The sequence below is a fragment of the Pezoporus wallicus genome, unplaced genomic scaffold, assembly GCF_028554395.1.
Source record: "Pezoporus wallicus isolate ANWC-B61680 ecotype Strahan unplaced genomic scaffold, APGP_CSIRO_Pwel_v1 contig_8057, whole genome shotgun sequence".
Taxonomy (NCBI): Eukaryota; Metazoa; Chordata; class Aves; order Psittaciformes; family Psittacidae; genus Pezoporus; species Pezoporus wallicus.
In genome coordinates, this window is record NW_026637044.1 from 267,485 (window position 1) to 334,321 (window position 66,837).

General features: G+C 55.8%; 5 protein-coding genes across 7 annotated transcripts; 3 read left to right on the top strand and 2 right to left on the bottom strand.

Annotated features, from left to right (window-relative positions):
• Positions 1-220: 220 nt before the first annotated feature.
• LOC130595850 (uncharacterized) lies at positions 221-38,715 on the top strand. Its single transcript, XM_057402892.1, has 33 exons — positions 221-467; positions 1,434-1,835; positions 1,926-2,052; positions 2,346-2,459; positions 3,017-3,127; positions 3,263-3,382; positions 3,480-4,208; positions 6,891-7,655; positions 7,903-7,999; positions 10,277-10,625; positions 10,684-11,021; positions 12,331-12,498; positions 13,873-13,933; positions 14,626-15,213; positions 15,499-15,633; positions 15,779-15,994; positions 16,085-16,154; positions 16,606-16,701; positions 16,769-17,172; positions 17,434-17,652; positions 17,848-18,246; positions 19,529-19,655; positions 21,317-21,430; positions 21,682-21,801; positions 23,811-24,711; positions 29,954-30,355; positions 30,483-30,571; positions 31,139-31,233; positions 31,381-31,773; positions 32,996-33,122; positions 33,930-34,043; positions 34,976-35,230; positions 37,191-38,715. The coding sequence occupies exons 1-33, from the start codon at positions 240-242 to the stop codon at positions 38,285-38,287; spliced, it is 9,570 nt and encodes a 3,189-aa protein (XP_057258875.1). The 5' UTR covers positions 221-239; the 3' UTR covers positions 38,288-38,715.
• On the bottom strand, positions 6,524-12,782 carry LOC130595798 (uncharacterized). Of its 2 annotated transcripts, none has more exons than XM_057402815.1 (4): positions 12,591-12,782; positions 10,358-10,756; positions 8,611-8,814; positions 6,524-8,079 (listed from the first exon to the last, which is right to left on the bottom strand). In XM_057402815.1, the coding sequence occupies exons 2-4, from the start codon at positions 10,743-10,745 to the stop codon at positions 7,052-7,054; spliced, it is 1,620 nt and encodes a 539-aa protein (XP_057258798.1). In that variant the 5' UTR covers positions 10,746-10,756; positions 12,591-12,782; the 3' UTR covers positions 6,524-7,051. The 2 variants fall into 2 exon arrangements, with proteins under 2 accessions (XP_057258798.1, XP_057258797.1); XM_057402814.1 differs by having other exon boundaries at positions 10,358-10,992.
• LOC130595797 (tigger transposable element-derived protein 3-like) lies at positions 14,464-16,963 on the bottom strand. Its single transcript, XM_057402812.1, has 3 exons — positions 16,865-16,963; positions 16,461-16,589; positions 14,464-16,340 (listed from the first exon to the last, which is right to left on the bottom strand). The coding sequence occupies exons 1-3, from the start codon at positions 16,896-16,898 to the stop codon at positions 14,503-14,505; spliced, it is 2,001 nt and encodes a 666-aa protein (XP_057258795.1). The 5' UTR covers positions 16,899-16,963; the 3' UTR covers positions 14,464-14,502.
• A 4,426-nt stretch (positions 38,716-43,141) lies between the features above and the next one.
• On the top strand, positions 43,142-48,335 carry LOC130595799 (E3 ubiquitin-protein ligase TRIM7-like). 2 transcript variants are annotated; one of them, XM_057402816.1, is made up of 7 exons: positions 43,142-43,575; positions 44,835-44,921; positions 45,267-45,497; positions 45,823-45,845; positions 46,156-46,271; positions 46,564-46,596; positions 47,649-48,335. In XM_057402816.1, exons 1-7 carry the CDS (start codon positions 43,171-43,173, stop codon positions 48,158-48,160), a joined length of 1,407 nt encoding a protein of 468 aa, XP_057258799.1. In that variant the 5' UTR covers positions 43,142-43,170; the 3' UTR covers positions 48,161-48,335. The 2 variants fall into 2 exon arrangements, with proteins under 2 accessions (XP_057258799.1, XP_057258800.1); XM_057402817.1 differs by lacking the exon at positions 46,564-46,596.
• A 1,823-nt stretch (positions 48,336-50,158) lies between these two features.
• On the top strand, positions 50,159-63,433 carry CDC25A (cell division cycle 25A). The gene is made up of 16 exons (XM_057402821.1): positions 50,159-50,310; positions 52,854-52,939; positions 54,943-54,997; positions 55,712-55,747; positions 55,898-55,934; positions 56,319-56,417; positions 57,236-57,352; positions 58,227-58,361; positions 59,007-59,081; positions 59,742-59,894; positions 60,223-60,315; positions 60,558-60,620; positions 60,746-60,844; positions 61,119-61,249; positions 61,587-61,698; positions 63,019-63,433. Exons 1-16 carry the CDS (start codon positions 50,159-50,161, stop codon positions 63,157-63,159), a joined length of 1,584 nt encoding a protein of 527 aa, XP_057258804.1. The 3' UTR covers positions 63,160-63,433.
• The last annotated feature ends 3,404 nt before the right edge of the window (positions 63,434-66,837 follow it).

The following is a 66,837-nucleotide window of genomic DNA, read 5'->3' on the forward strand; positions in this document are numbered from 1 at the left end:
CTGGTGCTGGTGCCAGTGGCAGTAATGGTGCCGACGCATGCCCGTGCTAGTGCCGACGCTGCCTTCGGTGCCAGCGCTGCCTTCGGTGCCTGTGGCAGTGCTGGTGCCGGTGCCAGGGTGCCCGTAGCGCCGGTAGCAGTAGCGGTGTCGGGGCTGCCGGGTGTCGGTGCCGGTAGGCGGCAGTGCTCCGCGCTCGGCGCCGCTCCCCCGCCCGCTGCCGCGAAGCCCGGCGGAGGCGGATGCAATTCCCCGGCTGCCCCTGGCTCCTCGGCGGGGCGGCGGGGCCCGGCCCGCAGCGCGCAGGCACCGACAGCGGCTCCAGTCCCGGCCCCGCTACCGGCCCCGGCGCGGAGGCGGGCGGCAGTGCGGCCCCGCTCCGCTCCGCGCTCTCCCCGCCGCGGCCCGGGCCCAGCCGCCGGGGCCCGGCCCAGCACCGCGGGGCCATGGCCGAGTGGGCGCCCGCCCAGGTAAGCGCGGCCCGGACCGGACCGGGGCATCGGCACCGGCACCGAAGGCGGAGCCGCTCTCCCCCCGCGCCGCTCCCCGCCGCCGCCACGGGCCTGACCGGCCGGGACCCCCCGGCACTCCCGGCCCGCGAAGCCCCGGCCACCCCGTTCGCTCTCCAGCCCCGGGCCGCTCGCGGAGACCTGTCCCGGGATGCTCCGGTGCCCCCGCGATGTCCCCGGGACCGGCCCCAGGATGTGGCTGGGCGTCTCCGACCCGGGATGTCCCCGTGCCCGCGGGATGCCCCGATGCCCCGGGGATACTTCACACAGGCTCCAGCCCCGGGATGCCCTCAGCACCCCTGACCCGGGATGTCCCCGTGTGTCCCCAGGATGTCCCCGGGCATCCGCGGTCCAGGCTGCCCCGAGCCCCCGGCCCCATCCCGAGGGGATTCTGCCTGATGGGAGTCAGCAAGGGGTGGGGGCTGGGGGTTGCTGGGGTGGGAGCCTCTGCCCTCATAGGATGGTGATGGTGCTGGCCAGTGTCCCACGGGGACAGTTACCGGTGCTGACCCCGTGGTCACTCTGCAATCTCTCCCTCACCTACTGGTCGAGCAGAGCCCAGCCTTGTCTGCCCCTCACCATCCCAGTGCTGCTCCATCCATCTGCCCTGTCGCCTTCTGGTGCATAGACTGGGTCCCAGCAGCTCCTTCCTTGCCTGGGCAGCACCAACCAACCACTCTAAGGGGTCAAATCCTGCTCAGTCAAATAGCTGATTTGGGATACACAGCGGTGCCTGCAGGGAGGTGCCTAGGGTGGCCGGGGCTGGGGGAGATGGGGGCGGACCCTTCCAGCAGCCAAGGAGGGCAGGGTGAGGATAGTGCTGCCGGCTTTGGGCAGTGGGTGGCCCAAATCAGCCCGAAATCAGGCACAACCTGGTGAGGGGGTGACCATGGGCCCCCTCCCACCTGCGCCCTCCCCACATCCCAGGTGCAGGAATGGAATGTGGAGGCCCCCCACCTGATGCCCCTGCAGCCACCGCTGCTGCCGGAGCGGGCACACGTACGAGAGGCGCAGCTCCACTCTGCCGAGGCCTCCCTCTGGACCGTGGTGGCCACGGTGCAGGCGATGGAGAGGAAGATCGACCTCCTCGCCACCCGCCTGCTCAGCCTGGAGGGTCGGTCCGGCACAGCCGAGAAGAAGCTCCTGGACTGCGAGAAGACAGCCATGGAGTTTGGGAACCAGCTGGAGAGCAAGTGGGCTGTGCTGGGCACCCTCATCCAGGAGTACGGGCTGCTCCAGCGGCGCCTGGAGAACGTGGAGAACCTCCTCAAGAATAGGAACTTCTGGGTGCTGCGGCTGCCCCCTGGCCCCCGGGGCGAGGTCCCCAAGGTAATGGCTCTTGGGGGGGTTGTGGGATGGGTACACTCAGAGCCCCAGGGGAGTGGGTGCTGCTGAGCTGCCGGGGGCTTATCCCTGCAGGTGCCGGTGACGTTTGTTGACATTGCTGTCTACTTCTCCGCGGAGGAGTGGAAGAATTTGGAGGAGTGGCAGAAAGAGCTGTACAATAACCTGGTGAAGGAGAACTATGAGTCTTTGATCTCCCTGGGTAAATATCCCTTCTCACCCCTTTCCCAGCTGCATCAACACAAAAGGTTCCGGATGCGGGTGCACGAGGATGGGATGATGTGCTGTGCTATGCCGGGGCCGCCACGTGGGGCAGCCTGTGCTGCCTGTCCCGAGGGTGCTGCAGTGGGTTTTCTTCCCCCAGAATCAGTGCTACCCAGGCCTCCAGCATGGAGGTCCTGCTGAATGCGGGCAGGTTCTCTGCCCGTCGGCATGGGGAGGGTGGGTTGGGTGCAGCCCCTCTGCTGCTGCCATCCGTGCTCTCCCTTTGTGCAGATGGTGCCCTCTCCAGAAGTGAGGCACAGCCCCGCAGCGAGCGCCCAGAGGGACCTTGCGTCCCTGAGCAGAGGGACCTGGAGCAGAGGGAGCTGCCAACAGATGCCTGCGCGGGTGAGACACCAGCCCCTGGCCTTGCTGCCTCCCAGCTTATGTTTCCCTCTTCCCACTGCTTGCGTCCTTCCCCTTTTCCCGGTGGTCCCAGCCCTTCAGGCCCAGTTTCCAAGCTGTGGCCAGACTCTGCTCCCTGCTGTGTGACCGGGGGCCACCAAGAGTAACTGGAAAATCCCCTGTGACTGATGTGCCGGGGGTCTTGGGCATCCATCACTGGGAGATCCATGTGTTCCCCACTGCCACCACATCATGTCAGAGCCCATGGGCTGCATCGCAGTCACCTGTCCTTGTTGGCTGTGCTGTAGTCACCCATCCCCAAGGGCTGTCCCACAGTCGCCCATCCCCATTTGCTGTGCCATCATCACCCATCCCTATGGGCTGTCCTGAGGTCACCCATCCCCACAAATCCCCCAGGGGTACTTGGTGCCAAATAACTGCTGTGGGATAGGGATATCCGACTTGGCCAGAGACCAGGATCCCACATCCATGGTGTATTGGTCATGGGTCACGCTGGGTGGCTGCATCTTGGCACTGGCCAAGTCTCTCCTTGTGAGCAGAGTCGCTGATCTCCACCTCCGACATCCTGTCCCGGATCAAACAGGAGGTGGCCTTCGTTGGGGAGCAGCAGTTCACAGAGGAGCGGGCCATGCCGGCAGACCCCTGTGCAGGTGAGGCCGGGGCTGTGCCACACACCTACCAGCTGTCCAGCGCCAGCAGCAGCCAGTGCTTTTTGGAGCCGCTGCCTCTCTCAGCCTGCCCATTGCAGGATGTGTCTGAGTCCCTGTCCCTGTACTTCCCTGCAGGTGCAGACGCCCTGATCACTGCCCATGACTTCTTGTCATGGATCAAGCAGGAGGAAGAGCCTTGCGTCCGCGAGCCCTGGGAGCTGCCAGAGAGGGAGATGCTGACAGGCCCTGGTCCTGGTGAGTGATGCTGAGTCCAACTCCATGGGGCTGGGATGGGGCTGGGAACGTCCCTGGTGTCCCCAGCAGCCACTGACTAGGGTGTTCCCCCCTGCAGCTGGTGATGGGCTGCTGGTGAAGACAGAGGAGCGGTGCCCCCACGCCGAGCCCCCCGATGACGTGGGTTTGCCGGGCAGCTCTGGGGAACTGCTCTTCCCCAGCACGGGCTTTGGGAACCCTGAAGGACAGGCAACGGTGACACCAGCTCCAGCAGTGGCTCTGCCAGCACAGCACAGACTGGGCAAAGCTCCGGGCTCAGAGCCGGGGCCGGGAGCCGAGGCAGCGGGTCCCACTGCGACACCGGGACCTGCCGAGGAGCGGCCGCACGGCTGCACCGAGTGTGGGAAGAGCTTCAGCGGGAAGAAGAGCCTGCGGATCCACCAGCGGAGCCATGCGGCCGAGCGCCCCTACCCCTGCGCTGAGTGTGGCAAGAGCTTCAACTGCCACTCAGGGCTGGTGCGGCACCAGATGATCCACCGCGGCGAGCGGCCCTACAAGTGCACCGAGTGTGGCAAGTGCTACAGCCGCAAGGAGCACCTGCAGAACCACCAGCGCCTGCACACGGGCGAGCGGCCCTTTGCCTGTGCCGCCTGCGGCAAGAGCTTCATCCGCAAGCAGAACCTGCTCAAGCACCAGCGCATCCACACCGGAGAACGGCCCTACCAGTGCCCGGCCTGCGGACGCAGCTTCCGCTACAAGGAATCCCTCAAGGATCACCAGCGGGTCCATGGGGCCGAGGCGGGGGCCCCCCCGCTGCCACCCTCTGGCATCATGCCCCCTGGGGACTAGGGGCTGCTCTGCCACGGACTGACACCCCCCGGGATGGGGCAGGCGCTGGCCACGCAGCTTCCTACCAAATAGAGGTGCCCGGCCGGAGCGGGGGCACATGGGGATCCCCGGGGCCAGCCCCTGCTATGGACGGACGCTCTTTGGCCCCCACTGCTCCCCGCACTGGACAATCCTGCTGCACAGGATGGGGAGCAGCCCCCTGCTGTGCCCCCCCACTGCCAGCCCCCCGCCTGCTGCTCTGCTCCCTCGGCCCCTGCTGCTTATTTTTACTGCCCCCCGCCCCGTGCCATCCTGCTCTGTACAGTGCTTGGGGTGTAGTTTTGTATGGACAATGCGCTATGGAATAAAGTCATGCTGGGCTGCAGCACCTTGGCCCCCAGCCCCACGGGGTTCCCCATGTCCCTCAGGCCTTGTGGCCACGCTCCTGCCACATCCCCGTGGTCCTGCATCCTGGGCAGGCAGTGGCAGTGCCTGCAAGCTCGGTGATAAGGAATGGGAGGAAATCATGGCTCAGCACGGGGCATAGGGCAGTGGGAATGGCAGCACCACAGAGCCAAGGGGCATGGTGGCTTCCTGATGCTCCTGTGTCTCCAGCCACTGTGGCCTGGTGCTGGCAGAGCGGGAAGTGCCTGCACCCACGGGTGAACCTGCAGGGAGAGGGAAGGACAGGCAGCTGTGCTGCAGGGTGCCTCTGTGTGTGTCTGCACACACCAGCCATGGCTGTGCAAAGGCTGCTGGATGCAGCCGTGCGCTCTGGGGCCATGGGTCCTGGGTCTCCCCAGTGGCTGCAGCCCCAAACCCTTGCTCCACACCCCTGCCTCATCAGACCCTTCTCAGCATGTCCAGTTCCCAACATCTCTCGTTTTTCCTGCCTTTCTGTGAAATCTATGGGCCTGTGGCCCACGACCCAGCATCTCCTCCCTGTGCCTCCACACCCTGCTGCAAATCATTTCATTAATTAGTAAAACAACCAGGTAGCAATGTCCTGCTCATTCATGCCAGCTGCAGCACAGGCAGCACCTCTGCCTTCATTTTAACCAGCTGAATCCCAGCCCTGGGGTCCTGCCCACCATCAGTAAACTGCTCCCAGGTCCCCCCTGTCCATGATTTGGGTCACCCTGGGGAGTCCCAGCCAGAGCCTGGTGACCCAGCAAGTGCTATGGCTTTGGTCAGTACCCACAGTGCCACCCTCCCTGTGTGGCTGCACCCCCTGCTCTGTCCTACTTGGGTGGCAAAGGAGCTGCCACCAAGCAGGGATGTGGCTGTGGGTCCCCACATACTGTAGATGGGTGGGAGCATTAGCCCAGGGTGGCCTTTCAGCTGTGCTGACACTCTGATACGGGCTGCAGCCAGAGCAGGAGAGAGGGTGTGAGGGGCTGGAGCTCCTGGGGGACTCTACACGCTCTTAGGGGACACTGCTCGCTCCCTGGGGACACATGCCAAAGGGGCCATGCATGATGCCAGGGACCCTGCAAACTCCCTGGAGACCATGCACACTCCCTGCAACCTTGCACATTCCCTAGGGACCCTGTGCACTGCTCCATACCCTGCACATAGCAGGGGACCTTGCATGCTGCCCCTGAGCCATACATGCTGTCACCCCACCCCAGAGCCACGCAGGCAGCGGAGGTTGCCATGTCCAAGCCCAGGTAGCACAGGTCCTGTTCTCAGCCCTCATCTGGGGTGCTGGCTTCCCCTGAAGGTGCCACTGAGCCCAGAATTGCTTGCCCCACTGTATGTCCCAGTACTGGCTGTGCACGTTAGGGTGATGGAGCAAACTATTCCGTATCACTGCAACGCACTGTGCCCAGCTCACCAGCCAGGGCAGCCGAGGCAGCAGAGTGCCGGCAGCACCAGGGACTGGAGCAGGGAGAAACCTCAGGCAGGCAGTGCATTAGCAGCATGACACAGCAGCCGAGCAGCACCAGCACAAGGGAGCAACGACCGGGGTAATGGAGGAGGCTCTGGAAGCTACACAGGGAGCCGGGATGGGACAGGAACCACATTGGGTGCTGTGGGGAGGGCAGGTAGGGGTGCCCCCATTGGCAGCAGCAGCTGCTCCCACAGGGATCAGGATGGGCTGGGGTGGAGGATAGGGGGAGCATGTGGCCCCTCACCCCTGCGAAGGGCTACCTTCACAAAGGCAGGATTAATCCTCAGGTGTCCCTCACTGCAGCTCAGCACCCACCGCAGCTCCTGGGCTGAGATGGGAGCACAAAGGCTTGTGGAGGGGGGCAGCAGGTCCTGCTCACCAGGCCCCTCCTCACCACACCACCCCTGCCCTGAGCTCACACAGAGACAGCTTTTCTGTTTTTTTGGGGCTTTTTTTTTTTAACAGAAGTTTATGGTTATATGCAAATTAGGTCATTAAATGATTTGCATAAAATGTTCGCACATCAGCGACTAAGTGTTCCTAACTCCCCACCCCCCGAAGGTAGTAATCCTACTCGACTAGCGCTGTCACACGTGTGGCCCCGCTGACCCCTGTGCGTGTCTCCCTGCTCGCTCACACATGCCCCGTGCTCAGCGGCCCTGCTCTGGGCCGCTCACGCAGGCAGAGCCATGGTCGCAGGCACAGGCCGGGCACACACACACCCGTTTACCACGCACGCGTGTATCCACACTTCCCTCCCCGGGCACCGGCCGCCTGTGCCCCCTTGTGCCTTCCCCATGCTCACAGGGAGGACCCAGGCGCCCTGCACGCCTCCTGTGAGCCAGGCAGGTCCCTCGCACACCGCTCCCCACGCGCACGCCCCACTGTCCGTGGCTGGGCACCCGCCGCGCAGCCAGAGCCCCGCAGGCACAACCATGTCCTTGGTGGAACGGCGTCCCCGCCCGTCCCTAGCTGTTGGTGAGGAAGAGCCGTCTGTGTCTGGAGGCAGAGCCGCGTGGCCGGCCCCGACGCCGGCCCCGGCCCCGGTTCCCAAAAGGGCTTCTGCTGGGCACGGTGGTCTCTCCCCAGCTCGTGCTCCCGGCCTGCGGCTCAGGGAAGCTGGGCTCAGCTTTGGGCTGCTCGAGGAGAGGGCTGGGGTCCGGACGGGGCTCGGGTGGCGGCGCCTGGTTCTGCCGGGCGCTGGCCCTCTCCTGGCGCAGGTAGCGCAGCTCGTCGCGGATGTCCGTGAGGACGCCCAGCAGGCGGAATTGGAGCTCGCGGTCGCGGGCTCTCTCCTCTCGCTGGGTGGCCCGCTCCTCCTGCCACATGGCCAGCTCCTGGTGGTACAGCTGGTCCCACTGCTCCTCCAGGTCCAGCAGGTGATGGATGTTAGTCCTCCAGCTCTCCCGGCGGTCCTCCCGCAGGCGGGAGCACCCCAGGCCACGGGGTGGGCCAGGGGCAGCAGGAGCATCCCCTGGGGGGGAGGCGGAGGAGGGCAGCGACTCCTCGGTCAAGGCGCCGTGCAGCGGGGAGCGGGCCGGGGGCTCCTCCTCTGCCGCTGCCTTCTCCCAGGTAGGCCCCATCAGTACCCTGGGCAAAGCGCCCATCTCCGGTCCCGGGCCCCCCGCCTGCTCCTCAGGGTGTGAGGAGTCGAGCCCGCGGCCCAGGGGGGGGAGGTCGGAAACCCCCTCATGGCCCCAGTCTGAGTGAGCATCTACGGGGTTGAGAGGGTCCTCAGGCAGGGAAGTGACAGAGCCCTGGGAGCTGCACCTGCGGATCAGCATGGCCTGGCGGGACAGTTTCATGTCTTCCTCTGCAGACATGGGGGCCTCAGGCCCCGACTGCATCCCCACGGCCCCGCCGTGGACTCTCTCCACCTCCCGGCCTTCCCGTTCCTCCTCCTCTGACATGGAGGCGTAGGAGACCAGGGACTCGTTTCGCAGGGACGGGGAAATGGCTGACACGTCTGGAGTCCGCAGCTCTGGTCCCGACTCGGCTGGAAGAGAAGCCTTACGGTGAGCCCCAGCTGCTGTCCTGGCCCCCTGCCCCTCCCTAACGCACAGACACCCTCCTCATGGACATCCCTGATGGACACAGCAGGCCAATGTGCCCCATCTGCACAGCTCTCACCCTCCAGCTTTGCTCACCCCTGCCCTGAGTTCCCCAGGTCGCTGTGTGACACAAGGATGGCCATTGCCTTTGCCTTCCCTGGGATTTGTCACCTTCTGCCACTGCAAAAACACTGGCGGTTACAAAACCATGCTTCAGGTTCCCCGTTATGCATCCACAGCCCTTTGGGACTCACAGACCAACCACACAGGCTGGGCAGGCATAGGGAAGTGTCTCCAATCGGAGTGTCCCCCACTACGACACCACCAGTGCCACACCGAGGGCTGCATCCAGCCCCACGAGCAGCACTCTGCCACACCAGGACCCAGCAAACCACCACCAGAGCCTTTTACCTCCCATCCAGACAGACCCAGTGCCCTCCCTCCACCGCAGCAGCCCATCTCCACTGCAGCCTTACCCGAACTGCTCTGTCCCTCCCCTCGGCTGTACTCGCAGATGACGGAGGGGTCGGGGCTCTGCACCGCCAGCCGGGGCACAGCAGAGCCCTCCACGTCCGGCAGGGATGAGGGCTGCCCGTTGGTGTCAATGTAGATGCTGGGATGGCTGATGCCAGGCTGCAGGTGCATGAAGGACTGCTTGGTCGCGCCGGGGAAGAACAGATCTACGCGACAGAGAGAATCCAGCCTCAGCCACTGTGCTGATGGCACTGCCAGTTCAAGTGCCCCCACAGAAAGGCGGATGGGGCTCCCCAGGAAAGGGTCCCATGGGAATCTGCACAGGAATGATGCTGTATGGGGGACACGGTCGCACTGAGGCACAAACGCTCCTCCTGTGAGGCTGGCCCACTCTATCGCTCACTCTCACCTCTCTCAAGACTGTCCTAAACTTGCCCAGCTCTGAGGGTGTTGGCATCCGCTAATGTCCTGCAGGACTTCTGCCTCCAGCCCAGAACCCTTCTGCTCTGCAGCAAAACAGGCATCTGGTTCAGACACAATCTGAGCCTGAACCGAGTGGAATGAGACCCACACTGCCCACTCTGCCCCCAGTGAAACCTGTTGGGCCAAGATGAAATCGAAGAGCAGAGGAAGAAGCAGGGTGGTGAGACACTGGAATAAGTTGCTTCAAGAAGCTGTGGCTGACCCACCTCTGCAGTGTCCAGAGCCAGGTTGGACAGGGCTTGGAACAACCTGGTCTAGTGGAAGGTGTCCCTGCCAATGGCAGGGGACTGGAACTGGATGAGCTTTACGGTCCCTTCCAACACAAACCACTCCAATTCTATGATTCTATGACAGCTAATCCTGGTGTCCTCTGGAGACACAAGTCAGACATGTCCCCTCTGTGGAAATGAAAGGGCATGGGTGGGTTTGGCCTCCTGGCCAGTAACAAAGCCCAGCTGGGGTGTAACCATGGGCCCAGCTCAGCACTACTGCAAGACCAGTGTTGGGTCTTGGATAAACATTTCCCCCCCCCAAATACCTCTCAGGCATTTGAGCTAAACAGGCATTACCCAAGAGCAGAACCAGCAAGAAGGTTCTGTGCTAGGCTGAGATGCTTGCTCTGCCAGTAACAGAGGGGTCAAGGGCATGGCCCCAGTAGGAAGGCATAGCCCTCCCAGCGACCCACCACTCCCCCCAGCCATGCATGGCATCTGGGTGCAAGATGCTGTGGGAGGACAGAGGGACTCTGCACTGAAGCAAATGCTCCCACTCCCTCTGACCTCAGCTACTGATGGGGGACACCGACCCTGACAGGAAAACAGGAAATAAAATCCCATCCCATCTTTTACCAGCTGCCTTTAGATGGTGACCAGCAAGGCCAAGCACTGCATCAAAGAAATAAAAAAAGACAGCCAAAAAAGACCCACTCCCACAAAGTTTGAGGTGTTCCCGTTGATCCCAGGTTATTTCCACAGTGGATTTTGAATTCCAGCACACACAGTTTTTAGACTTGGTAGTTTGCTACGCAGACATGATAGGACCACAGCCTTGCAGATGATGTGATCACAATATAAACCACATAGGAGGGCAAACCCCAAAAGACTCCTTCCACAGAAGGGAGCACAGAATGCAAACACCCAGCAGACCCCAGAGTTGAAGATGACTGTGCCCTGGTGACATTACCAGACCAGATGTCACTCAGAGGGACATAGCACAAGACTCTTCCTACTCCAACTCTCCTCTCCCCAAAGAACCATCACGACTGACCTGGGTCCAAGATGATTTCGGGCTCCGAGTCGTGGCTGGCCTGCAAGAAGGTAGAAGCCACCATCTTCTCCAGGGGCGTGAGACGTGGCTTGTGGAGTGGCCCACCAGCACGGTTCATGGGCAGGTGCTTCTTGGAGGTGATCTTCTTCTTGACGTCCAGCCGCAGGTCACGCCACTTGTGCTTGAGGTCGTCAATGGAGCGCTCGGTATAGCCCAGGAAGTTGACGCGGCTTTGGATTTGGGTCCAGAGCTGCTTCCGCCGCACCGGGTGAGCCCGCAGGGCTTCAGACCCATACAGGGCGCTGAAATGCCGGACCACATTCCAGACCAGCGTCTCAGTCTCGTCATTGGAGAAGTTGGCCTTCCTCTTCCGGCCAGACGCTGGCATCGCCTGCGAGGCTGCGGCAGAGGTGGAAGGGGCACAATTGAACCTCGGTCCCCACTCCTCTCTGTCAGCTCCTGGGGGGAACATGGGGCTGCGGGAGCCCGAGGGAGCCGCGGAGGAGGGAGCCGAAGCAAGAGCCCCCGAGGCATCCATGGCAGGGGAGGCTTGGGCCAGGGAGGATCTAAAGAGCCGCTTCGACACACCACGCGGCACAGGGGCACCTCATCCCCTTGCCCCGGCTCGAGAGCACCTGGGAGGGGAGAAAAGGAAAGGGCAGCGGTGGGTGGTGGCAGCGTGGGGTGATGGCAAGGGCCCCCAGCCCTCTCCAACCAGAGGCACCCAGGGACCCCCAGCCAGCTACCATGGGAGCCACAGAGAGGGTCATAGTCATGACACAGGCCATGGCAAGCACCTCAGCCACAGGTGCCCCATGTGCTTTGGGGCCATGGCAGGTGGCTCAGGGCCACAGAGAGGGTGCTGAGGAGCACCTCGTGGCCAGGCTTAGGGTGATGGGGAGTGCCTCGAGGCCACAGTGAGGGGCATGTGGCCATGCTGACAGCGATGGGGAGCGCCTCTGGTTGCATGGTGAGTGTCTCCAGGACAGGGTGAACACCCCAGGACCACGGCAGGAGCCACAGCAACAACTTCAGGGCCATGGCTATCGCCTCTGGGCTGCAGTGAGCCTTGGTCATGGTCAGCACCTCAGGTCTACAGCAAGCACCTCGGCACCATGGCAAGGGCTATAGCTATGGTGGAAGCACTAGGGCTGCAGCATGAGACCTCAGGGCAATGGTGAAAGCTTTGGCCATGATGAGCACTTTGGGTTTCCAGCTACGGCTTTGGGACCATGGCACAGACCTTGGCAACAGGATAGGTCTAGGGGCCATGGCAAAAGCCTTTGCCATGGTGAGCATCCCAAAGGCACGATCAAGACTTTGGCCACGATGCAGGCCTTGGCAAAGGTCTTGGCCATGCTGAGAATCTCAAGACCCCATTGAAAACCTCAGGTTCCTGGTGAGGACCTTGGAGCCTTGGTGAAGTTGCTGGCCGTGGTGAGCACCTCAAGGCCATGGCAAAGATACTACAGAAAGCCTTGGTCATGGTGAACACCTCAAGCTTCCATTGAGGCTCTTTGTCCCATGGAAAAAAAACCTTGACTACAGCAAGTGTTTCAAGGCCATGGTGAAACCCTGGGCCATGGCAAATAACTCAAGCTCTCACAAGGACTGTGGGACCATAGCAAAGCCCAAGGCCACATCAAGTGCTCCAAGGCTATGGCAAAGACCTTGGCCATTGTGAACACCTCAAGCTCCAAGAGCTTCAAGATGCTGGCAAAGGCCGTGGTGACCACAGTGCATGTACTGGGCTCACAGCAAAGCCCCCAGCAATGGTGACCACCTGGACACCATGTCACAAGGCTCCTGACCATGGCTCACCGCAGTCCTGGCCCCACTGCTCCCCTCATCCCCCAGCACCATGGCAAACTCCTCAACCACCCTCAGCATCTCCAGGCCGCACGGACAGCCCTCCATCAGCCACCTCGGGGCCCTGGCTGAATACCTCAGAACCGCAATCACCCTCCCCTCAGAGCAGAGGCCTCTCCCCGATCAGACGCGGGATGCCCGGAGTGTGGGGGGGGCAACCGGTACCGGCTGCACCCCCGGGGCAGGGCCGGGCCCTTCGGCGGGTGGCTTTTGTTCGCGCTTCCGCCGGGCACCGGGGACAAAGGGGCCGGGGCCTGCCCTCCGGGGAGGAGGTGGGGGGAGCCGGGGGGCAGGCACCGGCCCTGGCCACAGGCCTTCCACCCCCCTCCCTCAGCACCCCGCGGGGCAGGACGGCTGCGCCTACCTGTGCCGGGACGGGCGTGCGAAAGGGGGGAAGGGGGGGTGGGGAGCGGGGAGGGGAGCCGGCGGCGGCGGGGCCGGGCTCGGCGGGGGGCTCAGCTCCGGCGGCGGCGGCGGGTAATGGCTCCCGCCTCGGCGGAACTCGCCTTCATTTCCTCCGCCTCCGAGCGGCGCGGCGCGGCGCGGCGCGGGCCCTGCGCGCCACCGCCCTTGGGCGCCGCCTGGCGGCACCGCGGCGCGAAGCGGAGGGCCGGCGAGTTACGCGGGGTTGCGGGGGGAAGGCGGGAACACCACACAGAAACACCCGCGCATCCACACGCATCCCCGCGGGTGCTGCATCCCGGTGGGGATCCCCCCGTGCACCCCGTGCACCCACACGCCTCCCCTTGGGTGCTGCACGCTCCCCCCCTCCGTGACTATGCATCCTCCTGGGGTTCCCCCCTTGCACCCCATCCCTGCACCCTGCAACCCGCCTCGAGTGCTGCGTGTCCCCGTCCCCCCCCGCCCCGTGATTGTGCATCCCCGTGGCATGTCCAGGTGTGTCCCAACAGGCACCTCCTGCCCTACCACGGTGCACCGCGTCCCCGCATGCACGCCCACCCGGGGTGTGTCGCCCTGCGATTGTGCATCCTTGTAGGTACTTCCCTGTGCATCCCTGCGCGTCTCTTGCATCCCGATGCTCTCAACCGTGGGACACTCTCTTCCCTTGTACCCCCGTGACTCTGTATCCCCATGGGCACTCCTCGTGCAACCTGTGCCTGCATCCCCCGACTGCTGTTTGCACCCCCGTGACCATGCAATCCCCTAGGCACATCCCTACATGCACCCCTGCGTATCCCTTGCAGGATCCCTTGCACATGCGTTGCATGTGTTGTGCGTTTCCACAGGCAACTTCACACACAGCGAGTGCCTGAACCCTCCCATGCGCTCCCTGAATCTCCAGTTGCACATCCCCATGGGCACTTCCCGGTGCATCCCATCCCCTGCTCCCCTGAGGGGAACTGCTGTACTCCTGTGCATCCCAGTGGGCATCGCTCAGTGCACCCTGCCCTGTACACCCCAGGAGCACCCATTGCACTGTCCCTGTTCCGCTCACTCTGGCAGGCATCCAGGTGTCCCCTGCACCTCATGCACCCAGATGGACACATTCCAATACCCCCTGCATGCTCTGTCCTGTGCACCCTGATGCTGCTCAGTACCCAGAGTCACTGCATCCCAATGGGCCTCCCACCACAGACACCCCAATGGGCACCTCTTGTGTGTCCTGCCCAGGCGTGTCCCAACAGGTGCCTCCTGCCCAAACCCTCCCACGTGTCCTCACCCACCCTCCCCGAGGTCCTGGCCAAGGTGAGGCAGGTGAAGGGGAGGTTTAGAGTGGCCCTCAGGGATAGTGGGGTCTCTGTCCCGGTTAAAATATTACAATCACCACCTGTGCTGTGCTTTGCTGATTTCTGCCTTTTTAATGCCTGTCGCAAGCCCTCGGGCACCAAGGTGGTGACAGCAGCTGGTGGCACCCGATCACCCCAAAACCCCCATGGGAAGTGGGAGGAGCCCCTAGCATGGGGGATACCAGAGCACCACCCCATTTCCCCCTCCCCCCCAGTAAACACAACCACCCCACTCAGGGCAAATTGTCCCCAGGGGCAGCTCCATGACAGCTCCTGCTGCTGCAGAAACCACACTCTGGGAGAAAGTTCTGGCAGCAGGTTCATGCCCCCAGTGCTGCCACAGCCAGTCCCTGAGCATTGCAGTTTCACAGCCTCCATGCACCCCACTGGGCACTCCCTTTGTCCCTGAGCCACACAGACCCACAGCAAACCCCACAGCACAACTCGGCTGACACTGCTGCAGGAGACAATGGCCAGGCCAAGCTGGTGAACACCAGTTCCCATGACAGGCACGAGCGGGTCTGGCGCTCACAGTCTGGGAGGGTTGTCCCCGGTGAGGGCTTGCCCGGTACCAGCTGACAGCATGTGCACAGCATCCTCCAGCTCGTAGAAGGCCTGGAACAGGTCTGGCGAGGTGGCCTGGCACTCCAGGTACCGCCGCAGCGTGGCCAGGCTCCGCCACACCTCCCGCTCCGAGGGGCAGGGCTGCACCGCTGCCAGCTCTCCACCATCTTCAGCATCCGCAGTCCCCTCACCCCCGTCCACCAGCTCTCCATCACGCTCCAACTCCTTGTCCGTCAGCGTGCGGCGCTCCAGCTGCTCCTGGCTGAGCAAGCCACGCGCTGGGGCCTCGGTACTGGCGTCGGGGAAGAAGCTGGCAGCACGGAAGCAGCTGGCAATGAGCCCAGGGTGCACGTCACCCCACGCCTGCGCCAGCATGTGCAGAACATCCAGGAGGTTCGGCTGCCCCACACCACGCTCTGCCGGCAGCCACCTAAGCAGTCGGCGCCGGTAGTGGCCCTTGAGGTCACTGGTGATGCCGCGGTCGAGGGGCTGGACCAGGGTGGCAGCTGGTGGGACAAAGACAATTCTGACATTAGAAAGCTGAAGGTAGGGGTGAGCCTCGTGCTTGTTGAGGAGGAGAAGGATGTTCTTCCCTTGCCGCCGCATCCCCTCATTGAACTCCCGCAGCCACTCAGCGAAGAGGGGAGCGGTCATAGTGGCCAGGCTGCTGGCACGGTAGCTCCAGGGCATCTGCCCCAGGTTGACACCCCGCAGGCAGCGGGGCTGGGTGCTCTCCCCCACTGCCCTCAGTGGGGCCTTCTCTGAGCCGCTGGCATTGGTGCAGAGCAGGAGTGTCAGCCGGTCACCGGTGCTCTCACCGGGGGAGCTGGCTGGGTTGAGGACGGCCGTCTCCCCGCAGGCATAGATTTCAGAAGGCGCATAGCTGCGGAGGAGGCCAGGAAGCACCGCACTGGCCCAATGCTCAGCTGTGGGCTGCTCTGAGTCTCCTTTCTCCACCAGTGGCTTTTTGAAGGTGAGGCTGTGGCGCATCCCAAAGCGAGCCAGTCTGCCACTGCTGGGCTCCGGGTCGGGCTGGCCCAGTGTCTCGGAAAGGTGTTTGGCCTTGAGCTGGAGGAGCGGGCGACTGACAGGCAGGTCGGTGGCACAGGCACCCTTCACCCAGCGCAGCAGAGCAGTCTCCAGGGCTACGTCCTTCCCTTCCCGCTTGCGTTTGCGCTCAGGGTCGCCACTGCGGTGCCACTCACTCAGGATCCGCTCCTTGTTCTTGATGATGCGGCAGATCTGGGGCTGTGACACCCCAAAGCGCTTGGCCAGCTCATTCTGTGACACCTTGGGGCCCTCCAGCATCTCCAGCACCCGTACCTTCTCTGTCAGTGACAACTCCTTCCGCTCCTTCCGGGGTGCTGCCGTTGTCCCCTCTGCCGTCCCCGAGGAGCGGCTGGCACAGGGGGCTGGGCGGCAGGGGCCGCTTGTGGTCCCCAGCACCACCACCTCGGTGAACCCTCTTCCACAGCGGCCACAGGCATAGGCACGTTCTCCACTGTGCACCAGCCGGTGCCGCACCAGGTCTGGCTTTTGTCCAAAGCCTCGGCCGCACTCAGCACACTCGAGCAGCGGCTCCCCTGGCTGGCACCGGCGGCTCTCGAAGGCAGGGGGTGAGGTGATGAACCCCCCGTTACCAACACTGGGATTTAGCTCTGGCTCAGAGACGCCGCAATAGCTGCAGCCCCGTTCCTGCAGCGGGACGGGGAAGTCGCTGGAGGCAGTGCGGTGGGATGGGGGGGAGCCAGGCGGCGGGGACACCCCTTCCTCACTCTTCACCTCCTTCCCCAGCCAGTCCCCTGCAGAGACAGAAACCTGTTTGAGGGTGATCCCCTCACTGGGCATCCCGTGGGATCAAGCCCTCCCGCCCAGCAGGATCTGGCCTACCACCCGAGCCCCAGCTCCTTTGTCCCACTCACCCTGGGAGGGGCCAGCGGGTGCCATACGTGGCCCAGGGCTCCGGTGCTCTCTGTAGTGCCCTGCTGCTGCCGCTGCCTCCTCTCCTCGCTCCACCTCAGCCAGGATGTCGGGTTTGGTGACGGTGTAACCTGTTGTGGAAACAAGAGGAGGGCCGGACGGTGGTGCTACCGGTGATGCCGCTGCACGGCGGCTGGTCACAACTGGCCTGCACTGGCGTCCCCGCGCCACAGAAATCCCGCGGTAAGAGACGCGGTCCAGCGGTGACCCCGGAACCGCCCCACGGCCGCCCTCTGCCACCACCCACCAGGCCGGTGCTGCCGCCACCGTGCCGCGGGCCCCGCTCCCGGCCAGGCCATGACCTGCAGCGCCAGGGCTGGCGGCGGACAGGACCCGCGAGCCTCACCCAAGGCGACGGGGCGCTCGGGGTCCTCCTTCATGGCACCGGCACCGGCACCGTCCCGGTCGGTCCCTGGGGAGACACAGCAGCTGCTCCCCGTGCTGCTCCTGGCAGGGCCTCACCTGCGGGGGGGACAACAGCGATTGAAAGATTCGCTGCACCGGGATGACGGCGCAGGGACGGCCGGCGCGGGCACGGGGAGTCGGCGGCGCCCGCAGGGCCGACCAGGGAGGGGATGGGAGCGCGGCCAGCGAGCCTCGTGGGCCGCAGGACCACCGCCGGTGCTGTACCTGGGCCAGGCCGCGTCCCGCCCGGTGTGTCCCAGTGCAGCCCCGAACACGCCGCTCCCGCCCCGCGCGGTCCCGCTGCCAAAGGCGGGAGCGCGCTCCCCGGCACGCCCGTAGCCCCGCCCCCCCGCTCCGCTGTACTCTGCCATTGGCCAGCCGCCCGCGGGCGCCTCACGGATTGGCTGGGCCGCAGCCCAATCAATCAGCGCGGGGTCAGGGATGCGGCGTTGGGTGTTCTGGTGCGTGGTCTCTCCCGTCGCTGGTGTTGCGTGGTCCGCCCGCCACTAGGTGTCACTGCGGCGCCACCTGCCGCCGGCACCGCCGCCACTCCCAGTGTTCACTGCGCTCTCGGCATGGCTGCTGAGTCCCGTCTCTGTTGAGGAGGCGCCGGGCCCGCGCAGCCGTCTGCTCCGCTCCGCCCCGTCCCGCTCCGCCCCGTTCCGCCGCTGCCGCCCGCCGCCCTTCGCCGCCCTCCGCAGGGCCATGGCCGAGTGGGCCCCCGCTCAGGTAAGCGCTGCTGCCGATCTCCCACCCTCTCCGCTAGCCGCCGCCCCTCGTCCCCCGTCGGCGGCCGCGCCCGAGGGTTGTCGGCGCCGGTGTGGGCCCAGCGCTGCTCCGTTCGCCCCGCGATCGCCTTGAGGTCAGCCGCGGTGCCCTTTAGCTGTGGCGGCGGAGCCCACGGCCGTGTCTGTGTTCCTGCAGGACCTGGAGTGGGACATGGAGTCCCAGGAGCTGGCCCTGGAGCAGCCGCTGCCCGTTCCGGAGCAGGGCCCTGCTGCCGAGACCGAGCTGCCGGCCGCTGAGATCTCCCTAACGCTGGTCGCTGAGATCCAGGCCGTGGACAGGAAGGTGGATGCCCAGGCAGCCCAGCTGATGAACCTGGAGGGGAGGATGAGGATGGCAGAAACCAAGCTGATTGGTTGCGAGAAGACGGCAGTGGAGTTTGGGAACCAGCTGGAGAGCAAGTGGACAGCCTTGGGCACCCTCATCCAGGAGTATGGGCAGCTGCAGAAGAGGCTAGAGAATATGGAGAACTTGCTGAAGAACAGGAACTTCTGGATCTTGCGGCTGCCCCCAGGGGCGAAGGGGGAGGTCCCCAAGGTAACGGTCCTCTGCTCCATCTTTGGAATGGGGTTGTTTGGCACGTAGTCTGTGCTCACAGCCCTGTTTAAGTGACTGCGGTGCTGAGTGGGACTCAGCTTCCCTGTAGTAATGTCTTGTCTTTAGTGCTCAGGCAGAAGCACCAGCACAGATCCTTATGTGTTAATTATGCACCACTTGTTATGTACATGTGAGCCTTGCCAAAACACACAGTCTGCTCTGTATGGGATCACAAACCCCTTAGCGTGACTGGAGCTGTGTTTGAGTTGGGCAGAACTGTGTGGTTCAGCCCTGTGTACCTGTCAGGTTACTGGTATCCCCAGTGCCTGTTCAGAGGCAATTAACAACAGAACCATGTCAAAAACGAAGTGGGGAAAGAGCCTGTGTCAGGTGCTGTGCCCACAACAGGGCCCGCAGGAGGAGGCTGAGCAAGGAGTCAAGGTGCAGGCACGTGATAAGGGAAAACCCCATTGTGTCCCTTGTGGGCAGGAGTGAAGCTACCTGAGCTTGGCATGGAGGCTGAGCGAGGTGTTTGGAAAGGAGTAGATGTTGCTGCATGGGACTGTCTTGCACTGTGCTTGAAGAATTTGAATGAAGAAACATCCCTGGGTGTTTTCTTCATGTCCTGGGTTCAGGTGTAACAGTTATTTTTCTTCCTAGTAGCTGATGCAGTGCTGTGTTTCGGCTTTAGTCTGAGAACAATGCTGGTAACACACTGATGTTTTAGTTATTGCTCAGTAGCACTTACCCTGACCAAAGACTTTTCAGTCTCTCATGCTCTGCCAATGAGGAAAGGCAGAAGATGCCAGAAGGAAGCAGAGACAGGACACCTAACCCAAACTAGCCAAAGGGGTATTCTGTACCACAGCAAGTCATGTCCAGTGTAGAAACTGGGGGCAATTAGCCAGAAGGGATCAATTGCTGCTTGGGTCGGGCAGGTTATCAGTCAGTGGGTGGTGAGCAATTGAGTTGTGCATCACTGCTGTTTAGTTGGGAGGTGTTTTTTGTTGTTGTTGTTTTTTTTTCTTTTAGTTTTATATTCTCCCTCCTTGTTATTTCCCTTTTTATTAGTAGTAGTTTTATATTATACTTTAGTTGTATGACTGTTCTTATTGCAACCTGTAGGATTTACATTCTCTTGATCCTCCTCCCCATCCTGCCTGGAGTGGGGAAGCGGGGTGGTGAGTGAACAGCTGCATGGTGCCGAGGTACCAGCTGGGTCTAAACCATGACACTTCAACAAGAGACACAACATCCAAACATACAGTGCATCTCATTACAGGTCCCTGTGTCATTCAACGATGCTTCCTTTAACTTTTCTGAGGAGGAGTGGAAGAGCTTGAATGAGTGGCAGAAGGAGCTTTACAGGCATATCATGAAAGGCAACTACGAGGCCGTCATCTCAATGGGTAAAGATGGGCTGGGATTTGCCCTGAGCCTTCTGCTGCACCAGGTTTTCCCAGGTCCTGGTGGATGGAAGCACCGCTGTGCCTGGCAGGGCTGGGGAGGGTGGGCAGTGTACTGCTCTGGGAACACGTTGTGCCAGCTTTCACCAGCAGCCCTGGCAGGTAGTTCAGTCCTCACCAGTTCAGTTTAACGGTGGACGGACGTCACGAGCATCGCTGCGGTGACTGCGTTTCCCTGACAGTCTCTGTGGCCAGTAGGAGCCGAGCGAGCTGCTGGGTCGTGAGGAGGAGGGGAAGCGAGAGGACCCTCCAGCCACGGAAAGGTGGGGGAGAGGGGAGTTTCTTTGTCACGCAAAGGTCCACAGATCCACTGCGCTGGGTGTGTCAGCCCGCTCGCCGCTTAGGGCAGCAGAGGGGTGCCCTGCCTCTGAGGTTCCTTCCAGCCCTTTCCCTGGTGATAGTCTTTCAGCTTCCGTAAGGGAGGAGAGTGAGGTTTGTCTGTTGCCTGCTTTGGTGCTATCTCTGACCGCGGCCTCATCCCAGGGAACGCTTCTTGCTCAAGCTGTTGTGGTTTCTGCTGCGGTAGGGCTGCGTGTTCACAGTGAAATGAACTCAGTGCTCTGCTCGCTCCTTCCAGTCCTGGCTGCGGGAATTCCCTCTGGGGGATGTGGTGCCTTCATGAGCACCTATGTGTGTTCTCAAAAGTGACCTCCCCTTGGCTGGATGTCTGTGTGCAGTGCGTGGCAGCGCAGCCACAGTTCCTGGTAGACCGGCATCTCTTCCCTGTGCTGAGGCCACTAGTGTGCAGGCTCACCCACCACCCTGCTGTTCAACACTGGTCCAGCCAGGCCTTTCATCATTTTTTCCCCCTTTCTTTCTTTATTTTTTTTGGACAGAGGTCTTCCGTGAGCAGGGGAAAAAGGGGAAGGGTAAATACCGCCCCCCGTTATGTTAAAATCCAACCCTGTGTCCCACTCTAGAGGTGCGGGAACGTAACAGTCCTGCTGAGGAGGATCTGTGGATCTGAGCCTGGAGCTTACAAAAATGTATCTGTGCTTCGTCTGAAGGTTTCCTTTGATAATGAGGTTCAGGGGTTTGGCCCTCGCATAAGGCAAATGGATCCACCAGAGCAGCGGTGGAAATTAATGCCCAGAGACTCACGCTAGTTTGGGAATGAAGTTTTCGGCTCTCCACCCTAGGAGAGATTGTGATTGTCCCCTTTCCCCCACCAAAATCCGCAAGCAGCCTGTGACTCGGACGAGTAGGATGGAGGGAACCGCATGGGGAGGGCACTTCCCCTGCTGCTGCTGGCTGACAGCTCTGGTGCTGTCCCCGAGCTGAAGTCCCCATTGTAATGGATCCGCGGACCTTAGCAGAGAGGAGAAGAAAGGAAGCCTGGAGGTAAGCACAGATGCATTTTCTTATTCTCCTCCTCGCGCTGCAGGCTGGGAGGTGCTCCTCACCTGAGCAGAGTGTGCTCCTGCAGTCCGCTCATGTTCCCAGGGCCCAGACAAGGTGAGCGGTGCAGATGTGTGAGAGCATCATAAGCCTCTCTTTCCATTACCCGTCACCCCCAGCAGCGAAGGAAGGTTGGTGGGCAAAGGTTTGAGAGTCTCACTCCCGTGAGGGCGAAGGAAATGTTTTGATCCTCTTTTCATATGCAGATGCGGCCATTTCGAAGCCAGACCTTCTGTCACGGATTGAGCAAGGAGAGGATCCCAACGCGGAGGATCCGGAGGACTCTGAGGGAGGAGAAACCCCTACAGACCCCAGCACTGGTGAGCCATAAGATTCCTAGGACACAGTGGGGAGGTAGAAAGCAGGTGTGTGGAAGAAGCAGAAGCAGAAGTGGAAGAGCACCTGCCTGCACTCTTCCACTTGCCTCTGCCAATGAGTTTGTCCAGCTCTGCCCTTGGGTGCACCGGTGGCTTAGTTTTTCTCGCTGGCTCCTACCCGGTGCGGCCATCTCCTGAAATCCTCTGTAAAGCAGCTGGGAGGCCTCAGCATAAACTCCTCTTCTTGTGCGCAGAGTTTTCCTTTCCTGGTCCTGATGATTGCTCGTGGAGTAAATATGAAGAGGCTCTGGCTGAAAGCCACGATGGCTCTGAAGAAGAAGAAGAAGAAGAAGGCATGGAAGTTCCTTGTACATGTGAGTTAGAAGTGCAGAGCTTCACTGAGCACTGCAGAAAGAGGGAGACAGAAGCAGGCTCAGGCTCTTGGCGCATGCTGGGGATTGCCCGGGGTGAGATCCTGCCTTAACCACAGTCTTTGCCAGGCTTGCCTCAAGGGTCACTGTGGGAGCTGAACAGCAGCCGAGGCAGATGGATAGCACACATGCAGAAGCTGCGATACATAAGCAGCAGGCTCTAAAAGCAGCTGTGGGCTGGCTAGGGCATGCAGACCACCTGTACAGTGTCTCATCACTTGGTGAGAGTGTGTATTTGGTCAGCCTTGAAGTGTAGCACAGGCAGGCTTTTGATGGTGTTAGCTCTGAAGCACAGGGACATGTGAGCTGCTTTGGGAAGCATGCCGTGCTAGGACGTGCTTTTGGCTTCCCAGCGTTGTTCTCAGAAGCAGATCAGTGGTTCTGGCTGGTGCTTTTCCAGAGCATCAGCCTGAGGAAGAGAAGGCAGCCTGTTTTCAAGCCCACGTTTTGATGTCACAAGTGACAAGCAGATGAAGAGCCTGCGACAGGGAGTGCCGAGGTCTTCCCTGGGCATGCAAATTCTCAGTACAGCTTTGCCTTCTTGCACCCTGCAGAAACCTGTGGGTTTCCAGCTCTCCTCCCCACATCTCCAGAATCTCTGGATTCTTTTCATCCTCCTTTTGCCAGGGTCCTTAGTGGCTGCTTTTAGTTCCCATTCATACTACAGGAGATCCTTCGGCCCCAGGCCTTGTGCAAGCTCCAAAGGAAAAGCGATTTTATTCCGCTTCCCTTAATTTTTATTATTTTTTGCCTTTACCCTAAACCACAGGTTCTTAAAGACCTGTTCTGCTTCACCTCCTGCTGAGGAATCCACTTCTGCTTCCCTTTGTCTAGTTACATGTAGAGATCTTATCATTGTGCTGTCTCAGCTTTTCCAAGAAGTCTTTATGAATGATCTGGACAAGGGGATCAAATGACCCCTCAGTCTGTTTGCAGATGATAGCAAGTTGGCTGGGAGTGTTGATCTGCTGGAGGGTAGGAAGCATCTGGACAGGCCAGATCAATGGGCTGTGGACAATGGTGTGAGGTTCAACAAGGCAAAGTGCCAGGTCCTGTACTTGGTCACGACAACCCCATGCAATGCTCCAGGCTTGGGGAAGAGTGGCTGGAAAGCTGCTCAATGGAAATGGACCTGGGGTGTTGGTCAACAGTTGAACATGAGCAGCTTGTGCCCAGGCAGCCAAGAAGGCCAATGTCATCCTGGCCTGTATCAGCAGTAGTGTAGCCAGCAGGGCCAGGTGATGCTGTGCCTCAAATCCTGTGTTCAGTTCTGGGCCCGTCACTACAAGAGAGATGTTGAGGTACTGGAGTGGGTGCAGAGAAGGGCAACAAAGCTGCTGAAGGGCCAGGAGCACAAGTTCTGTGAGGGGTGGCTGAGGAGAGGTGGTTTAGCCTGGAGAAAATTAAGATTGGGGGAGATGATCTCACTCTCCACAGCTGCCTGAAAGGAGGTTGTAGTGAGGTGGGGATCAGGCTCTTCTCCCAAGTAACAAGTGATAGGGCAAGAGGAAATGGCCTCGTGTTGTGCCAAGGAGGATTAAGTTGGATATTAGGGAAAATTGTTCAATGGAAGTGTCAGGCACTGGAACAAGGCTGCCTCAGGGCAGTGGTGGAGTCGCCAGTCCTTGAAGGATTAAAAAGACATGTAGATGTGGTGCTGAGGGACATGGTTTAGTAGTGGACTTGGCAGTGCCAGGTTAACGGTTGCACCTGATGATCTTAAGGGTCTTTTCCAACCAAAACGATTCTGTGATTCTAAGTCAGAATACTTTGGCTTTGTTCATACTCCCACACCGCTGAGGTAGCTCCCAGGTGGGACTTGTAACGCTGTAGTACCAGGTGCTGTCCTGAATGTGCAAGCAGAGACCACCTTTGACCTGAGAGAACTGGGGTCTAAATAATGGGACAGTTCCTATCTCAAAGAAATGACATGACTATCTCTGCTCTGGCAGATGAACAGCAGTGTGATGAGGAAGGTTCCGAAATCCTTGAGCTTCCTAGCTCCTTGGCAGGAAAGTGGGAAGAGGTTTTCTCAAGCCCAGAGGAGGAGATAAAGCCAAGCAGCAAGAGCCGGAGCGGATCAACCTCGCAGCAGAGAACAGGCAACGGGCTGAGGCGCTCCTCTCGCCGCGGGAGAGACTTGGCCAAGAAGGATGCTCCTGAGGATGTGGCTTCAGTAGAGGGGCCATACATCTGCTGTGAGTGTGGGGAGAGCTTCCTGGACAAGGAGCTGTTTGCCACCCATCAGAAAGCGCACGCCAGCGAGGAAGCCTGCACTTCCCTGGAGCACGGAGAAGGCTTGAGGCAGAAACCCAAAACAAAAGGCCAGGGGTCTTCCCGCTCCAAACAGTCCAAACGCTCTGATGGGGAAAAGAGCTCTGGTTTCAAGTACGGCTTTGTCAGGCACCAGGTGAACAACATGGTGGAGAGACCCTACACCTGCTCCCAGTGCAAGGAGAGCTTCAGCCTGGAAGTGAGCCTGATCTTGCACCAGAAGCTCCACACAGGGAAGGGTGACGGGCCGCTGACATGCACCTACTGCGGGAAGGACTTCCGCGACCTCTCCAAAGCCATCCGCCACCAGCGCATCCACACAGGGGAGAGGCCATACCAGTGCACTGAGTGCGGGAAGAGCTTCATCCGGCGGGACCACCTGCTCAAGCACTGGCGGGTGCACACCGGGGAGACCCCCTACCAGTGCCCTGTCTGTGGGAAGCACTTCCGCTACAAAGAGTCTCTGAATTGCCACCAGAAAATCCACTCCCGCACCCCCCGACCCATGGAGGATTCGCAGCTCAGGCTGGAGTCGGGCACTCAGACCAGCCTCTTGTGTGTGAAAAAAGAAACTAAGCAGTAGCGCTGGCACACGGGGGGCAGGGCGGAAGGGCTCACGGTTATTGTGAACGGCCTCGCAGGTGGACGTGCAGCATGATGGGAGGCAAGCTTGTGTCGCAGCTAATCCATGTGGTCATGCTACAGAGCCCACTTTGTTGAAGCATCAAAGGAATTCCTCTTAAAAAAACAAACTCTTGACCAGGTGGCCCAGGCACTTCTGCGACCCTGCGAGGTGATGGGGGACTTCCACAGGCCTTGTGCTAGTTGTCCTCTACACTGGTTTGGATTTTGCCTGTGGCGAATAATCCCGAGCGGTTCTCCGGGGTCTTTATTTAGCAGGTGTTCCCCCACCTATCTTTGTGCATATTCAGGAGTGACAAGCTTTCGCTTTCTTTTTTCCACTCTTTTCACTGCAAGGCTGGAAGCACGAGGGAGGGAGGGAAGGAAAAAGGGAGGGAAGGTGCCATTCCCAGACAACTGGCCGCCTGCTCCTGTTGCATTGCTGTGCCTGGAATGGCAGCCCCGTGCTGCAAGGCCGGGGCTGGAATGAAGGGAAGAGAGGCAAAGCAGAGGCACGGTGAGAGGCACAACACAGGATTTGTTGAAGGCAGAAAAGTGGAGGGGAGAGAGAGGCAAAGAGCAAGGTGAGAATGAGTAAGTGCTGGAGGAAAGGACAGGCAGGAGAAGGGGCTGTGAACATCGGAGTAGGAGGAGTCGGGAAGGGCAGCGTGTGGAAGCAGTCAAGTGACTCACCCAAGGAGCACACATCTCTGTTCTTTCAAAGGATGTTACTGGCACCAGGCGGGCTGTTGATTCCCTGTGGCCTGAGGGAACGGAGCCACTGGTCTGTCACACAGACTCCTGTCAATGAAGGCGATTTTAGTCTTATTTTTTACTGAGTTTGGTCTCACATTCAGGTAAGTCAGATGAGTGAAAGCAACTTCTCCTAACCCCTGTAAAGAGCTGTTTGGTTTTTAGTTATGCTAGACGTAGAATATTATTATTATGCGATATATTATTATATTATTATTGTTATTAATTATTATTATTATACTACAAGGAAATGTGGCACTATATTTCACAGTCGATCTAAAACATTTAAATGTATGGGATAACAGAGTTTTTTCAGATGTCTGTGTAAATATTGGTTGACTTCTCGGAGCTAATTGGTGTTGTTCTGAGGTGGCTCTAAGTGGTGTCTCTTCCGCTGTGTATTGTCAGTTGCTGGTTCGTGGTTGTGTTTTGTAATAACTTTTGTAAAGTCCGTCAATACAGTGTTTCCATTCTGAAGCTGGTGTTGGGTGAGTGCTGGCAGCCCTGGTCCCCTCACCGCCTATGTTTTGTCCTTGCTCGCCACGCTGCAGCACCCATGCCCAGCCCTTGGCTGTTATCTGTCAGCTTTTTCCAGGTAACTTGCAGAACTGATAAACCACACAAGCCAAGCTGGGGAGCCAGAGCCAGCAGATGAGGCTGCTTGGTGCAGCTCTGGAGCTGCTGCGGTCGGTGTCTGGCATTTGGGCTTTGTGTTTTTAAGCTTTTTCTCTGCTGCCGCTATGGCTGGAAGCAGACTTTGGTTTTATGCGAGAAGCTGGCCTGTGCCACACACAGACAGGGCTACAGCAGTGGCTGAGGAGTCGTCGGATGCAGCCAGGCTCTGCTGACAGGTAGAGCCGGACAGTCCCATGCTGGGAGAAGCGCCAGCGTACGCGGCTGCAGCACTGCCCTGCGCCTCAGAGCTGGGATGTGGTGGACTGACCCTCTGGCACTGAGGCAAGAACAGCCCAGGAGCGCGCTGCTGAGCACCTAGCTGCCAACACTGCGGGTTCATCTCTCACCAGACGTGGCAGCCTGGCCCTGCGGTGCTGTGTGGTGTCCCAGTGGAACTGGTGGGACCTTGGCATGCGGGGAGGGCAGCCGCCGAGCCGGGCCATGCTGGGTTTGCATTGCTACTTCCTTGCTCGCATATACCCAAGCTCTTTGTAAGGGGCTGCCAATAAACCGTTCCTGTCAGGCCTGGCCCCACGGGGCCGCATGCCGTTTTGTCTCACCGCGCCGGGGCCTGGTGCATCCTGGGGAACAGGGTGCGGAGCTGCATGGCCTTGGGGATGTGGGGCTGGCCAGGGCCCCATGATGTTCCAGGAGGGTCCAGCTCTTCCCCTGCAGCATATCCCCTAGTGCTGTGCTGCATCTTCATTCCCTCATCCCACTGGGGGAGTGTTTGTGCCAGGGGCATCCCCTCTCTCTTTAGGTGTTTGTGGAGGGGAGACTGGTGCAGCCTCACACCCCCCAGCCCTGGGGCCAGCATCCTGGGCTGCTGCTGGCTGTCAACACCTAGTCTTTGGATGTCCCTATGTCACTGTGGGGTGCTAGGGGGGACATGCTGCCCCTTCAGGAGTTCCCCCCAGCCCAGCATCCCTTATGTTATTCCCTTACAGAGCCCAGCACAGGGGGCTGGTACCTCTCCTAGGGCAGGCCTCCCTGTGGGGGCTTCTACCAGAGCCCCCCCCAGAACTTAGACAAGGGCTCAAGGGGTTGTTCTGGCTTGGGGCCAAACATGGAGTGTGGGCAGGGTGGCCCATGGGGCCTGTCCATGGGTCAGAGCCAGCACAAGGACCTGGCACTCACATCCCACAGGCTCCCAGCAGCTGACACTGGAGGGTGCCGGGGATCCTCCACCTGTCCCAGCCATGCCCAGTGCCTGTGGGGCCAGGGTGGGTGACCCCCGCCAAATCTCTGGTTCACTATGGAGCAACCAGGCAGGATAGGGCTGTCCCATGTAGGGAGGGTGCAGGGATTCTGGATGTGGTGGAGAGAGGGAGGAGGAGGAAAGAAAAGACTCATAAGAGGTGAAAACGCACCATGCAGATCAGGCACAGGGCAGTGGCAGTGATGAGACTGAACACGTACGAGCACATGGAGACACCGTAAATGCACACTTGTACTTTTATGGTGTATTCACATGCTCTTGGCATGTGCCTGTGAATATACACACACACATACGTGGCTGGCAGCTTGGACCATGGGCACACTGCACTCACATGAACACAGGAACAGCGGCTGCTTCCCGATCCCTCTGGCTGGTCACGGCGAAGAGCTGCTCCTGGTTTCCATCGCTCCCAACGGGAGGGGCTGTGGCTCCCTCGGACAGCCTGGAGGGGGTCAAACAGGAGTGCCCCAATCTGGGTCCCTGCCTTGTCCTCCCCTGGGTGGGTGGAATGGGTGTTGTACCCCAAAGCCCACGTTCCTGGCCCTAGCACCACAGTGGTGATGGGATGCAGCCTCATCCCTTTGCTCCCTTTTCCTGCAAACCAAAGGGTTCCCTGCCCTTGTCTGGGATTGGTGTCATCGACTTCAGTGTCACCCTGTGCCAGGTATCCCCGAGGTCGGGAGAGGGAGAGAGACCATGTGCCAGGGGCTGCATACCAGGTCCTGCCTGGGGCAGTGTGCAGGCACATGGACACACTAGGGCGGGAGGGGATGGGACTGGGTGGGACATGACAGGGGGGGATGGGATGGGATGTGAATGAGATGGGATAGGATGCGATGCGGATATGACGGGATGAGGATGAGATGGTGATGGGATGAGGATGGGATGTGATGGGGATGTGACAGGATGAGATGGTGATAGGATGCGATGGGATGGGGATATAACGGGATGAGGAGGGGAGGGGACGGGGACAGGATGGGGATGTAATGGGATAGGATATGATGGAACTGGATGAGACAGATGAGATAGATATTGTATAAGGTGGAACAGGATGGGACATGGCAAGACTGGACAGGACACAACCGAGTCGAAGGAAATGGGATGGGGATGCAATGGGACATGATGGACCTGGATGAGACATGGCACAGGTGGGCCAGGATGCAGTGGGATGGATAAGGTGAAACAGGGTGAGATATAGCAAGACTGGACAGGACACAACAGGGTGGAAAGAAATGTGATGGGACAGGACAGGATGGGGTTGGGATGGGATGGGATGGGACAGGCTAGGCATGGGGATGGGAACGGTACAGGAGCAAACAGGCCGACCAGGACCGGGCGACACAAACGGGATGGGGTAGGACGGGACTGGACGGGGCAGAGGCGGACAAGCGGGGAGGCGCGGGAGCTGCACGGAGGCCGCGGGGGCGGGTGGCTGTTAACGGTCGGCCGGTTGCCATGGCGACACCGCCCTCCGGCCGCCATTTCACAGGCCCGCGGGGCGCGAGGCCGCAAGGCGGGGGGGCGGGGCCGTGCCGCGGAGAGAAGGGGCCGCCAGGGGGCGCCCGAGCCAGCCCCGGCCATGGCGGCGCCCGACGGTGCGGGCCGGGCCCTTCCCCCCTCCCTACGTGCGCGGTGTCCTCCCCCGGTCCCCGCGGCATCCGCAGTAACCCCCCCGCAGTGACCGCAGTCCTCCCCCAGTTCCCCAAGGGGAACGCTAGGGCCCTCGGCTCCCCTGGCTGCCCCGTCACACCGATCTGCCCCCCGTTCCCCACAGTCTCTCCCATTCCCTTCTCAACCCCCACCCCGCAGTCAGATCAGTCCCCTGGGACCCCCAGGGGCCCCGGGTTACCCCAGCCCCCCCCCCCCATATTCTCTTAGGGCCTTCCCAGTTACCCCTCACCCCCCACCCCAGCTTCCCCAGCCCCTCCTCAATCCTCCCCAGTTCCCACACCAGCCACCCTCAGATCTCCCTCAGTTCTCTCCCTTAGCCCAGTTATTCCAGGAACAGCCCTTGCGCCCCCAGTCCTGTCATCCCAGTTATTCGTGGGGCTCCCGTTAACCCCAGTGCTTCCAGTTGCCGCCAGTCCCTCCCCAGTTCTCCTCAGTCCCTTCCCAGTCATCCTAAGGCCCTCCCCAGTCCTCTCCCCGACCCTCTCCAGGTCCCCCGACACCTCCAGTCACATCAATTCGCCTCTAGTGTCCGTCCGTCGTCCCCCCCCCCCCCCCCCCCCAGTTCACTTCCCTCATTCCCTAGTTCTCTGAGCACCTCCAGTCACCCAGTCCGTCCCTGGTTCCCCGCAGCCTTGCCCCAGTTGCCCCCACTGCTTCCCCTGTTCTCCCAGCCCCTACAGTTAACCCCAGTCTCTCTCCAGTCACACCCGATCTCATTGCATCTCCTCCCCAGTAGCCTCCTATACTTCCCCACTTTTCCCAGCCCCTCCAGTCACCCCAGTCCCTCTCCAGTCCTCCCCAGTCTCGTCTCCATCCCCCGCCCCCCGTGCAGCCTTCCCTGCGTCACCCCCGTTCTCCCATTCCCCCCCGTTCCTCTCCCAGCAGCGGCCGGCGCGGAGAACCCACAGACCCGATCCCGGGGCACCCCCCACGTCCCCCTGGCCCCTTCCCCGCGTCGCGGAGTCGATGGCTGGGCCGGGCCGGCCGGGCCAGTGTAGGCGGGGGGGGCCCCGACGGTGCGCGGCTGCCCGCGCGCGGTGATGCCGTCGATGCGACAGGGGGCGCTGCGGTGGCAGCGGGCGCCCCGCTCCGCCCCGCCAGGCGCGGCCCCCGGCGCGGCCCGCGCGCGACGGCGGCGGCCTGCCCGCCCCCTGCCGGCTCGGCGGGGCAGCGGCGGGGCCGGAGCGCCCAGCGCGGAGCGGCGGAGCCGGGACGCGGAGCCGCTGCTCGGTCTCACGTCGCCGCCCCTTCGCCCCCCCCCGACCTTCGCCCCCGCCTTCCCCGGTCGGGTCGGGCCGGGCCGCGCCCCGCCCCCGCCGCGCCGCCCCGCCGCGCCCCCGCCCCGCCACCGCCCCACCGCGCCGCGCCGCCCCGGGCCCAGCCCGATGCCCGGCGGCGGGCGGAGGTGAAGGAGCGAGCGGCTGCTGGAACCTCCCGGCCGCGGCCCCCGGGGCCCCGGGCAGGGAACAAAGGGCCATGGCCGAGGGGGCTCCCGCTCAGGTAAGGGCGCCCGCCGCTCCCTGCCGTCTGCCTAGAGAGCGTCGCGGCCCGGCCCGGCGCCCGCGGGCCGCACGTCGGGGAGGGCCGCGCCGTCGGGGCCGCGGCGGGAGGCGGCGGGGCGGGCGGCAGGACGGACGGGCGGCGGGGGCTGTTAGCGTGCGGCACCGCGGCCGCCCCCCCGGGGGGACGGGGCGGGCAGGGCCGGCGGCGGCTGCGACAGCCTAGGCAGCCCCGGGGGGGCGGTGCAACCGGGCCGGGCCGGGCCGGGCCTCCGCGGCCGGCGGCGCCCGAGCTGCCGTCGGGGGCCGGGCCTGCACCTTCTGCCCTCCCCAACCCTGGCGGCCGGGCCCTGCGGGTCGGGAGTTGCCTCCCTGTGACAGACCCTCCGTCCCCCGGTGATAGGCCGCCTCCCCCCCCCCCCCCCCCCCCCCCCGCCGTGTCACTGCTCGGTCCCCATGGTGATAGGGTGCCCTTGCCCCGACAGCGCCCGACATCCCTCCCGGGGTGTCCCTTCTCCGTGCCCATGGCAACGGGGCTCAGCTGTCCCCTGTCATCCCCTTCCCCCAGTGTCACCACCCGGCCCTGCGGTGTCGGGGCGCTCTCTCCTCTCCCTGTGGCTGGTGCTGCCCATCCTTTGGGACCGACGTAAGCAGCTTATCAGGGTCAGCGCCCTGCAGGGTCGCGGGTACTTCCCCACTGCCCTAGGCTCTGAAATGCTCCTCCCCGGGGGTCCCTGTCACCCTGAGGATGCACACACACACCCCCCCCACACCCCCCCCCCCGTGACACCTGCACACCTCTTCCTGCAGGCGCCGGAGCCGGTGCAGCAGCCGTGCTATTCCTCACCCTTCCGGCCGGTGTCTGGGCATGAACGCACCTCGGAGCAGGAGACGCAAACAGCTGAGGTGTCCTTGATGGTGGTGGCGGCGGTGCAGGCGGTGGAGAGGAAGGTGGACTCCCATTCCACCCGCCTACTTGACCTGGAGGGTCGGACGGGGATGGCAGAGAAGAAACTGATTGACTGTGAGAAGACGGCAGCAGAACTGGGGAACCAGCTGGAGAGCAAGTGTGCGGCCCTGGGCACCCTCATCCAGGAGTACGGGCTGCTCCAGCGGCGCCTGGAGAACATGGAGAACCTCCTGAAGAACAGGAATTTCTGGATCCTGCGGCTGCCCCCAGGCAGAAAGGGGGAAGTCCCCAAGGTAACGGTGTTCTGGGGTGCAGGGTCTGCACCCAAAATGCTCCCAAAACCCTAATGGAGGGCAGGACAGGGGGAAGAAGTGGTGGGTGAGCAGGGACAGCCCTAGCACAGGTGAGTCACTCACAGCGGAGCTGCTGCTCTCGGTTTCCTGGCATCTCTCCCATGGGACCTGCCTGCAATGGGAGATGGACCTGAAGGCAAGATCCCCTGCACTCAAGCTGGAGGTTTCACTTCTTCACCGCACTGCACAGCCCAGCAGCAATTCACTTTTTTTTTTTCCCCTTTCTTTTTTTACCAACATTTGAGAGAAACCCTGCAGATTTGGTGGCTCTTTTACTACCTTGGCACTGCTCTGGGGGCCTCCTGGGTCAGGAATGGAGCAAGCAAGGGACCTCTGGGGTTCAGGGGAAGGCAAGTGAGCTTTCTGCGTTTGCAGTTGGGCTTAGCTGAGCTTCAGAGGGAGCCCACAATCAGTATTCAGTTCCCTGTATTTCATGATCATCTCAGTAAAAGCAACTTTGCAGATGGGACCATGTCGAACATGGCAAAGGGGACATCACTGGAGAGAGTGGAGGGGCTACGGAAAAGGGGAATTCAGCCCCAAACACTCCGTTAGTGCAGTCAGGGAGTTAAAGCTGAGTGTTGCGTCTCCTTCTGAAGAGCTCCATTCAGACATTGTGCAGCTTGCACATCCCAGATTTATCCTTAGAAATTATTTCTTGGCACACAGACTTGAAAGCTGCAGTCTGCTCCTAGCCCATGTGCACACACTAACTCATGATAGCTGGAGCCCTTCAGGCCCAGGTAGAGCTTTCCCTCGAGTTCTGGGGTTTTACATCAGCTCATCAATAGAGATGAGGTCCAGCTCTAGCACCCAGTTTTTATCTCCTTGACTGTCCCTCCAGGTGGGCACAAGCCCTATCACCTCTGCAGGTCATCCCCACTGGTTCAGGGACCAAGAGGAAGATGTTGGTGTCGGTGCTGGAAATCATGATCTGGGTTCATGACCGGGACTGGCCATTTGACTGGGACCTTTGATCTCATAGAAATATCTCTCCAGGAGCTGTTTTAAATACGAAAACCAACTCGTTGATGGCCATGAGGTAGCTGAATCCTGGCCATGTCCAAGCGGGAAGGAGCTGCTGCTGCCACAGACTGGAGATAAGGTGTAGGGCTCCTGGGGAGGGAGGTGGCTGCTTGAACCCGTGCTGCTGTGATTGCAGGTGCCAGTGACATTTGACGACGTGTCTGTCTATTTCAACAACAAGGAATGGGAGAAGCTGGAGGAGTGGCAGAAGGAGCTGTACAAGAATGTGATGAAAGGGAACTATGAGTCGCTGATCTCCCTGGGTAAATATGGGTTCTCCAGGGCTTCTGGCTGCCTGCAGGCTTGAGCACCTTCTGAGTCCTCCTTGGAGATCCCTTTGGATCTCCTTGAGACCCAAATATCCTGTTAAAAGGAGACCTAAAATCACAGGAGGAGGTTCCTGGTCTGGGTAAGGGAATCCCTCCGGCAATGTTCACTCCCAGCTTGGGTTACAGTGTTGTCCCAGCTTGGTGGTGGGTATGCCCACAAAACGAGATGGGCTAGAGACCTCCCAAGGCTCCTTCCAGCCAGTGTTACTTGGTGAAAACCCAGCACCTTCCCCATGGCTGTTGTAAGGGATTCCCTTTGTCTTTTGGGTCTACAGTGGGTACCAGCCCATGCACCCCATCAGAGAAAACTTTTCCAGAGGGAAAAATTGTCTGAGATGGTCTTAGCTGTGCTCTGTTGAGGTGTTTCCTGCTGAAGCTGGCAGGAGAAATCCTTGCTCTGCTGCAGCCAGAATGGAAATGCTTTTGGCTTCAGGAGAGCCAGGAATTTACCTGAGAAGTTCTAAAAGCCCACAGAAAAACACACAGGTTGGATTTCTTCTCAAAGGGAGTTCCTCTGTGTGTGGCTCCTCAGCTTCTGCCTCTGTGACTCCCTTCTGCCCACCTGGGGAGCCTGGCCTGCCCACAGCACCATGCTCTCCTGTCTGCAGACCCTGTGTGGATGTTTCTGAATGTCTTCCTCTGTCCCGTCCGTGTCCCCCCCCCCCGGGAATGAGGAAAGGTGGAAGCCAATATTAGGACTTCCCTGTGCAGTAATCCCTCTCTTCATCCCTTTCTCAACAGACTATGCAATTTCCAAACCCGGTGTCTTGTCTCAGATTGAGCAAGGAGAGGAATCGCGGGTCAGGAATGAGCCAGACTTGGAGGAGAGTGAGATCATTACTGATGCCACTGCAGGTGAGGCAGCAGCTTAGCACAAAGGGGAACAGAGATTTAGAGGAGGTGCTCACCCCGCGGCTAAAGCAAGTGTTGCTGAGAGCTGTTCCTGCTTAGGAGGAGCCTTGCTTAGGAGTGGGAAAGATTTGGCTAATGGGTGGTTGGATCTGCAGGTACAGCTCAACATATAAACCAGGGCAGGTGGAGCCCAGACAGTTGGACACTAAGAGCCATCAGCAAGGGAAGCATCTGTATCCAGACCAGGTCATCAGGGAGCCAGTGTGTTTGGCAGAACAGGGAATTGGGTCCTGGTGGGTAAACCCATCCACCAAAAGAAGCCTCTGTGCCCTCTGACTGTGTGGATGGTGCTTGGGTTTATCCCAGGAGCAACCCCCAGGCAGGGAAGCCTGCTCCATCCTGCGCACGGGTACTGGGGTGCTGAGGGGTTTCTCTGAGGTCAGGGCTGGGCTGAGAGCAGGGAACCAGGGACCCTGAGTCCTGCAGTGACTCCTGCTCTGAGATAAGGGGGGGAGGATAAGGAGATAAGAAGAGATGGTGTCAGCTCCGCTTGCCCCAGGCTGCAAACTTGGGGTCGTTCCAGCCCCCTGCTGTGATCTTGGTCACAACGATCTTTAAGTTAGATCAAGGCCAACAGGAAAAAAACAACAGGAAGCCAGCATGGCAGCCAGATAGCCAGCATGGCAGCCAGGGATGTAGGGTGGTGGAGGGGTGCTGAGCTGCAGGTGTTGAGTCCCCAGGCCAGGCAGAGCCAGTCCCCTCTGCGTGCAGAAGATCCCAGGTGAGAGGCAGGAGCATGGCAGGGGTGGTTGAAGGGAGAGCAGCTGAAACCCCTCTGCGGGATCAGCAGCCAGAGCTGGTGGGGATTGTTGCAAGTGGTTTCTTTGTCCCGGCTCCCTGGAATGATGGTGGGTGGGAATCTCTCTTCACTGCAGCTGGCATAAGGGTTGTGATCAAAACGGAGGAGCTCCTTCCTGAAGACAGCCCTGAAAACCCTGAGCTGCATGGGATGTCGGGGCAGTCAGAGGGGAGCTTCCAGAGTCCAGATGAGGAGGCAGCGTGTGAGAGTCCCTATGGCTCCGTCTCACCTCCGAGGGACCTCCCGGGAACCAGCCTGGGTGACTCGTCTGAATACGTATCTGACTTCAATGAGATCCAGAGAGTCATCGTTCACCATGGGAGCTGCGCAGGTGAGATGCTCGGCTCATGGCTCTGCATGGCATGGCGAGGGGGTAGGAGGCCCAGGAGGAGCTGTAGTGTGTTGGGGGAAGGTGAGGAATGGGTGAGATAGAAGAAGGGATAAATCCTCCCAGAACCAGCAACAGAAGGAAAGTTTCTGGCTGCAGCAACCTCAAGAGCAGCTGTGGTCATAACTCAGGCTAGGAGGAGGAGGCAGCACACACGTGGTGGACATCAGAGCATTGTCTCTAAGGGCACCTGACCCACTCCAGAGCAGAGCAAGCACCCCTGAAGGTGGGAAAAGCCCTTGTTACACACAGAGACCAAGGGAAGATGTGTCTCAGGCAGCATTTTAATGAGTCCCAGCGAGCTCCGGCTGCCAAAATCCTACCGTTGCAGAGGGCAGGACATCAGTTGAGGACTCCTGCCCTGGTGTTAGTTGCGCAGAGGAATGGTGTAAGCCACTCAGGTGCTAACACACCAGAATCTGCTGGAGAAACATAGGAGGTCCAGCATGTTGGCCAGTATGGTGATTGCTTAGGAGAGGTCTGGAAGACAGAGAAGAGAGTGGCCAGAGGTCCCTGGTGTGGGAGGGGAAGGCTGAGGTTATTTACTGGGGGTATGAGAAGATAGCAGCAGGTGCTTCATGTGTAGAAGTCTGGTATGGGCCAGATCCTACAGAGATGCTTTGTGGGTGGAGATGGGAAGGCAGAGAGGTGGGCTGTTGGGAACAGCAGGTTCCCTGCCTTCTGATGGCTTTGCAATGGTGTAGCACAAACCAAGAAAGATAAAGTTGGGTTCTTGAGGTTCTCCTCCACTCTGTCTCATGTATCCTGTGGTCTCCTCATGGTTTTCTAAAGGAAACCAGCCAAGCCACCAGTGCAGCTGAAGCTGATCCTCATCCAAGAGCTAGCACCTCTGCCAATGCTTGGGGCCCCCACTGGTGGGGTTGAGCAGGAGCTGCAGCAATGCTCTGACCGTGGTGCAGGTGCCAGCTCCGGCAGTGTCAGCCCCTGGTCCACATAGGGGAGGCTTCTTGCTGCGAGGAGGAGGAGAGGAGGATCTGGGAATGTGGGTTTTCCCCACAGACACCTCTGTTGGAGGGGAGAGCTTTGATACACTCTGCTCCCATCAGCTGCCTCTTCTTGGGAAAGCATGGCTGCTCTTCCTAGAAAAGTACATAGGCCTGGCTCAAAGTCCAGTGCAGGATGACATGCGAGGGATCCACCATGGGCCTTTCCTCAGGACATGCTGGCTGTGTGTCCTGCTGTGTGTGTCCCCACAGCCAGTCTCACCAAACAGAAACAACCAGGTCACCTCTGGCATTGGTGACCCAAGGGGGGGGCCTGAGCTGTAGCCATCCATTGCACCACTGGTTGTCTTGGGGAAGGAGGGGGTCTCTCCCAGTGCCCTGTCCTGGTGAAGCTGAAAGAGGTTGACAGTCCCGGGCTGTGTTCATGGATTCAGGAGTGGAGCTGGAGGCCAGCAACCCTGTGTGGTGGTTCTGTGGAGCAGTGCTGTGCAGGTGTGGTGGTGTAGCCCAGAAAAATGGTAGCAGATGTAGCTGCTCCAAAACCACTTGGCCACCTGATTCCTTGCAAACCGATGGTGCTTTTACCCCCTCTGTCTTGTAGCATCATGAAATTGCAAAACCTTTTGGCAGACAGGGCTCACCGCACCCTCCGAAGGAGCCTGTCTGGGAGGCGGTTTTTCTGTCTTCCCTGTTGCAGGGTGTGCAGACTTGCCTTGCTACTGCAGGAGGACATGGCCTGTCCCAAAGCTGGAGCCTTTTCATGTCCGGGTGGTTGGGCAAAGTGGACAGGCAGGCACAAACAGCAGCAGATGTTTGAAAAAGATGTTTGATGGGCCGCAAAGAAGCCTATGCAGATGTTTCTGTAGTAGCCCCCAGGTGCATAAAAGGCCACCTATCCTACCGAATGACCCTAACACTGTTCTGGTTTTCCCCCTCAGAGGACGGGATCGTGATCAAGACGGAGGAAGAAGAGGAGGAGGAGGAGGACCCCGACACTCTGGAGCCATGTGACATGTTCTCAGGCAGGAGTGATCCGCCGGCATTCCCCAGCCACGAGGCTGGGCTGGGCTGTGAGGCACAGTGCAGTTCCAAAACACAGCCCAGGAGCCTGGTGGCCACCCGCGTGAGGAAACCGCCAACGTGCGAGAGGGACTCTGGAGACATGAAGCCAGCTGTCGCCCAGCAGCGGAACCGGACAAGGGAGAGACCCTACATTTGCCCCGAGTGTGGGAAGAGTTTCATGCTCAAGATCAACTTCATGATCCACCAGCGCAACCACCTCAAGGAAGGCTCCTATGAGTGTCACGAGTGCGACCTCAGCTTCCGCAACAAACAGCAGTTCCTGCTGCACCAGCGCAGCCACACGCGCCGGGGTGTGGAGGTCCCCCGGCGCCCTGAGCACGGTCTCAAGCCTCAGCCACGGGCCCCACCTCCAGGGAAGCCCTACAAGTGCTCTGAGTGCGAGAGCAGCTTCAGCCACAAGTCCAGCCTCAGCAAACACCAGATCACCCATGTCGGGGAGCGGCCTTTCACCTGTGGCGAGTGCCGGCGGAGCTTCCGCTTGCAGATTAGCCTCATCATGCACCAGAGGATCCATGCCGGCAAGAATGAGATGGCCTTCCTCTGTCCCCAGTGCGGGAAGAATTTCACCCGGCCCTCCCACCTCCTGCGGCACCAGCGGACTCACACCGGCGAGCGGCCCTACCAGTGCAGCCAGTGCGAGAAGACCTTCAGCGAGAAGTCCAAGCTCACCAACCATTACCGCATCCACACCCGGGAGCGCCCACACGCCTGTGCCGTCTGCGGGAAGGGCTTCATCCGCAAGCACCACCTCCTGGAGCACCAACGCATCCACACGGGCGAGCGGCCCTACCACTGCACCGAGTGCGGCAAGAACTTCACCCAGAAGCATCACCTCCTGGAGCACCAGCGGGCGCACACCGGCGAGCGGCCCTACCCCTGCACCGAGTGCACCAAGTGCTTCCGCTACAAGCAGTCTCTCAAATACCACCTGAGGACGCACATGGGAGAGTGAGGGGCTGCTGACGGCTTCCTCTCCCTCCCTTTCTTCCCTCCCTGCCTACTTCCCTCCCTCCAGCCTTCCCCTTCCTTCTCCATTCATCTCTCCCTCCTTCCCTCCATCTCCCTTCCCCCAGCTCAGGGCATGGACATCAAGGAAGCTTTGTGTGGTAGCGCCGCTGCTCTGGTGGAGACGGCTAGGCTGATTGGAAATAAATTAATTAATTAAAGCAAGCGATGTGCGGCAAAGTGAAAAGATTAAATGTATGTATACAATTAACAGAAGCAGTTGGTTTAGGGGGAATCCTCACCATCAGAAAAAAACACAAAGGCAAGCAAACCACCAACAAAAAGAAACCTGTACAGGGTGTTTTGCCGGAGTAGGACTCTTTAACTGCTTTTTAAATCTACTGTTTGGTTTTCTAATAAATGTGGAGGAACTGGTTTTTTTTTTTTTTGATAAGCAAACTTAGGATGGCCAAGAGGATTTTTTGGTTTTCCTTTTTTTTGTTTTTTTTGTTTTTGTTTTTTTTTCAATGCTCTATAGGCTAATTCTGGCACAGTCACTTTTTGTCCAGGAGATCTGCAGAGATGTTGCCTCGTCCCAGCTTTCCAGGCTGGACGTGACAGCCGCTCAGCAGCATGTGGAGACAAGGAGCTCCCAGCCAGGGGAAGGTGAGTAATAATAGATCCAGATGATGAGGAAGTTCTCCGTGTGTCTAGATTGGAAGCACTGATTGGTGCCTGCCCAGCTCTTGAGGCTGTGATGCACTCCTGAGTTATACAGTAGAATAAAATACTAGTTGCAGTAAAAGAACCTTTTTCTGGTAGGACCCCATCAAGCCAGGCTCCTCCAAACTGTCATTTGTAGCACTTAATCCTTCCACAGCGGCAGATGTCTCGATGAGTGGTGATCCAGGTGCCCAGTTCTCCTGCTGCCATGGAAGCTGCGCCGAAGGCATCTTGATGCTGGAGCTGTGGGTCTTGCCGCGGGGTGCTGTGGGGTCACGATGTACCTGGCCACGAGACCTTGACATGTTTAACCTCTCTTCTGCTCTCTTTGACATATGCTGTGGCAAGCAGGCTGCCCTTGCCCATGCCAGTGACATTGTCCACACACTCCTCAGTGGCAGGAGCAGTGGGACTCTTGCCCCAGGCAGAGGAGCAAGTCCCATGCTGGCTTCAAGAAAAGCCGTGGCCAGCTTGGGGCTGCCTGTGGGAGACCTCCCAGCTCCCAGGCACTTGCTGCCAGGGTTCCTTGCCATGCAGCTGTGGCTGTAGTCACAGTGGCAGGGACATGGGTCAGCCTCCTGGCTGTTGGTCTGAGTGCCCGTCTCCAGCAGCTCAGTTCTCCATGGCCCTGGTTTATCCTCATCACAGCTCCTGTAGCTGGGTGAGATGCACCCCAAGGGCAGGGCCATGGCTGAGGCAGTGACACCAGCTCCCTGGTGCACACTGGGCACACTGGGCCAACGGGTGCTGTGGGGAGAGCGGTGTCGGATCTCATGTTGGACAGTGGCATCAATAAACAGAGCGATGATGGGATAAGTTGTTGGGACCTGTTAATGCCTTTGTAGAATCAGAGTCCTCACTCCTGGGCTTTCCGTGTGTATGAACCCCTCCTAAATGTGTAATTTACAGCCTCTTCCATGCTGGGAAGTGTCTGAGGGCAGTGCAGCCACATAGAGTGCACCGGATGGTCACCATTGTGGAAAGGAGCATTTTGGGGCTGCCAGGGCAGGATCCAGCTGAAGTTTCTGCATTCCCTTTGCTAAAGTTGTCCCTGAGGCTCCCTGAGAGCAGTTTGGAGTTTCAGTTCATGGCGCGTGGTCTGACATGGGTTAAATGTGTGCTGCAGTGGGGCTGGATGTCCCAGAAGGAGGTGCTGGTGCAGGACTGGAGAGCCTGGCTGCCACTCCTGGACCCTCAGCAGCTGCCCGCATCCCCCTCATCAGGACTAAATGCAATTAGAGGGAACAGAGAAATTAAAAGCAGAACTGACTCTGTTTCACAGCAGCTCATGTTCATCCCACTGGCAGTGTCCAACACCCACAGTTGTGTCCTTTTTTCTTCCTAAAAATGGATGGATTCAGCTCTTTCTGCCAAAGCAGGCACTTGGGTGTTACGGCCAGCCTGGGCAGCCTTGGGGATGGGCAGCCCCCTCCTTGCCCCGACATGGCAGGGCTAGCAGTGCCTGTGCACTGCTCTGTGTCACTGGTCCCTCACACAGCAACTGCTCTCCCCCTGGTGCTGCTCCTTGCCTGTCACACACAGCATCAGTTGCTGGACATTGCCAGGATTTAAGAACATCCAGGTGACCTTCAGCAGCTCAAATGTCAACAGCCCATCTGCAGGCACAGCTCCCACACTGGGGGGGGAACAGCACACCCGTTGCAAGCCCTTGGGGTGGCAGCAGCACTGGAAAAAACACAGAGGTGGCAGTGCTGCAGGGCACAAACCTGGGGGTGGCATGAGCCACAAGCAGCCTCACCACTACACAAATCTTTGTAGAATCATAGAACAAAGGATTGGGTTGGGTTGGGACTTTAAAGCTCATCCAGTTCCAACCCCCTGCCACAGGCAGGGACACCTTCCACTGGACCAGGCTGCTCCAAGCCCCATCCAACCTGGCCTTGAACACTGCCAGGGATGGGGCAGGCACGGCTTCTCTGGGCAACCTGTGCCAGGGCCTCACCACCCTCACAGGGAAGAACTTCTTCCTCAGATCTCATCTCAATCTCCCTTCTGTCAGTTTAAAGCCATTCTCCCTTGTCCTGTCCCTTCCTGCCCTTGTCAAAAGCCCCTCTCCAGCTTTCTTGTTGGCCCTTTCAGGCACTGGAAGCTGCTCTCAGGTCTCCCCTGGGGCCTTCTCTTCTCCAGGCTGAACAAGCCCAGCTCTCTCAGCCCGTCTCCATAGCAGAGGTGCTTCAGCCCTTGAAACATCTTCATGGGTTGATCAGTCAGAGCCATCTGCAGGTTACTGGCACCCTCTGTGTAATTGCAGTTGAGTTAATTTGGGCAGTGCTGGATGCTGCACAGTCCTCTGCTAAACCACCACTCCACTATGGGGGTTAATGGCACCATCCTGTAGGAGGACCAGTTATTCAAGGGCTCATGTCCCCATAGGTTTGGCCTGGTCATGGTTGCCTAGCCCTTCCTGACACAGGGTGCTAGAGGGAGCTGGATGCTGCTGCACTGAGAAGGCTGCAGCCCTGGGGACAGGGGACAAGCAGGGTGCACCCAGCACACCACAGCCCAAAGGCTGTCACCCTGGGATGCTGCAAGGATGGATGGTGAACAGAGGGATGAAAGCACCATGCGGAGCCCACCACAGCTGCCAGGATGGAGTGTGGGACCTGCTGTAGTGGGGAAGCAGGCAGCTGGGTGGCAAACAGGCTTTTGTCAGGGCAGGAGACATGTGGGGAGGGGGCTGCTTGACCACTTCATTGCCCAGCTGCCATCAGCACATCAGGGACAAGTGGTGAAGGGCTCAAGGGGCTCTCAAGGGCCCTCTTCTCTAAGCACCTGTTTCAGATGTTTTGGGGTGAGAGCAGAGACATTAGGAGCGCTGGTGGTGGCCATAGGGTGCAGGGACAGAAGCTGGAGCATGAATTCACCCCCACCCCAGGGCAGCAGCTCAGTGTGGTGGGATTTCACGCCTGCAGCACACAGCGAGGCAGCCAGTGCAGGGATGTGGCTCATGGGCCGGATTGCACCCGGCTCCTTCACGTTACAGCTGCTGCGCTGCAACAATCCCTTCAACTGCATTAAACCCCCAACCCTGGCAGGCGGGAAGCAGCTCCTGCAAGCATGAGGCCTCCTCAGGAAGGACCCTGCTCGGCACCTCCAATCGGCGCTTATAAATGACTACATTTATTGACACAGCCAGAGCAGCTGTGCTGGCCGGTAGCACAGTGCCAAATGTGCCGGCTTGCAGCCCTGTGTGCCCAGGAGGGCTCCAACTGCTCCCAGGAACTCCAGTGAGTGGTTCTTAAATGATTTATGTGCATGCATATACACACACGGATGCACATGCCCATGTATGCACACACACATGCAGACACAAATACATGCACATGCACGCTCACACACGTACATGTACACACGCATGCAGAGCTATACACATAGAATCAACTAGGTTGGAAAAGACCTTTAAGATCATTGGATCCAACCGTTACCCCAGGACTGTCAGGACCTCCACTAAATCATGTCACTGAGGGCCTCGTCTACACGGTTTATGAACTCTTCCAGGGATGGCGATTCCACCACTTCCCTGGGCAGCCTGTTCCAATGCCTGATTACCCTGTCTGTGAACAAATCTTTCCAATATCCAACCTGAACCTCCCTTGGAGCAGCTTGAGGCCGTTTCCTCTTGTCCTATGTCTTGTTAGTTCGGAGAACAGACTGATTCCCAGCTCACTATAACCTCCTTTCATGCAGTTGTAGAGAGCGGTGAGACTTCTGCAATTGAGCCTTTTCCTCTCCTAAACAACCCCGGGTCCCTCAGCCGCTCTGCACAAGACTTGTGCTCCAGACCCTTCACCAGCTTCGCTGCCTCTCTCTGGACCCGAACCAGCACCTCAAAGTCTTTCTTGTGGTGAGAGGCCCAACACGTACACACATACATGTATGCACACAGACATGCATGCACAGACACACAGGTGCATGTACACAGACCCATGCAGACACACACATACGTACGTACACACACGTCCAGGCACCGATGCGCGTACACACACACACACACACGCGCACACACACACACACACGTGAACACGCACGCACGCCTCACCGCTCCCCATCCCCTCCCGGGGCCCCGTTAGCTTTCGGCACCACCCGCGCCCCGCCCTCTCCCTTCCCTCTTCCCCCCTCCGGCGCGTCCTTCCCGGAGACCGCAGAATGGCGCGGGCCGTGCTGGCGGTGAGCGAGAACTTGGTGGAGGAGGCCACCTGCCCGCTGTGCCTGGAGCTCTTCCAGGAGCCCGTCATCACCGACTGCGGGCACAGCTATTGCGGGGCCTGCCTGGCGGCGCTCATGGGGGTCCCGCCGCGCCCCGTCGACTGTCCGCAGTGCCGCGCCGCCGTGTCACCGGCCTCGCTGCGGCCCAACCGCTCGCTGCGCTCCATGGCGCAGCTGACGGAGGCTCTGGACAAGGCGCGGCGGGCCCACTGCCCGCAGCACGGCGAGCTGCTCGGCCTCTTCTGCGAGACCTGCCGCTGCCTGCTATGCCTGCTGTGCCAAGACGAGCCCCAGCACCGCGGCCACCCTGCCCGACTCGCCGAGGAGGCCGCCCGGCAGCTCCGGGTACGGGAGGGCGGTGGGGAGGGAGGGTGTGTTGGGGTTCCTGGCGGGGGCTGGGTTCTCCTGGGGAGCCGGCTGGGCCCCTTCCTTGGCACAGCTTGGTGTCCTTTCGGGTACAGACTGGGGTCCCTCCAGGCACAGGCTGGGGTACCCACCAGGCACGGGCTAGGACGCACTAGGCAGGGATCTGGGTACTCCCCATACGCGGGCTGGGGTGCTCTCTGAGCACAGTTCAGGGTCCCGTTGGGGCATGGGCTGGGGTCCCTTCCAGGAACGGATCAGGGTTCCCTCTGAGCACGAGCTGGGATCCCCTTTAGGCATGGGTCTGGGGCCCCCCATGCTTGGGCTGGGGTCACTCAGGTTAGAGTCACCTCAGGGCACAGGCTGGGGTCCACTCCCAGGCATCAGTCTGGAATGTCCTCCCACGCACAGGTTGCGATTCCTTCTAAGCATAGATCCGGATCCCTTTTGCACATGGGCTGGGTTTTTCTCTGGGCACAGGTTAGAGTCTCTGTCCAGCTACAGCTTTGGGTCCTCATCCAGCTGTTGGCTGGTGTCCCCATTTCAGTATGGGTTTGGGGTCCCTGTCTGGTGGCAAGGCTGGTGTCCTTGTATCTCCACTACCCTGCTTGGGCTGCTGGTCCTCCCACTGCCCATTGCCTCCCCCAGACCACCCAGGGGTGCAGGTCTCACTGCTCCCTGCTCTGTGTCCCCACAAGGTCCTGAGTGCCCCATATGTCCCCAGCCGGGTACGGGGCTGGGGCTAAAGGGGACAGGCTCTGCTCCCACCACGTGGGCTGGGGTTCCCCAGGCCAGCACCCTATTCTGCTGCAGGGCATGGCTTGGAGGAGCACAAGGGGATATATTTAACACTGTTGAATTTATGGAGCGTGCCTCACACGCAGGGCTGCTGTCACTGCAGACCTCTTCCACAAATCCCACTTCCAACACCAAAAGTTGGTTTTCCTAATTAAAGAAAAAAGCCTCGACAAACCAAAACCGAAACCAAAAAACCCAACAAAACCACAAACTTCAGGCTTTCCACATGAAGCTATTCCAGAAATGTTTCTGGGACAGCTGTGCATGGGGATCTCCCTAGCCTGGCATAACACATGTTGGGAGAGAGGTCGGTGCTGGCTCTGAGTGCAGCTGAGCTTGGAGCCTCACAGGGGCTGTTTGGCGACATTATCTCACTACTGTGTATGTAACCCCCAAATATCCCTATTTTCCCTTTTTTTTTTTTTTTGGTGTTTTTAACCCAGGAGACACTCCAGAGCAACCTGGTTCTTCTACAAAAAGAGAAAGAAGAATTTAGGCCCATGGGACAAAAGAAAAGTGATAGCCTGCTGGTAGGTATTTCTCTCCATGTGCACAGTGTGCCCCTTCCTGTCTTCACGGCCACATCCTGTCTTCTCTGTTGCCATAAATATTTATCTCCTTTTCCATAACCACACCACTTTCCCTCTCTGTCCATCCCATATATTATTTGTCCCTCCTGCTCTCTCAGATTCTGCTGTCCTTTTGGGGCCACCAGCATCCATCTTTGCCTCCCCTTTTCCCCTCTACCAGCTTTTCATCTCCAAAACTTCTTTTCCCCATGATCCTGCCCCATTCTCTGCAGCCCCCTTCCCATGCTGTGATGTGGCAGCTGGAGGATGGGATGGCTCAGGGGCCTTTGCATGGGTGCCTTGCAGGGCAAGGTGGCCTCAGAGCAGCAGAGCCTGCGAGATGCTTTCACGCAGCTGCAGGAGTTCCTGCAGGAGCAGGAGGATGTCCTGCTAGTCCAGCTTGACCAGGTGCATGAGGAGCTCAACCAGGAGCGCTGCAGATACATCTCCAGCATTTCAGAGAGGGAAACACTGCTGGACACGCTGATTGCGGAGATAGACAGGAAATGTGACCAGCCGATGGCTGAGTTCCTTACGGTGAGGCTGCATTACCCACCTGGGCCCTGCAACCATCCCTGGTGAGACTGGGGGCACACTGCATCCTGGGGCCCATGTAGCCTGGCAGTGAAGAGCAGTGCGGTGCTGGCTGGGCTGTGACACCGCAGTGTGTGCGGTGTGAGGTTGGGCCTGCAGTGTGATCTGAGGATTTGGGCAAGTGACTCACTGGAGAGTGCCCAGGAGGTTGGTGTGACTCCCCCAATCCCATCTTCATGCAGCAAGGGAGCTGCTGTAACTCACTGCTGCAGGGACCATGGTCCTTCCTGGCAGTGCCAGAGCTGACCTAGTGTCTCCTCTCTTCCAGAATGTTGGCGAAATCCTGGACAGGTATGAAATGGGCTCTGCATCACTCTCTTCCCACATGGCTCTTTTGGGCAGAGGTTTGGGAACACTGCAGCCAGCTGCAGCAGCCAGGAGAGAGGTAGCTTTGCCCTGCTGGGCATTTGGGATTTAACAGGATGTTATATGGAACCAGAGACCATGGCACCCCTGTTGAAGACAGGGTTCTCATGCCAGTAGCTGGAGCACAGCTCCCTGGAGTTCAGGGCTGTAGGGGATTTTCCCCTGTTTCTCTCCTAGCCCACGTGCTGACTGACTGCTGGGGTCAGAGCTCCTCTCCATGTTTTTTCCCCCTCAGGTGTGAGGCAGTGAAGACCCCAATCCCTGATCCGGTTTCCCCGGGGCTGGAGAGGACCCTTGAGAGACTCTTTCAGAGTACCCAGATGCTCATAGCTGTGATGGCCGAATTCAAAGGTAAAGCAAAGCAGCAGCAAGCAATGCCTTGATGTGTAGCTGGTGTCCAGGCCCCAGGCGGGCGTGCTGCTGTCTCTGCTGTGCTTCCCTGGGGTCAGCTGCAGAAGTTGATCCTCACCACCATGGTTTGGGAGCAGAACACGTCTGCTCCAGATGGGACCCTCCTTGATGGGCTTTGCTGGAGCCTGGGGCTGTGGGAGCTGGGGAGCAAGCTCCACATCTGTGGCTTGCTGTCCTTATGGGGAGCAGAACTGCTGCAAGAATCTCATGCATCTTCCTTTCCCTCCTCCAGTGAGCCTGCTGAGTAAGATTGACAGAGAAAGGGGTGAGTTTCTGGAGCTCTTGGGCATAAATGAGGGAGAAAAGCTTTCCAGGATGAGTTTCCTTGTGTCCTTGGGTGCAGAGCTGGACTCACACCACAACTTTTAACTCCAGGGTCTGTCTAAAACCAGGTCCCTTCATTTTGACTATAAAAATCCAGGTCTGTCCCTATGCCAGGCAACACCCAGACACCAGCTGAGAGCCGGGATAGTACGAGTCCCTCAGCTTCCCTGTTGCTGGAGACTTTATTGTTCTGTTATGTGTAAGACTGTGAATAGTTAAGCAGAGGAGCTCAGTGCATTTTGAGCTGGCTTTCAGGCACAGATTTGAAATGCTTTTGCAGGTGCTTTGGGTCCACATGGTCCTGGCAGCATTGCAGAGCTTGGTCTCTGCCCTCTCAGGTTTTGGGATGAGAGATGTGACACACAGTGCAGTGCAGCCTGTGTCAAAATCTGGGGCTACAGAGGAGAGGGTTTGGCAGAAGTTCTGGGGTGGCATTGTGCGGTGACACCTCTGTTGCCTTGTGGGATGGCCGCGGGATGGCAGCAGAACATTCCACATGAACGGGCATTTCCGGCTCTGCAGTGAGACTGCCTGGCTACTTGGTGGAGCAGGGTTAGAAGCTGTTGAGTCACTGGATCGGGGACTGCCATGGCACTACTGCTGCCTTGCAGGCAATGCTTCCTTACACCCGTGGAGGTGTATAACTCCCCCACACTCAGCCTTACTGTAGCCCCACAAACTCAGGGCCAGCAGTATTCTGGAATCAGGTTTATCAAGGCCCATCATGTCTGTCCCCTGCGTGTGGGGACCCTGCCTGTCTCAGTCCCGCTTCAGAAAGCATTGCTTCTCCAATGGGTCCCACTGGGGAGGGCATCAAGTGTCCTGTGTCACATGCCACCAAAGGGGGCTGCGGGTGCTGTATGTGTGTACTCATGGGGCATGTGTGCCTGCTGTGCTCATGGGGCATGTCCCAGCCCCAGGGCAGAGAAGGGAGAGGTGCTGGTTCACTCCTCAGCAGGCAATAGACTGATGGTCTTCTCTGTTGTGCATTAGAGAAGGTATGGCTGGACCCAGAGACAGCAAGCCCATACCTGAACCTCTCAAAGGACTGCAAGACCATGTGGCTGGCAAGTGGAGAGCAAGAACTCCATGACAACCCTAAGAGATTCACGGGCAGCCCCAGCGTCCTGGGCTCCAAGGGCTTCACGGACGGGAGGCATTACTGGGAGCTAGAGGTAGGGCATGGGGACAGCTGGGCCGTTGGTGTGGCCCTGGAATCTGTTCAGAGGAAGGACTCGCTCAGCCGGGCCCTGGGGAAGATCTGGGCCCTGCGGCTGGACTGGAATCGCCAGTACACGGCACTACACATGCCCCCCACTCCGCTGGAACTGAACCAAGAGATCCGGAAAATCAGGGTCCACCTGGACTATGAAGGGGGCCAAGTGACCTTTTATAATGCAGAGAACATGATGCAGATCTTACAGTTCAAGGCCACCTTCACTGAGAAGGTCTTCCCATACTTTTGGCTCTGGTCACAAGAAACCTACATCCAGCTGTGTGCCTGATGGGGTCGCATGCCTCCTGGTCCCTTGCCTGTGCCCTTGCCTAGCTGAGCAGGCAAGAGGTATGAAAATGATACACCATCGATTTGCAAACTCCCTGCAGTTGGATCTCCTCTGTGTGTTGTTGCACCTCCCCCCCGCCAAGTACTTTGGAACATTAAAGCAGTGCTGTCCTGCCTGGGGGTGTCTGCATGCTGGTATCCTGGTCAGATCTTGCAGTGGCAGTGGTCCACCTGTCCCTGTGATCACTGAGGACACAGATAAGCAGGAGGGAGGCAGGGAGGATGTTCTGATTGCCCATGGTGGTCTTTGGCAGGGCTGCATGGCTTGCTTGGTTCAGTATGGGGTGCAATCACTTTGCAGGCAGGAACAGGTTGGAGCCATGGAGGTGCTAATTGTGGTGGTAACTGCTGATGAGAAACTGTAAAAACCTGCTTGAAAGGAAAACATTGAGGGAGGGGACAGGGTTGAGTGGAGTGCTGGAGAGAGGGCACAGTCCAAGCCTCTCCATGCTAGAAGGACAGGGCAGTGGGGATGTGATGGGAATCTCTGGGATCCTGGGTGGTCAGAGAGAAAGCACACCAGAAACCAGGAGCATTGTGTGGATGTGGATGGCAGGGCCTGGGCAGAAGGACATGGGTTGTATCCTGGAGGTGTGGGATCCCCTGACAGTAAGTTATTTTTCTTCTTCCCTAGTAGCTGGTGCAGTGCTGTGTTTTGCCTTCAGTCTGAGAACAATGCTGATAACGCACCTATGTTTAGTTGTTGCTCAGTAGCACTCAGCCTGACTAAGGACTTTTCAGTCTCTCACGCTTTGCCAGTGAGGAGGGGCACAAGAAACCGGGAGGAAGAAGAGACAGGACACCTGACCCAAACTAACCAAAGGGATATTCCATACCACAGCACGTCATAGCCAGTGTATAAACCGGGGGCAGTTACCTGGAAGAGACAATCACTGCTTGGGTCGGGCTGGGTATCGGTCAGTGGGTGTGGGTGGTGAGCGACTGAGTTGTGCATCACTGCTGTTTATTGTTTTTTTTTCCCCTTTCAGTTTTGCATTCTCTTCCCTTGTTACTTCCATTATTATTATTATATTATTAATGTTATACTTCAGCTATTGGACTGTTCTTATCTCAACCCTGGTTAGGGTTGGAAAGGACCTTAAGATCATCCAGTTCACTGTGTTTCTACACTTGTGGGACTGTGTTTTTGGAGCTGGCGCTGCTCCCCCTGCACCCCTAGTGTCCACAATCTGAGGCCTGAGGGATGACCCATGCAAAGACTCCCTTCCCCACAGCACAACCATTGCGGCCTCCATCCTGCTCAGTGACGGGGGGCAGGGGACAGAGAAGGGATTAGGCAACGCAGGCAATAAGCCCTCTGAAAAGTTGGGCTTGTTTCCATTTTTAAGGCAAATAGCAGTGCCTGCGTAAATGCCAGAGTCTCTTGAAGGTAGTGGTTGAGAGCAAGGTCTGTCGCGGTCAGAGCGTGACCGTTTTCCCTCATCGTTCCCAGGTTTACCCCCTTCCCCTCAGGCCTGGGGCGGTTGGAGGCACGGTTAAACGGACAGGGTCAGAGACGTAGCGGATAAGCTGGGGTCTGCGTGAGGCGGGGACTACATTTCCCAGCATGCACGGCCGAGGAGGGGAACGGCGCTGCATGCTGGGAAATGTAGTCTCCACCTTGGCAGTAACGCTGCCTAGCTGCACCCTGTTGTCTGGCTTCTCTATTGGTCAGGAGTGGCATCAATCAACAGCTGGAGGCGGGGAGTGGGCCACCCGCCTCTCTTCTTATTGGCCAGAACGAGGGCGGTGGGCGGGAGGATTTGAGCGAACTTCTTCGCCCACTTTAAACGTCATTTAGGGACCGGTTTTGATTGGTGGAGGGGACGTTTGGCGCCAGCTTCGGAGCGAGCGACGGGTAGCGGCTGCAGTCAAAGCAGTGCTGGCCGCGCTGACAGTAGGACGGTTCGGCTCTGCTCGGTTCGGCTCATTCGCTTCCATGGATTCCGCACTGCGCGGTAGCTTCCGCCGCCGCCTCCTACTTTTCTCTCCAGTCTCCTCCGCTTCACCCGCCGTGGTCAAGGTTCTGTTTCCTGACAATTTCTCGCCGGTCTCCAACCTCCGCCTCACCATGGAGCAGCTGGGACGCGGGTCAGTCAAAGCCCGGGCCCTTTCTGCTGTCCCTGGGGATCCCCCTCTGCCCCCTCTTTTTTTTTTTTTTTTTTTTTCTGTCTGAGAGGCTCTACCATGCTCCCCCCTAACAACCCCCCCAAACGGGCCCTTCAGGGCCTCTTCCTCCCCCGTCTTCCCTCCCTGACCCGAAGCGAAGCCTGAGGGAGCTCCCCCTTTACCCCCCCGACCGCCATACTAGGTCTCAAGGGTTCCATCTCCTCTATCCCACACCAAAAACAAGGCCTAGGAGAGCTCTTCCTCCTCCCCCCCCATTTCAAAGCCAGGACTCGCGCCGTTGTTCTTCGTCCGTTCCTCACGCGCCCCCCCCAACTGCCTCAACCGCACTAAGATCTTGTGGACCTTTTCTTCCACCCCCAAATTTAAGGCCTCGAGAAACATTTCTCTCCCCTTTTCCACCCCAAGCAATGCGCCGGGGACCTCGTCTACCCTCACCCCCTAAAAAAAGTGAGGCCTCGTGCATCTCTTCTTCCTCCCTAATGGAGGCCTTGAAGATCTCTTAATCTCCTTCTCCCTTCAGACGTGAGGCCTCGAGGACCTCATCTCTTATTCTCTCATTCCAAGCACCCCCCATCCTTAACACTAAAATCTGGAGCACCTTTTCCCCTCTCCCCCCAAATGAGGCCTCGAGGAGCTGTTTCTCCCTGTCTTTAGACCTCCCACTCCCCCGCACTCCCCCAATTAGGCCTCCAGGAGTTCTTCCTATGTACCCCCATGCCATCCTTGCAAACCCAGGCTTTCCATTACTCCCTTAACCCCCACCTTTTCTGATGCCTTCACCCCTGCTGAGCTCCACTCCCCCTCCCGCCCCTCCTTCCACCAAATAGCCCCCTCTCTGCTTAAGCAGCACAGAGACTGCCAGCCCCCCCAGTCATTCCCGCGGGAGCTCCTGCCCACATGTGGCTGTGGTCCCGATGCTGTGGGCCATCTTCTCCCCGAGTGTCCCTCCACGTGCCACCGTCTTCCCCTGGTTCTGCTCTGGGTGTCTGCCTCACTTCTGAGCTCCATGTTGGGTGCTTTCCCTTATCCCGCAAATTACTGCTGGTACGTTTGTGTCTGTCCTTCCTGCCTTCTGTACCGCATTAGCTGCAGTATCTCAGCTCTGTTCTTGCTTCCCTTTGCCTGGCTCCCGTGCACCCACTCCTCTCTTTGCCATTTCACATATGGGAAGTGCTGCAGTCTCTGAGCTCTGCAGCTCCTCTCCACAGAGCTGCAGCCATGCAGTTGCTCAATCCCATTTTGCTGTTATTGGTTGTAACTCGTTTAATCTCATTATTCCTGCAGTAACCTCTGCAGTTTGCCTCTTGTATAGTTTCTGTTTTGCCCTGGCCTGCTCTGGTCTTGTTTGTTCTCCTAGTATTTGTCCTTTATTTTCTGATTTTCTATCATTCTTGTTTCTGTAATCACCTGCTTTCTTTATGATCCTTCCCTCCTTCAGATTCCTGAAATTCCTGCAAACAATTTGCACAAGTCCCCTCTGTTTCATTCTTGTGTCCTCTGAGTTTGTAGCCCTGGCTTATGCCCTGGTGCATTTTTTTCATTAACCTATGTGATGGAGGAGCAACACTCGAGTAGCTTTTCCTTTCTTTAAGGTAATCTGGAATAAGGCTACATGAGATACATACATCTCTGTACTGAAGCTGCTGTGACCCCTGCCCGTGTATGAAATGACTCTGTGTTTGATGCTTGGTCAGGCAGGAGATGCCTCAAGCCTCTTCACCTACGGAATTATTTAGACTGGTCTGATGGTTATGTGAGCAGAGAAGACCTTGCATAGTTGATAAAACAAAATTTGAGAGCTAACTACTTATAAAAATGAGTTTGAGTTAGAATAGTGTTAATTTTTCTGTGCAGCATTAATTAAATGAGTGACTGCCAAAGAGAGGGCTGCAGTCCTGAGAAGGATAATGGGACTCTGGAGACTGGTGTGGGAGGTGCAAATGTGATTCCAGGCATCAGTAACCTATGACATACTTAAACTGGTTTTAGTCCTAAAGTTCTATTGCAAAGTTTGCCACTTAGTTATATTAGAACCTTCATTGTGAAGGCACCAGCTCAGGACAGGCTCTAAAATGTTCAAAACACCCCTCATAGCACCTGATGGAGAAAAGCTTGGCGTGAGGTGACCAGAAAGGTAACCAGGATAGTTACTGTCTTAGATGACACACTCCTGTCCCTGCTTTGGAAGCCTAACTTCTGCTATTATCCACAGTGCATGTGCAGGTTTAAAAACCCAGAACCTGAAGTGTTAGCCCCTGTAGGGGTTAGATCAGTGTATTTATAAGCCATGGTGATCTGGAGGTGGCATTGTCCTTGTACTTGAGAGCACGCAGAACACAGGAGACTGCAGTCTGTAGGACTGCCAAGCTGGAATCCTTCCATTTGGCCATTGATAATGGCTTTGAGGTATGATTATGTGTGCCGTATGTTTACAGGCAGGCACTCTTATATGGTATCTATTGCTGCAATGAGCATTTAAAACAAATACCTATTTTCTTTTACAGCCAACATGAAAAAGCTGAGCATGATCTGGGAAACAAGAATACTAGTAGTTTACAAAGGACTGAGTCATCGGAATCGACAGACTCAGGTATGGCTTTCTCAATTAATAACAAGTAAGAAAGGAGAAGTGTCCTATCTTTACACAGCTTCCACTACAAGCAGCTTCCATGGTGTGGATAGAGAATTTTTGCTGCCTGCAATCGCTGCAACCACTTCTCATGCTTAAAAGGAGGGAGGCAGGCAGGCCATTACTCAGCAAGCTTCTGCAGTTCATGCAGTTTGGGTTGTGGATGTTTTTTGTTTTTTTTTTTTTGTTTGTTTGTTTTTTTGTTTAAGTTGTCTTCGAGTATGTTAGTAGTAGAGCTATATGGAGGAAAAACTGGTTCAGCCCCCTCACTGGGGGACTCTGGCAGAAGGGCTTTTTCCTTTTTTTCTTAGGATGGCTGTTGAGACATGGTTGCTGAGTGTCATGCTTTGTACTGAAGTGTGATGTTTATCACTACCACTTTCTGATTGCTTTGATGTTCTGCTCCGTACATGGTAGTAGGTAAACAACTTATCATGAGTGTATCGGCCTTCCTTGCAGCAGAGACAGCTGAAGATGAAGCCTGCTGAAGATAGCTCAAGATAGGCTTCATTGGGGAATTGGAATCCCACCATTCTCTAGTCTGTGGTGTCTTGAGATATTGGCTTGGGGGTGTTTAGAGTTGCATGTTGGGGCTGTGGTCTAAAAAATGGGGAGATAGTGTTTTACCCTTCATTGTTAGGATCCATCACATATCTGTTTTTGTCTGTGAATGGGACTCACTTGAGTTTCTGGAGGGTGATAACTTTGAAATACAGTCATCACTGTGTGTTTTCTCTCTTTAAACCCAAACTGTGGTAACCTGCTCTGCATGCTTGAATAGAGGCCATTGAGCAGGGTTTGTCTTGTGGTTTGGGGTTTTTTGGTGGCAGTTATCATGAGCTGATTGTTTGTGTGAAACCTGAAATACTGATACTTGCCTAGAAGTGTGTGTTTACCCTTGTTTTTCAGATGAGATGCTTTATCAGTGAAAATGAAATAAGCCATTACCCCATAACTCATAGTCAGGGAAGCTTCTGATACTTCACTGGTCCAACCCAGTGATGGGAATCAGTGTCTCCAACTGAATTTATATACCAGTCTGACTGTGCATGGTATTTTCAGCCTTCAAAGGAGCTTTATGAACCGCTAAAACACAAGTATAGCTCACAAACCACAGAGCAGGATAAAATAACCAAGCTTGCTAAATCTTCGCTTTCTTCTTGGCTTTTTTGTTTCTGTCTCCAAAGCAGGTCTTAAGTGCTTACAAAACACTTATGATTAAAGTTTCTGCTGTGCTGAGACCACTTCCTGTCAATGTTAGTCAAATTAATTCTTTGTAGTTGTTTGTTTAGAATGCAGTCACTGAAATAGCAACAAGTCTTGTCATGATGGTATAGAGAGTACCCGGTACGCTGCTGGCCTATCACTAGGTCTTGTGAATATGATACAAAAACTCCTTGGGGAGTCTGTGTTTAAGTAAGCTTCACACTTGGCTGTACTTAGATGCTATGTAGCTGGAATGTTTAGCTTGGTTTGTGCTTACAAAGTGCTTGCTATTGTTTCCAGTACGCTAGCAGGCATTAAGAAAGGCATTTTGACTACTTGTTTTCGAATGAGCCAAAAATTTCTTCCTATGAAGAGGTGTAACTAAAAACATAGCTTAAAAAACCCTAAAGGACTAAGTTGTTAAAGATGTGTGTGAGGGAGAATAAGCCAAGAATGTTCCATGTTATGTGTTAGCACTCTGGTCTCTGTGATGTTCTAGACAGGGCTTAGAGGTGCTTTTTTTTAATTACTCCTATTTTACTTGAAGCACTAACCCTTGATTATGGCAAAAGCCAGTGCTATGGAGTATCTGTAACTGTTATTTACTTCTACACTGAGGTGAGGCTGCAGATGGGGCTTTCTGCATTAGTTTCCAGCCTAAGCTCATGGTCTCTGAGGAAATCTGTAACAGTGTCCAATACTTTGTATTTCCTAGCTAATGCTCAATAGAAAACATTCTGTTATCTCTCTTCTTTCAGGTTGTGCTTTGGATTCACCTGTTCCTGCATCCTCGAATGATATCGTGGAGGAAACGTATGTAACCATATGCTTGTGGCATTTCACATTGCGCCGTTAGCAAATGTAGGCTAATAAGAGTCTTGATGCAGCTTTTCCTTTGCTGACACATGTGCAATGGGCTCTTGTCTCTGAAAAACTGCAGCGCTCTGCAGCTTGAGCTGCTAGGGTTTCTGTCTTGTCTGCATCCTAGAGTACATAACAAGTCTTGGGTCTGGGTTAATTTATTGTACCAACCAGACTGTTTGAGCATGACATGGGCACCTTACCAGCAGGCTGAGGCTGCACCAAATTGCATGTAAGTTGCAGTTGTCACTCAACACTTAAACTATAATTTATGCTTCCATATGTTCCTACTGATACCAGGCAGTTGCTCTGAGCTTTGCATTTGTTGCTCTCAATTAGATCAATTTTTTCCCTTAACCTTCTGTTGCTAGGGATGGGGCAGATGCTTGTGGTCACTCATGTACTGAGCTTTTCTTCCTTCAGCCTAGCATCTTGTCTAAATGCTGCTGAAAAGAACTTAAGGAAAGGAGGGGGAGAAAGGAGTCTAGCTTATGTTCTAAGAACTAGGATCGTATCAGCTGGCTATAAATAGCTTTTAAGAAAGACAGTGTCATCAAGCAGTATCTTGGCTTCTGCTTAGCATAACACTTCTTGAGTGAAAATGAAAGTTGATTTTTAGTGTACTGTGCTTTGGTGCTAACTGTGGGGCATCATGCTTGCTTTTAGGTTTGAGAAAGCAATTCTTGAATCCAGCAGACTGAAGTAAGTGTATTTCTACTTCCAACTCCTTTGTCAGTGACTGCGGTAGTTTGTGGAGTTTTACGGGGGGGTAGGAGGAGAAGCGAGTTCTACTCGTGTTAGAGTCTTTTAAAACACATTGAAATAAATCTTTTTGATTCTTTTTTGTTGTAGCGTTCGGATGCCTTTCAGAAGAATCCATTCTCTGCCAGTAAGTGAGCTTGGTATTGGTATTCTATAAATATTAAAGAATTTACTATATTAAATGCTTTTAGTTAGATACATTCTATAACTTGTTAATTTTCTGGCTGCAAGAACAGCTAGTGTGGCAGTTAATGAAAACTGTCAGAATTACAGCATGTAAACTCAATATCTCATTTAAGTTAGCATGAAAGATCAGTGATGTGGCTCTGTCACTGCTGCAGCTGATGCATTTTGGTACCTGAACCAAGATATGTATCAGCATTTACTCCTGCACAGAGTTTGCAGTTGGAGTCTTTACAGTCTTTATTAACCACTCTTTTGTTTTAAATGCAGTTGTGCAAAGACATATATTGCACAATACTGAACTGGCACTTCTGTATGAATATTGTAGCAAAGCCTCCTGGGATCCAGTCCTGCTCTGAAGAGAAACCTTTCTGATTCCCTGGATGACGATGCTTTTCAACTGTTGGAACAAGATGAAAAGGAGAATGTAAGCATTGCTTTCCATTGCTGTGATGACAGGCATAAGAGGTGGTACTGCGAGAGCTGGATTAGCACACCCCTTTAACAGTGGATGTGGTGGAAAAGGCTTCTTTTCCCCTCTCCAGGCAGTAGTTCAGACATAACAAAGTTTTGCATAGCTTATCTCCAGGGAGCTTGCAGTGAAGTGCAACAGTACTGATCATAGTGACTGCAAGCTGATTATACATTCACAAAAAATCTGGAAGACTTTGGTTGCCCAGCTCTACTTTTGTGCTGCTGAGCCTGACTCCTTTTAGGCTGTGGCAAGGGAAAATATATTCATGCCACTCACTTTAGATAGCTGTGAGGGGTGCCTCTAGAAAGCTGTTTCAATAGATCACCCCATCTCTTTCCACTACTGGCATGGGAAGCCTTGATTCCTCGCAACACCAATGTCCTTTTGGCTACTTGGTCTGGAAGGCTTTGCTGCTGGAAATCCCATTGGTGGGCCTCTGACAAGTCTTGACAGAAGAGGGGGTGTCAGCAGAATTTAAAAATGATTCCTTTTGCAGAGAAGTTGGCTGACAAAAGAAATAGGAAAGCCTTAACCCTATGGGTGATATCAAAAGGATAAAAGCTTAATTATGTTAAATGAATTGCTATTCTAACATCTTTAATCTGAAAACATTTGCCTTCAGACTACTCCTGTTGGCAGTAAGGAACTTAAAAGCACAACCTCAGGTAGCTTTAAAAAAAAAAAACCAAACAAAAAAGATAAAATGACCCTAGAGCTTTACACAGTTTTTGATTTTGGTAAAATGATCACTTTGCTCCTTTTTAACTCAGGAACCATTTGAGTTTAAGAAGCCAACCAAACCAGCTTCTCGTTCTTCTGTGCATGTGCATTCCCCTGCTGGAAATGGTGTTCCTGGACCAAGGCAGAATTCATCTCCAGCTCAGATAGTAAGTACTATAGTGTATAGTAAGTACTATAGTGTTCTTTACAACTAATTCTCACCTGATCTTCTGCATACCTGGAGGTATGCAGAAGGGGAAGAAAAATTAAGAAGAAGAAAAATTGCATCATGTTCTAAGGCAGCACTGTTAGTCACCACTAATGTGTCAAATGGAAAAAATTGTCTTGCAGATAAGAGGATTTCTCACATTTCGCTTGTAAGATGATCAGGAGTTTGAAACATCGATTGTTCTGTAGTCTGAAAGATTAGTCATTACAGAGCTGGGTTTATGCTGCAGTAAATTAAGGGAGTGGATGTTGACGTGGAATAGAGGACTTTAGTTTATAATTGTTTTCACTATCAATAAAGTAAATAACTAAATTGGGGCAGATGCATTTAGAACAACTGTGTTGATGTGACTGGATCTTATGTCCAAATATGACATCCAGGAAGCAACTGAAAAGCCATGATGGGTCCTTGCACAGAAACAATGCTGGGGGACTAAGCCTTCCCTCTGTTCCTTGAATCAGTTCCTTTGTCCTGCTTGGTACTCTTGATCTTGTGTTTATCAGCTGCAGAGTTTATATTACCTCCTGTTCCCACTGACACCAACCGTTTCTTTCCATTGCACCTTCCCTGAATGGTGTCTTTCTCAGACGAGGGTTATTGCTTAATGAGTCTAATGAAGCACTCTGCTATTGTAGGGATCAAATAGAAATATTGGAACTCAGTTTGGGGTTTGTTCAAGTCAGTGTACTCAAGATGGGGGAAAACACCCCATGTTTTCTGTAATGTAGTAAGAGGCAAGGCACTGTCTCTGTGGTTATAGCTCTCTGCAGTAAATGGGAAGAGTGTTGTTAAAACTGTCTATCTTGTCTCAGTTTCCCATGGGTGAAACACCCAAGGGTAGAAAGGAACACTGCAGCCCAGTTTTCCTGCAGAAGTCTTCTCTGACTTCTTCTGAAAGTGAAGATGATGATGGATTCCTGGAGTTGTTAGATGACCAAGATTTGAAGGTATGTACAAAGGAAATATGGGCATTTTGAAACTTGCTCTGTCTAATGTTAGTAGTCAGCTACAACATGTGTCTGTGGTGCACACGCATTCTAGCAGAAGTCAGTGTGGAAAGTCAGACTGCAAAAAGCTAGGTACTAGGGAATCATAGCAGGTGAGTTATTACCTTTTTCAATTCAGTTTCAGTGTCTCTATCTTATACATGCTCTTTCCTAGTGCAGACAGTGAGATTTACTTGGGGTGTGAACAGCAGCTAGTTTAAGAATTACTCCTGTTCATATTGGCTGATGGGAATTGCACTACTAGAGGGAATTAGTGGAACAGTCCGCATTTTTCTTTGGAAACTTGCTAAAAGAGCTAGAAGTAAGATTTGCTTCTGAGCTACTTAAGCAGACTTTCTAATTGAATTTTAAATGCTTAAAGCTTTGAAGGAACATCATTGTTAATCAATCAATGAATTGATGTAACTTACCTTCTCCAACACATCTCTACTTGGTTCCATTATTTCATTGAGTATTGGACTAGTGATTGAGTTAAATTCCTAAAACATCACTAACATGAATTCAACTGAAACGCTGGCCCAAGCTGTATTTAGTCTCTGCCCACCGTGGAATAGATGAGAATGAACTTCCTTTTTTTTTCCTCAGAACGATGAGGAGATGCCATCTGATGTGGCAAGCCTCTGGACTGCACCACTAGTCATGAGGAGGATGGACAATCGGGTGAGTGTCCTGTGGGAGCATAACAGAACAGAGATGGGCACTTTGTTCTGCAGCTGTTTTCACTGCTGGGAAAAGTGATCACATTGGCTCTGGTCCTGTGTCCCTAAAAACAACAGAATAAGATATGACATAACCCCCCTTCAGTGTGTTCTGTTATCTCTAAGGACTGTTTAGCTGAAAGGCTTTGTCAGTGTGGAACAATACTCATTGTGTGCATATATATGCATTAACTTTCTTTTTCCAAAGCTACTTCATAAATGCAAGATGATCTTGACTTCCCTTATCAGATACTTATTGACTTATCTTGAATGCATCCAGGGAATCCCTGTAGCCAGATAGTCTGACAAGAGACTGTGAAGGGAGGCTAGATTCCAGCAAAAAGCTCCTTAATCTGCTGATAAGTTGTCTGTTAATTGGTATAAACACTCTGCCAGCACTTGATATTGCTTCTGGTGCTCCAGACTCACCCAGCCTGCAGGGCAAGAAATGAGTGTTACTGGAAATGTAGGTCCTGAATTTAGATGACCCTGTTAATATCCCATTGTTGCTGTGCTGTGACAGTGTCTTCAATAAAGCAAAATTTGTAATGGTCTGAAAGTCTGAGGCTTGCTTAGTTTCCAAGCTTAGTTTTTGCTAGACAACTCTTCTTCTTCCTCATAGGCCAAACGATGCCAGCTGTTTGGCTCTTCATCTCTGCCTAGTGGTGTAGGAAGAACCACCCAGAAAAGGATGGAGAGATCCCAGGAAGAGAACACTCCAGGGAAAAACAAGAGGAGGAAAAGCCTGACTGAAACAGCTTCTGAGGACTCAACGGTTAGTGGCTTGGCATCCAGTTTTGTAACAGAATTGATTAGGAGAGGATCTAAGATAAGTGTCTAGCTGGTGAAGGTTAATGAGAGAGCTTTTTTCAGGTGAATTGCTGACCTAGCAAAACTGCATTCTCTCTTCATTGTGAGGAGATCTGGGGGAGCTGGTGCAGCAATTGCATGCTCCTGAGTCCGAGTTTCACCTTAATCCAAAGGGGATGCTGGGGAGTCGTAGTTCAGGGCTTCGGAGTAAACTCAGTTTTACGTTATGTTGTGGGAAAAGGATCTCTCTGCTGTCAGTGCTCAGCATTGATCTCTAACCCGTTTTCCTCTAGAATCTGGAAATGGTGAAGACACAATGCTCCACAGCAGAGATCGAAAACATTTTGGATGGTGACCAGACAGACCTTATTGGTGACTTCTCAAAGGTAAGGATTTAATGGTCAAATGTTAATTTGGTATTTTAATGGCCTCTCTTACTGGAGATGTCTCAAAGCAGCCCAAATAAAGCAAGTCCCTTCAACAGTGCATATTCCAGTTATTGGGAAAGTATGTTGGCTAGAAGGGCTCTTGTCTGCAATTTGACTGTGTTACAAAATACGCAGTTGCTGGACACTGTGCTATGGCCTACCTTTGGAATTTTCTCATTTGAATGCTGTCTGTCTTACAGAGTTACTTATTCCGCACTGTTGATGGGAAACATCAGGACTTGAAATATATTGACTCAGAAATGGTAAGTGCTCCAGGGACAGTAAGAAAAAATCTTTACTGGGGAGAGCAAGACAAGAACATCTTGAAACACCTGAACTCTGGAGGGGGTTTGTGGAGTTCTATCTTTTTTTTTTTTTTTTTTTCTAGATGGTGTCTGTGCTGACTGGGAAGTTTGCAGACTTCATCAAGGAATGTGTGATAATTGATTGCAGATACCCATATGAGTATGAAGGAGGACACATCAAGGTATGTTGGCCCTGTAAGAGTAACATAGAGTTGTCATAAGTTGCAAACTGGGGTCACTTGGCACCATGGGGGCTGCTCTTCATTCAAGAGCATCCAAGGCCATGTGGGTGTGTTACAGGCTATCTGTAATGTTCTGCTTGGGTTTGATGCTGTCTTCCCAATGCTAGAGAGGGCTGCCAGAGCTCCTCTGGGAAACTTATGCTAAACTGCTTGCAAGGAAGTGGGATGGGCTCACTACAATCATCCACTCATTCCATGTGCTTGTGCATTACAGGGTGCTATAAACTTACATATGGAAGAGGATGTGGAAAACTATTTGCTTAAGAAGCCAATCAAGCCATCGGATAACAAACGAGTGATAATAGTATTTCACTGCGAGTTTTCTTCGGAGCGGGGTCCTCGAATGTGAGTTATCTCACACTCCTCTATATGGAAACTTCTTGCTGTGCTAGCTGGGAGCAAAGCTTTTGGGTGCCACTAGTTACTATGCTGGTGTGCCACTTAATAAGCAGCTTATTGTGAGTAGCTGTTGGTTGTCAGCTCTGGCTGGGAGGTAGCACAGCCCATGGTGGGAAAGGGCATATTGGAGTTGTGCTGGCACAAGAGGTGGAAATGAAAAACAGGTGAGCTGCAGCAGTGGCTTACTTCTGTAGCCCCAGGAATGGGAAGTTTGGGGTGAGAGCTGTTTTCCTGTGGTGTTTGTTGAGTGCAAGATTTAATGCAGGGTTTTTTCCTGCTGCAGGTGCCGGTTTGTGAGAGAGCGGGACAGGCTGGGTAACGAATACCCCAACCTCCATTACCCAGAACTGTACATCCTGAAAGGGGGTTACAGGGACTTCTTCTCAAGATGCCGTGTAAGTAACATTCACTTAAATTCATCTCTTTCACACTTGGAGAAGAAACAATGGGTAAACAATACTGATGTATTTGTACTGAATAAGGCTGCCTTTGGAGTAGGACATTTTTTGCCGGGGTGCTTTTCCTCCTCTATTTCACTGTGGTCTCCCATACTGAGAGTAATTAGAATTTGGTAGTGAGGCACTTGAAGTCTGTTCCATGCACCAGAGCTGTTTTGCTGCTATAGCTGAAAGGTTTTCCCACTTGTCTCAAGACAAGACATAGTATAAAACTGGTTTCTACCCTAGCATAACAGCCAGGAGTTCAGAATGTCATTTGGAGAAGGAATTTCAGACTACTCAGCCTGCAAGGACTGGAAGAGAAGGCAGCCCTGACAGTAATTGCTGATAACAGTCCTGAAGTCTCACACTGAGATAACAAAGTGGAAAATTTGAGCTTTGTGTTTTCAGCATCTAATTCAGAAAAGGAAACTAAAAAATGCTCAGCAGCTCTCCCACCAGCATTGTGGGGATGGTGCTTCCTGTATCCCTTGGCTTCTGCTGCCTTGGCATTTCAGAGGCTGTACTGTCCTTCTCCAGCTAGTCCTTCCTGTGCTTCTGAGTGTAACGAAGTTGTGTCCTGACAGTTGCTTTAGTTCCTTTTGGACCCCTGCACTGTAGAGTAGCTCTTAGATTACCTTCGCGTTCTGTGACCTGTGTGCTTTCAGGGAGATGCAGGGTGTTCTTTCCCAGTGGCATGTTGGCTTTTCCAGCCTTTGGGATGCTGCTGTTCATGGTAGGGAGTGCTCCTCCTGGGTTTTGGTGCTCCCTGTGACCTGATGGTTCCCCTGTGGCAGCGGGTGCACCTGGGTTTGGTTCTGGGGCCCGTAGGTGCCCCCTTCTGAGGTGGAAGGACCAAGGGCCTCAAGGTGGCAGCATGAAACAGCCAATGGCAGCTCCTATGTGCGCCAGGGGCTGCTTGGTTTCTGGTTCAAGTATTCTTTAAAACTTTGCTATTCCAAGGTGAATGCTAGATAGCCTTAGTTTATGTATTGATGTCTACTAGAAAATCTGGGTGAGAGCTCTGTACACAGGGCTGGAAATCCTTCATTTAATAGCTGTTATCCCTCCAGAAGTAGCTGTAGTCTGAATATCACTAGGTTTTCTTCATGAGTGTCTGGTATGAAGGTCCTGTATAGAGCCAGGGGAGGGTGGTCTCTTTCTGTTTGTTACGGTGGTAGTTGTTGGAACAGTTGCTGGCAGGTTCTGCCAGGGGGTCTCAACAAGGCCATCTCTCCTGTGAGACCACCATAGTGAAAACAGCTGCTCTTTCCCCAGAGTTTCTGCGAGCCCCAGAGCTATCGCCCCATGCACCATGAGGACTTTAAAGAAGACTTGAAAAGATTCCGCACCAAAAGCCGAACCTGGGCTGGCGAGAAGAGCAAAAGGGAACTGTACAGTCGCCTGAAGAAGCTCTAAAGGCTGAACTGAACTTACTGCAAAGACTGCCTGTTCGGGGGGGGAAGCTGCAGCAGGAAGGAGAAGAGTCTGTTCCTGGCTTGTAATGATCAGGCACTGGCTCTTTCCTCATCTGTCATCTCACTGGGAACACCCTGGAACTTGGGGCTGCAGGCTTGAACCCAGCAACTGGGATGCTGTCTGGGAGCTGATTCTGCTGACTATTCTCATTACACTCCGTTTTGGAAATGGCTTCTTGTGTTCTGCAGCATCCACAAAGTTCAACATCCTGCCCAGGGAGGGGTGGGGAGGCTGCTAAGTGCCATGCACGTGGGCTACGTGCTATAAGCAGGGAAAGTATTTTAGTGCCTGTTGGGATTTATTTTGTTTGTTTTAATGCTTTATTTTTATTTAAATACAGTCAAATGAAGCTAATGCTGCTGCAGTTGAATCCTATGAATTGTACTTGCACTGTGTTTCTGCTAAGGGGCAGCCTGCTCGTGGGGGGTGTTAATTTTCTCGGCTGCAGCTTTGATTCCGTGGTTTTCTAGTGTAATGCGTCGTGGTGAAGAAAAAATGGGAAATGGTTCATTACAGGTAGAGGTTCCCAGGTCACTGAACTCCTGTGTTCTGCTCTGGAAGCCTCATAGACAGTCTAAGGGAAAATTTCTTATTGTACTTAAATATGTTCACCTCCCTTTCTTAGATTGCTTTATTTCATAGCAATTTGAATTGGCTGCTCCTTTAGTTCTAGTGCTGGTGTTTCAAAGTAGGAAGAAATTCTGGGAGCTGAGGTGTCTCGGGTGATCCCAGGAGGGCCAGGTCCTGAAGCTGTTCCCAGGATTCCCGGCAGCAGCAGTTTACTGTGGCTGCTCCCACTGAGGCTGTGTATTATTATCATGAACTGGGTCCAGAAAAGAGCTCAGCTGTGAGGAGCCACGCTAATGATCCTGCTCTGGGAGGCTGCTCTGAAACCACTCTGCTTTGACTTCAGCTGCTTCTCCAGTAGCAGAAGAACCTTCTGCTGGGAAAGGCAGGAAATAGAATTGGTTCCTAACGGAACAGTGTGTTGTACCCTGTAGCTGAGCCCTACAAAGTGAAGCAGGAACACATGCTTCTATGGCACAACAGTGCCTGAACAGCTTTGCTGCTGCTTTTGGTGAACGAGTGGTTTCGGGGTAAGGCCAGCTGCTTGCTGCAGCAATGCTGTGATGATTACTGTAGCTTATCTTCCTCACACATTAACTTCTTGGTAGAAGTGCTGCTCCTGAGGCCTGGCACACAGCCTAGGAGCAGCCACGCATCCAGGAAGCTCATGGCTCTTTAGCAGAAATCCATGCTTTGCACAGCTTGGCTTGCTCCCCACACGTGAGTCCTGTATTTGTACCCTTGTCAAAAAAAAAATACTGAAATGGAGGTGACTTGTGTGGAATTTTAACTTGATTTTTTAAAACTCCTTTTTAAAACTCTGCTGTTAACCTTGAGGGCTGCACGGATGAACCATGAACTTTCTCATTTAAAAAAAAATAAATTGGATTTTGCTGCCTTCCCTCAAAACTGATGACCTGGAAGGGGGAGGAGATGCAATGCAGAATTATAGGGGTGATGGCCACATCTCACCTGGAAAATCTGAACGCCTGGAAGAAGCTGGGAGGTGCAAAGGGCCTGTGTGGTGGGGGGAGGCTGGCTGCTGATGCACCCAAGCTGTGCCAAGCCTTGGTGGTAAATAATCAGTTTAGCAACTGATGTCTGGGCGCAACTTTGTACGTGAGTAATTGCTCCATGTGAAAGTTTGATGCACCAGTTGTTTGAGAAAAGCAGAGGGAGACGTGATGCTCTTCTCTGAGATCACTCAGGTGGATAAAAACTTTTTGTCAATCTCTGGCTTTACACTTGCACTTCCTGTGAATGCTCCTGAATCAGTTTGTCATCCCAAACTTACTGATATTTAGGAAATTGAAGATGGATGGGAAGCCCCCAGCAGTACTGGGGGCCAAGAGCCACAGCTTGTGCTTTAAGGGCTCAGCCATGCCTGTTAACCCTGTGGAGATGGATACAAGACCCCTCTTTATACCCCACTAGTTCTGTGTGTGCTGTCTTATTAGGAATTGGGGTGGGGGGGGAAGGAAAAGGCTGCAAGCTGCTTCCAAACAGGATCTGTACCATATCGCTCCACAACTGATATACACTTCAGGGGTGTAAGAGAATAAAGTACTTAAAATCCAGACGGTTTGTCTAACTCAGCTAGTCTCACAGCAGAAGGTGTGCTGGTGAGCTGCTCAGCTTCACCATGGCTTGAAAAGAACCCCTTCCTTGGTGATGGCCTTTTTTGGGATATTTGTGTACCTGTAGCTAGGCAAGAAGCGCTCACAGCCTTGTGCAGGAGCCCAGGATCCTGGCAGGGCTGGATGGAGCTGGGAAGGCGCAGTTCAGCCCCAGTCCAGGCTGAGTCTTTAATCACCCAACTGACCTGGGCATAGTAGGGCGGCAGCCATCTGTATTTCAAGGTAGCATGTTTCCAGCATCCTATCTATGCTGTGGAGAGTTTCAGCTCATTTTTGGATGAGGATCCTTGATTGTGCTGGATGCTTTCCCAGTGGAGCACCTGAGAGGGCTGTTTTGTTAAGGATGTTAATGGCTTCCGCAGAAGGCACGGGGATGAAGAGCAGGTGGCCAACAATGGGGTCAGCATTAAAAGCCTCACTTAAAATAAGCAATGTGGCTTCAAATCCACTGGAGGCTAAAGCAGAGAACTGGGTAGGTTTTATTTTCCTTGCCTCCATCTGTCATCCTTAAAACTGATGTTGAAAGCAGCTTAAGGTTGCATCAGCTTTTACCATAGGCTCCTGCATGCTGCAACACTTCGTGTTTTTATATTGCTTTACCATTTGTGGCCTAAAAGGATGCTTGTGATATACAACAGTATCATAGAATCGTGGAGTGGTTTGGGTTGGAAGGGACCTTAAAGCTCATCCAGTTCCAACCCCCAATGGAGGGCTGTGCAATGGTAGTTCCCAGCCTCTTGGAGCCTCTTCCTGCATCCTGTGCTGCCAGCTAAGGCAGGATTCCTGGCAGGCAGCTGCCCTCTCTTCCCCACATGCAGCGAAGCCCAGCAATTGTCAGCAGTTATTTGTTAAGTGAAGGTGCCCCCACCTGAGGCTCTGCCAGGCCAGGAGGAATTAGCCTGGGGCAGGAGCACAGAGTGTGTTAAGTCTGCCTGGCACCCAGCATCGTGAAAGGGCAAAGGAGGGTGCTTTGTAAGGGCCCAAGTGCTACCGGCTTGCATTGAGGCAGAGGGGTTCAAATGATCAGCTACAATTGTGCAAAGCATTTGGACACTGGCCTGCGTGACCTGCCTGTCTTTAAACTGGAGAGACGCGGATTTGATGGGTGGACCACTCAGTGGGTAAGGAATTGGCTGGAGAGTTGCGCTCAGAATTGCAGTCAAGTCTGAAAATCTTGGCTTTACCTTGACACAGGCAATGCTTTTTGAAGACAATTCATAGAATCAACTAGGTTGGAAAAGACCATTAAGATCAAGTCCAACCGTTACCCCAGTTCTACATGTGGCTTTTCTGGGCAGACACTGCTTTGTTAAGAAAACCATTGGCTTCTCATCTTGCCATTGGCTTTTAGTGACAAGTGTGACTAAGCTGTCCCCTGGTGAGCTGGTCCATGGGTGGCAGTGCCGCATAACTC

Bases quoted from the DNA above. Each gene is read 5' to 3' on its own strand.
- LOC130595850 (XM_057402892.1), top strand. From the start codon at position 240: ATGCAATTCCCCGGCTGCCCCTGGCTCCTCGGCGGGGCGGCGGGGCCC. The intron at 16,155-16,605 runs GTGAGGTGATGA...TGTGGAAACAAG, and splicing joins GCGGCTCTCGAAGGCAGGGG to AGGAGGGCCGGACGGTGGTG. The intron at 21,802-23,810 runs GTGAGTTAGAAG...CTGCTCTGGCAG, and splicing joins CATGGAAGTTCCTTGTACAT to ATGAACAGCAGTGTGATGAG.
- LOC130595798 (XM_057402814.1), bottom strand. From the start codon at position 10,895: ATGGATGCCTCGGGGGCTCTTGCTTCGGCTCCCTCCTCCGCGGCTCCC. The intron at 8,815-10,357 runs GTCAGTCGTGAT...TCTGTCGCGTAG, and splicing joins CGAAATCATCTTGGACCCAG to ATCTGTTCTTCCCCGGCGCG. The intron at 8,080-8,610 runs GTAAGGCTGCAG...CTTCTCTTCCAG, and splicing joins GGAGGGACAGAGCAGTTCGG to CCGAGTCGGGACCAGAGCTG.
- LOC130595797 (XM_057402812.1), bottom strand. From the start codon at position 16,898: ATGAAGGAGGACCCCGAGCGCCCCGTCGCCTTGG. The intron at 16,590-16,864 runs GTGAGGCTCGCG...TTTCCACAACAG, and splicing joins CGAGCGCCCCGTCGCCTTGG to GTTACACCGTCACCAAACCC. The intron at 16,341-16,460 runs GTGAGTGGGACA...CTGTCTCTGCAG, and splicing joins ACCCGCTGGCCCCTCCCAGG to GGGACTGGCTGGGGAAGGAG.
- LOC130595799 (XM_057402816.1), top strand. From the start codon at position 43,171: ATGGCGCGGGCCGTGCTGGCGGTGAGCGAGAACTTGGTGGAGGAGGCC. The intron at 45,498-45,822 runs GTGAGGCTGCAT...CCTCTCTTCCAG, and splicing joins CGATGGCTGAGTTCCTTACG to AATGTTGGCGAAATCCTGGA. The intron at 46,272-46,563 runs GTAAAGCAAAGC...TCCCTCCTCCAG, and splicing joins TGTGATGGCCGAATTCAAAG to TGAGCCTGCTGAGTAAGATT.
- CDC25A (XM_057402821.1), top strand. From the start codon at position 50,159: ATGGATTCCGCACTGCGCGGTAGCTTCCGCCGCCGCCTCCTACTTTTC. The intron at 55,748-55,897 runs GTAAGTGTATTT...TTTTTGTTGTAG, and splicing joins CTTGAATCCAGCAGACTGAA to CGTTCGGATGCCTTTCAGAA. The intron at 59,895-60,222 runs GTTAGTGGCTTG...GTTTTCCTCTAG, and splicing joins CAGCTTCTGAGGACTCAACG to AATCTGGAAATGGTGAAGAC.